The following is a 70,595-nucleotide window of genomic DNA, read 5'->3' on the forward strand; positions in this document are numbered from 1 at the left end:
GGATTTCCCGTGCAGCATCCATGATCGCTACAGACAAGGTAAGGCTGCTGTAGAACTGCCAGCATAAGTTTTCACCACGTTAGAACAGCACTTTAATTGCCGAGATGTTCCCTCACGTCAACAGCATAAATGTGATAAACTTCACACATCGCCGACACGTCATGAATCACAATTCCGGTCGCAAAAGTTTTATATCATTGCTAAACTGCACGGCAAGCCTAGAGAGAAATACTTCTCGCTGATCTCCATTTATGCAGCGGGACAGCATTTTGCCCCCTTCTGGGACTTCTTGATCTCCGCTGCCTCATTAAGGAAACGCCTGAGGGAGAGGAAAGCGTAGCGAAAGGAAAACACTCCCGTCGTGTCCCGGAGCGCCCCGGCAGCGGGATGGCGCTGCGGGCCGGGCTACCACTGCCTGTCCCGGCACTGCCTTGCTCCTCCGGCTTTCACGGAGCCCTTCTCCCCTCCGGGGCACCACAGCCGACCCCGCTCCGGGCGAGCCGGGATGGCTCTGGAGGGTCCCCGGCCCCATCCCCATCCCCGCCACCTGCGCCCTCAGGGCGGATGACGGAGCCAGCCAGGTACCCCGGGACAACTCCTGCTGTCCCGGGCCGGAGCTGCCCCTCAGCCGCTGCCCAGCCCCGTCCCCGGGAGCCCCAGGTGCCGCTGCCCGCCCGCCGCGCTCACCTCAGCTCAGCTCAGCTCCCAGGCGGGAAAGCCCCCGACACCTCGCTCACCGCGTGCCCGCTGAGGACGGACGGACGGACAGACAGACGGCGGCTGACAGCGGTGCCCGAGGCAGGAGGCGCGGGGGGGAAGAGCGGAGGGGAGGAGGGGGTGGCCCCGCCCTGACCGGCCCCGGCCCCTGTCCCCACCCCACCCCACCCCGGGGCGCTGCGAGCGCCGAGGCGGGTGCGGAGCAGGAGCCCCCCAGGCCAAAACCCGCGGGAGGGCGGACGGGGGGCAGAGTCGGAGCGCCCCGGGACGCCGCGCAGGCTGCGCCGAGGCGGGGATGGCCGGCGGGGGCTGCCCGGGCCGCCTGGCGCCGGTGCTGCTGCTCGCCCTGCTCTGGCCGGGCCGCGCCGAGGCGGAGGTGAGTGAGGGCCGGGATGGGATGGGATGGGATGGGACGGGACGGGGCGACCCGACCGCGAAAGGAAAGGGGAATGTGCCCGTTTAAAGTGATGCGCAGGGCGAGGCGAGGTTCGAGGGGAGGGCTGGTGCATCTCGCCCGGCCGCGGGGGCTCCGCTACCTGCGCTCCGCTGCCGGGCGGGGATGGGGAAGGGCGGGCAGGCCCCGCAAAGGGCGTCCCGTCCCCGCTGCTCTCAGGTGCGCGGGAACCTCCCCACCCTTCCCCCTGGGGAGATGGGGGTCACAGCCCGGACCCCGGTCCTGCGAGCGCGGGGGATGCGGAGAAGTGTTGGCTGTGGAGGCTCTCCGAGGTAAACGCTCCCGGAGCAGCACCGGCGGTCTGGACCACCTGTGCCACCCGCATGATAAACTCATTTTAAGGATTGTCTTTCAGGTTTAATGATGAGTGGTGCATCACCCCTTCGGTCAATAAATTCTCCTAGATAGTGCTGTAGTCTTTGCTGTTCCTCTCTCCTGTGGCTGGTTGTGAGATTTGGGTTGTACTCCCTGGGAGAAGAGCAGTCAGCTGTGAGGGTACGGGGGCCAGTGTGGCTTTCAGTGTTTCTGGCAGTTACCAGAAGAAAACTGCCAGTTTTAGTAAATTTCTGAGAGACATCAAACACGTAAAACTGCCAGGTGTAGTAAATATCAAGTTCTGTTTCTCCTATAATAGCCAGCAGTGTTAATTTTTCCTTGCATGTGTGAGTAAAGCTCCAACACGGTACATCAAAATCCTTTACTGTCTATCAAAACATTTTGAACGTCACCTTTATGAGGAAAAAATGTGATCTACTTTGTTGTTGCTAAAAAAGAACCATATTCTTCTATAATTATTGGGAGTAGACTTATTAGTAATAATGTTGCTTCTAAACTAGTTCAACAGTTTAGGAGCAAAAATGTCTGGAAACAAGATAAGCACCTCACCCAATATGTTTCTTTCTTATTTCTTTCTTTCTTTCTTTCTTTCTTTCTTTCTTTCTTTTTTTTTTTTTTTTTTTTTAATGGTACTCTAACTTGCAGTGAAGTTTAGTCATTTAACAAAGATGCAATTGTTGTGATTGTAATGGAATTAAAATACCTCTCAGTTCTTATGTAGAATAGAGGTACCAAATCTATTTGCAAAGTACACGTTTTCTGCAGGGTTGTTTCAGGCTCTGCCTGCATCAATGCCCAGTTAAAGCAAGCTGTGGAAGATTATTAAGACCTGCCTCTCTCTTCTACCCAGTTTGCTGGTTTTTATTCCGTTCTTCTCTTCCTCTGCCAGTGCCTCCCATCCGTTTTTCTTGTTGCTGTGAAGAGCTGGACCTCCTCATGTGCTTCAGCGTGGCAGAGAGTGCAGGCTGTGTTCCAGGAGTGCCTTCCCCCTCCCACAGCACACACACACACTCACACTTATTTCCAAGCCTCTCTCCTGGCTGTGTTAATCTTGTCATCCTGTTCCATGTTTTTATCTACAAATGATGAGCAAAGGATGTGTATTGGCAAGTAGGATCCCCACACATGGTCCAGTAAAGGGTTTCAACCCATTTTTAGCCACCTCAGCGTGGTCCTGGAATATTTGTCTGTCTATCAGACTCAGGTGCCACAGTTGATTAGCAACCTTTCTGCTCAAGGTAAATCACTGAGCTCTGAATCATGGTGTTTGCTAGAGCATTTTGGTTAGTGGGTCCTCATTTACACTTGGGTCTTAAAGACAGGATTTGGAATGGTAGGAAGTGTCTTCTACAGAGAGCTTGCTGTTTAAGCGAAGTTTGAACGTGTGTTGATTCAGTGATGCTCTGAGAATTCAGCAGATCTCAAATGTCTGAGCTTAGTTTAAACTCGACTTGCAACAGCCTAGTCCTAAACTGAGATCAACTTAAGATTCAGGTGTCATAATTTCTATTCTTTTATGAAAATGCTGATCTTTTCGAAAGAGGAAGTCTAATCTAACAACATGTTATAGATGGTGGAGCAAACAAAAACTCATAAAAAAAGCAGTTTTATCTAAACTAATTAAATATTAGTGGCATGAAATGATTGATAAATAAATCACTGCATTTGACTAAACTGTTCAGTGCAAGGAAATAGGTATTGTTTATGTCTTAAAGTCATGTTACACTTTCATATGAAAATAAATTGATGTTTGACCAGCAAGCAATACTTTTGCTGTTTGCATCACTTAAAAAATGTGAAAATTTTAAGTGTACCTTATTCCTGAAGACAAGAGATAAAATTATTAATTTATGCCTGCTGCTGTTTATACAGCGGATTTTGGTCCTCACAGCTCTTCACAGAGTCCAGACTTCCCTGCCCTGAGGAGGCTGAACTTTCTGGCACCTGCTAGGGAGTATTATTATCTGCATTCTTGGCCACTGGCATGCTCTAATCTTCTGAAAACTCAGCAGAAGTAGCATCTTCCCATGTCAAAGGCTTTTCAGCTCGTTTGATGTATTCCTTCTCTACAAATACTGGTTTTATAATTCTTCAGATTTTTCCACTGTTCATTTAAATCAGTTATAATAACGATAACAATAAGCATCAGCATCGATATGTTTTCACAGGGTACAAGGTCCTTCTTACTCCTCTCTTTTCTTTCTTTTCCTATTCAGAAAAAAAAAAAGGATTTGCTTTTGCATTGTTTCATTTTGTTTAACAGCACCTGAAATTGGTGCTGTTGATGCACATGTACAATTCAATTAATTCTCCTAAATGTGTCCTGTCTTCTGATACCATTTATGTACTTCTTGTATACCTTGAAATGAACACTTATCTAAAAATATTTCCTGAAGTTTACTGTTCTGAATGACACTAATAAGAAAAATACCTCAGTCACATCCATTAGTACTGAATCAATAGTGCTGCTTCGTGGCACTGATCATTTTTGTGAGGGCATCAGGTCAGTATTTTCAGAACAGGATAAAAGAGAGTTTCTACTTGAGCAAGATTCCTCCACTGCAAGTTGGCTGCACCTTATGTTACTGCCACTTGTTAACTGGTGTTGTAAATACTGTTGCAGTGTTTTGTTAGCTCACGGGATAAAATTAAGTGCTCCTTATTCTGTATTTGCTTCCATAATTACACTTCATGTTTCTCATCATGCACCGCTGGAACAAGAGGGGAGATAAACTAGGTGATTGTAAGACTAGGGAAGATCTTTTTTGCATTCCCTTTCTCCTGCTTATTGCCTGTGGCTAGATGCAAGTGTTCATATTTCACAACTAACTTCATTTTTTACAAATATTAGAATTTGCATGCAAAATACTTATAATCTAATCCTCTTTTCTTCCTTAAGAATTTTTTTTTTTTTTTAATTATATGCAGCCTATAATATAAAATCTACAAATAGATCTTAATACATTGCTCTGACAGGAAAAAAAGAGTTTCTAGCTGAGCCATGAGCATGTCCAAGGCTGGTAAGAATGGGATGCTGAATTGCTTAGCTGAACCAGGTATCAAAGTGCTGGAGGAACCAAGTGTCCCAGTGAGAATGTCCCTCCTCTGGCAGCCTTTGGAAGTGCCCAGTTCTTTGTCGCAGCTGAGAGGGGAAGATGTGCACCTGAATATACAAAAGAGAGTTCACTGAGCACGTTGGAAAAACAGGCCCTTTGTGAAGCGCCCTCTTTGATTTGGTGAATGTGATCCCAGCTCTGGAGTCAAGGAGGGTGTTGCTCTGAGAACTGGGCCCGACTTGTACTGGACTGTTCTGACCCTGCTGGCCTCTGCAATCAGCTGTAACTCAGACATTATCTCCATGGAGGAACAGGCCGATATCAGAGCAGGGCAGAGCAAGCCTTTCCCTGCTGGCCCAAAAGAGTCAGCACATATCAGCAGTTACCCCAAAGTCTGTGCATCAAAGTCAGTGGAGTTCTGCTGTCTTACAGCACTGCAGGCTTGGAGACATAACCATTTGATTTGCTAGCAGCCCCTTCTGCCACACGTAGAGCTGATCCATCACAACGTGGCTTTGAAACAAAATCCTTCGCTGTTAAGTGCAACTCGTCTGGGATGTCCGGTCATCTGTTTTACTGCCACATCCTCACCCTGCTGCCTAACAGGGTAACACTAGAAGGCTCAGTATGTTGGCATGGATTGCAGGAGCCCAGGAGGAAGGTGGAACACAAAAAGGCGCTTTTCTTAACTGTTTACAGCCCCACTCTCTCGTACTCACACTGTTAAAGTTCCCTTTTGTCACGCCCAGTATATTTTTAGTTCCATGGGCATTATTTGTTTCGGCAATTTTGTGATAGGGCACAAGTCTCAGGGGTTTACAGGTTTTCCACTTTGCCTGGTTTAGTGAAGGCTTTTTTTAGCCAGGGCTTTATACTGCATTTTTTTCCATGTGTCATTTTGGGGGAAGCTGCGAGAAAAAGTGACCTTTTAGTTTTATGTTGTTTGGTTGGTTTGTTTTGTTTGGTTTGTTTTTTTTTTTATTTTGTGAAATCACAGAGCCTTTCAAATGAGGTGAAACCAAAGCATGTGCAATAAGCTTTCTGTGAACAAGCTACTGTTGCTTTCACTGCTGTTTGCACCACTTAACAGAAGATGCACACCAGGAATTTTATGAATATACAAATATTATCTTGAGTACTACTGCCACACTCAACAGCTGGAAAGAAATACAAATTGTGTCGTGTAATGATAACTGTAATAAGGTAGGTAAGCAAAAATCCACTAGTTAAATGGTGTGTATTCTTTGTTATTAAATTGCTCTTTTAAGATGACTGTTAGAAAAGAAGAACACGGATGAATAAGCTGATTAAACACCCTTAAGAGGTGTTTTGCTACACAAAACAAAATTCTGTGGCCTGAACTGCCTAGTCTTTTTTTTTTTTTTTTTTCCTAGGGAAAAAGAAGAATATTTATTTCTGTTGTTTATTTTGTTTCCATCTGGTTTGTACTGTTTAAATTAAGGTTTATGTTACTGCTTTTCTGTTATGCTAAATATGGGTACTCATGAGAGTTTTGGCTAGCACCACAAAATTGTTGTAATACAAAGCTCTTACCCAACAAGATTTTTCTCTTAAAAGTAAGAAAAGGTTTTTAAAAGTGGTTTCCATCTCTGAAGTGAAAAAGGGGGCTCATGCATGTATTCCCTTGGCATAACAGAAAGTTGTTTAAATGTTCCTGTACAGCAGCTTCTTTGGTTTCTCCCTGTGTGCCATTTACCTTAGCTGGTTTGAAATACCAAGATAAATATATCTTTGTGTTACATGAAAGAGCAAATCCCTTCCAAAAGAACTCATAAAAATTTAAAATTAAAGACACAGGTTCAGATAGACACGTGTGCTAACGCTGTGTGATCACGGACGGTGTATCTGTAAATTAAATGCCAAATCCTGCTCCTGTGAAGGGTTGTGTTTTTTCCTATGATCATAAATGTTCAGGACTTCTCTCCTGCTCCTGACACTGAAAGCAGCACACAGCCAGTGACACAGGGCCTGTGTCACCAAGGGGACATATTGATTCAGTAGCTATTCCCTGAGCAAGGTTCCCATTACAAGTGTTTAATGGAGCTTATTCAACCACTGCACTGCCCGTAGCATAACAGTTGTCTCCTGCTGTATCCTCTGAGACCCAACCTCTCTGTGTTAGACATTACTGACCAAGCTGTTTATTAGTTAAGTTAAAGGTGTATTCCTTCACAGTGGGACGTCCAAATGAAATCATTTTTGTTGGTTGCTGGGTGTTGAACTGGTGGGCGAAATGCTGTGAGTTCTGAGAGCGTTCATGGCTGTTAACAGGAGTCTCCTAAGGTAGGAATGTCTGGCTGCCTTCCAGTTCACAAATCACTAAACAATGTTTCAGGCTTTAGGAACTGACATATTTTCCTTCATCTCATCACCTCCTATTTCTGCCCTACGTTGTCCATACTTATTGAAGGCTTAATAATTTGGTTTTGTTGTACCGGTCCGGCAATCGCTATAAAAACACAAAGTTCTTCGTGGTCTTTGATAATTTAAATGAATTCATGTCTGATGCTTAGAATGCATGAAAAACTTTCAGTATACAGATTGTAATTGTGAGACTGGTATTTTGTTTTGATAGGCAATATTTTGGAGTGAGGGGACCTCATTCTCCAGTACCTTGGTGATTTGCAGTTGTGCAACGTGAGGGATATGCTGCCAGGGTCACGTATCTACCAACCATGTCTAGCTAGAATTACTGACTGTGCTAGTCTAGCTAAGTATCCTAGCACAGGTGCATCAGAAAAAAAAAAAAAAAGATTTTCCTTATATGGCCTTTTTTTCACAGTGCTCTCAAAACTTCTGCTTGAACAGGGAAGGGTAAATTTTCAAAACTATAACTGTGTCCAAGCTGGAAACTTTAGCTATCAGCATAGTGTCCTTCACAAAGTGCAGCCCTTAACACCTCTGTGCAGCACATCTACACAAGCCTGGAGTGTGGATAAATATTAAAGCAAAACTCTCCACTGGCTGCAATCATAATGTGTTACACCCACTTTTATTCGCTGGAATTGAAAACCTGTAGCAGAGAACATGATGGAAATGGGCCTTTTGTAGTTTTAAGCACTGTATTAACATCAACTGTTTGGGCAGGATTGTTCCATGTGCTCAGCTGTGATTTATAGATGCAGCTGGGATGTGTAAAGTGATTGCTCTGCACTGAGGCAGCTCAGGAAGAATTCGGAAATCTCAGTGTGTCAGCAGCCCTTGGAAATTCATAAGCAAGACTCTTAAAGGAGCTGGCTCACCGATACATAATTTTTAATAAGTATTGGAACTTAAGAGAGATTACATAAGACTGGAAATTAGCTGATAATTTACTTCTGAGATGGCCTGTTTGTTTGTGGGCTGCTCAGGATACCGTTACTGAGCAGAGAGATGGAAAAGAGACAAAAGTGGCATCGCAGAAAAATTGATATTGTCCAGTAAGTCTTGTTGCATATATAGATGGAGTTCTAATTTAGTCATCCTGGATGTTAGAAGATAAAGACCTCAAGGCAGGATAGGTGAGATGCTAATAAGTATCCAGCTGAAATGCAAAACCAGGCTTGCCTTTTTAAAAATCATCCTGGGCAGTAGTTAGAGCAGCCAGTGAGGGAAAGCGACCCACTTGACAGAAGACACCTGGGCTATTTTTACTGTCCAGAGTAATTAATGGATATCACTTGCACAGCTTTTAATTCATTTTAGAATGCCTCATGCTGCACAGTCATCTGTCATTTATGTGAACCAGAATTTACTTTGGGCATCGGTGGAGTTTGCCCATGAAATTAAAGACCAATCAGGGCAAAAGCGTAAACTTCAGCCTCGGTGCAGCCACATCACTGTATTCCTACAGCACACATTTAATATCATCTCAGCTTTCATCTGAATGTCTTTATTAATTCATCCTTAAACAGTATGGGGCTTATTTCCTGCAGCAACACACTTTGCTGCCTCTCTGGCCTGGGTTTAGTATTTTTAATACAAATATGTATTTTGAAATAATAACTAAGGTACTCCAGTCCTCTCTAGATCTGGAAATACAAATAAATACTCTGTTTTGTCATCATATATGTCATTTCAAAAAGAGATCCCCAGACAAATACTGGCTCATCACCCTCACTGGCTCATTTTGCTCTCCATCTTCCTGCCTTCAAACCATTCCCAGTCTGACTGTGTTGCCACCCCAGAGTGAGTGACAGGACTCAAAGCCTGTGCTGGTGATGGATTTCAGGCTGGGCAGGATTCTCTCTGAGGCTCCAGGTGAAGTTGCTGTGGCTGCAGTGGCAGCAGTGGCAGCAGTGGCAGCAGTGGCAGCAGTGGCAGCAGTGGCAGTGCCCTGCTGAACGTGCACTAAGCTTTCTACAGGTGACAACACAGTCTGTAGTATGTTATTTCTTCCTTCTTTGTTTTTTGCCATTTCTTTGGGGAGTTCTGGGAAGGAGAGGCCTGGAACACTTTTAAGCAGATGGTTAAGTTAGTCTATGAACAGGGGCCAGGAAGATGTCAGAGCCCCACAGAATCCAATCCCATGATGTAGGAAGGGCAGTTCAGTGCTATAGATAAGGTTGCACCCACTGAGCAAAACATCAACCAGTGCAGTAAATGTTCTTCAGTGTGTACAACTGTAATTATTCATGTAATACTGTAAGTATCACTGAAAACACTTTTGAGAAGAGCTCCTCTATAAATTACTCCAAGAAAGTGCTGTGGTTTTTAAATTTTGGTTCATTGGTGAATTGATTTGATTTGGTGTTCATACAATGACCTGGCTTTATCCTCTTGCATAAGTTTTGGATCAAAAATCTAGTGCCATCTTCCATATCTAAACATGTGAAAGAAACATAGATTAATATTATGAAAATCACAAAACAAATAACCTGTGGCTTTGTCCGTACTTACTTACGTAGATGTTACTGTGAGAGCTTTGAATAAACCATTAATAACTAATATTCAATATCCTTCTTTTATAACCTGGCAACACCCTGTCATTTTGAGATGATCCTTTGTTAAAGGAGCTTCAGGCATCTTGCAAGGATGTGGAACCATCCAGCAGTATAAATGAGCAATGATTTTGTGGTTCAGAGCTCTTTAACAGAAGGCATAATCCAATCTTACGTAAAAAAAATCATATGCCAAAACATTTAGTATTATCCAACTAACTGACTGTGCAATGTAAAATCATCTTTGGTCTTTTCACTTTAGCTTAAAGTGATATGTGTACACAAAAAGACCTGAATGGATCTGAAAGCTTACTGATGGCAAATTAAACACATTCTAAGCCTTCTGACTTCTTGAAGAGCAAATGCTCTTTCTTTGCATGGCTTATTAACCTTGATTACTTGTGTAGCACCAGAAGTTTCTACATGTTCATGCATTTAATTTCCCACTGGATTGTCTTTAACTGGCTTGGTGAATTGTCATATAACTGGCTTGGTGAATTTAGATTATCCAATACCAAACTGACTGACCTCAACCAGAAGCAATCAGGATACTGTTTGTTGTTAATTCTGCACCGCTGTTTATTCTCGTGTCTCTGGTGATATAATCATGTTGATTAACGTAATAGTAAAGGTAGCACAGCTGGATGGTTTCTGTCCTGCATGACACCTTTGTTTTCCAAATTTCTGATGCAGTACCACTTGAATCAGATCAGGGGAAGAGTGTGTCTTCTTTAAGAATTAAGTATTTAATGTTTGCAACTCTTGGAAAATCCAGCTCGAAACATGAAGATTACCTATTGATCTGTCTCTAGAACACAGGCAGACACAGTTTTTGGGGGGGAATCTGCTTTTCATGGCCAGCTGATTTCAATTTCTGCTTTATTTGGTAAATGAGTGTTTAAATAGCTGCTCCCTGAGGAATGCTCCCTGCACCTGTTCTTAAATCATCTCACCTAAAAACAAGCAGCAACTATAAAGGGTTTTCAAGTCCCCAGAGAACAGCAACTGCTTGCAGCATCTTTCCCCCATCCTAAAAGAAAGCCCATGGAGTGTGCCAGTGACACCACCCCCCTCAGTTTGGAATGGTAACAACAGAAAAAATTGCTCTTGCTGGAGGGAAGAAAAGAGGCTTTTCAATTCTGTAAAATATTTTCCTGAATAGACTGTTACAGGAGAGTTTAAATTTAATTACAATCTGACATTATAATTTTAAAATGTGGTGGAGTACCTTTTTTTTCTCTGCTTTTTCTTTTTTTTTTCTGTTTTTTGAGAACACCGCTGAAAAAGTTACAAATTTGAATCGGTGTGACTGGTGTAATCTGACCAGCTGTAGGGGTGAATTAATTCTGCCTGCAAGACCTAAATAGAAATGTCATATCATACCATCTTTCATCTTCTAAGAAAAAATACAGCTCTTCCTTATTTTCTGAAGTTTATGCAATTTAGAAAAATATCTTCATAACCAATGTGGGATAGTTATCCAATTCCTATTGTCTGTAACTATAACATATTATATATATCCTAGTCTATGGTACAACTGCATAGTATATCATGATAAAAATATTTACTGAAGTGGGGGGATAAACTGAAAAATTACCCTCTTGCTACAGTGTTCCAATAGAAGAAGTCCTTAAGCAAGAGCTTCAAAAACAAATGAAAGAATTTAAATGTACAAAGTAGGACAGTATATGTAGTCTACTCCCCATCTCTGTAAGAATCATGACTTTAATAACCACGATAATGTTTTGGCACTCATTGTCACACAGCTCAGCTCAGGAATAGAGGAGGATAAAATGAATAGAATTGTAATCTAAAAAAAAAAAAAAAAAAAGCAATATCTGTGTTCATTTCTGTAGTGAATTTTTTAAAGAATCATCCAATCATCTATGTTTACTGTTATCAGCCCAAGGTCTTGAATTTTACATTTCATGCTCTTATTAGTGTTATTACATTATTCTTATTACCAAGCATGGCTTCTTGGCCTTTACCCCAACTATAAAATGAAACTACTGCCTTTTTTAATCTTAAAATACAGTATAGAGGAATAAAGAGCTCCTTTCCACCGTTGGGAATTGCCACTTCACAGACATTTTTTTTCACGTTGTATTACCTGTGGCATAATTACCTTACTAAAACCACTGAGATTTCATTTGCCCCTCATCAAACGACGCAATGGGAAATCATTTTGTCACAAGGTTTTTCTTTTTGTTTTTCAGAGCTGTGTGTGCAAAGGTAAAAGCCCCTGCTTCTGTGACAGCACCAAAGGTAGCAAGGTAAGAACAACCACATTTGCCCTCTTTAAAATCAGCTTACCTACCTGGAAATTGTTAATACATTAGCTCAGTTGGTGCAGTGAGTGAATTTAGTGTGTTTACAACACTGCATGAAGTCTGAACACCAACAGAACCACTGCCTGAAGCAGCAGATGCCTTTCACACACTCCTAACCAGTGCCCACAGCTCCGTTTCCCTGGCAGCAGCTCTCCTGTTCTAAATTTCACACTCCCATGTTCAGTGCTTCCCTCTTTCCATCTCTGGACCCTGTCCACTCTCCCTTTTCCAGTTCCTGAAGGAAAGCTGCAGGCACTGGCACCAAACAGGTAAATCTCCTGTAGATCAAGGCAGGGGATGAGTTCCTGGGTCCTAACCCCAGACACCTTGCCAGCACTGAAGGAACAGCCTCGAATCCATCAGCAGGAACAGATCCTGGCTCTGCCCGTTGCCAGGAGCAGCTTGGCAGAGGCTCTGAGTGGCTTTTAGACAAACCTGAATGACACAAATGCCAAGAATTCTTTGAAACTCCCGCTTGCAGTTGGAAAAACAACCGATTCCCAGATGAAAGGGGCATTATTGAAGGAGTCATGGTTGTAATTCGGGCTAACCCTGAACACAGAGATTGCCATACTAAGCCTTAGCAACAGATTCCAGGCATCTCCGAAGATTTAGGGTTGTGATTAGTCCCACTGGTTGGCACATCTGGCTGGTAAAGAATTTACACACGACTTTCCTCCTGTACTTCTTTTACCAAGGAAAAATGTCATATTGCACCACAGAAAAAACCACTGCTAGTCTTGCTTTTAGGAAGCTTCATCTGGGTGTGGGAGAAAACTTCTCTCAAAGTAAATACGTTCGTTATTAAATATATTTTCATAAGTGGGAAAGGAGAATACGAATATTTTCGGTAAAATCTGCATGTTTAGTTTTAATCTTCTTAGTTGGTCTAACCTGACTTTTTTCTAACCAGTGGAGTTGAGAGCACCTGAAAAACAACAACAAAAAAAAAAAATAAGCTGCCCAATAACAGAGAAATATCAGTAAGAATGAACACCCACAACTTGTCTTCATCAGTTCCATGTTAAACCACTGAGCATTTTTTAGGGAGGAGTGAATCACTGTTTGCACTGATCAGGATTTCCATGCAGCTTTAGAAAATCAGAACGATGGCGTTAATCAATTAAGAAATTCTCCAACCTGAAAATCTCCTGTTCTTGCTGATCTGTGGAGAAGAAGGTGCGGGTGTATAGAGGGGAGTGAGGGTGTCAGAAGAGGACAGGCAGCTCCAGGACTTTGTTTTTCCTGGGAGCTGGTCCCGCGCCCCCTCCAGCGGCACATCCTGGGATAGCGTTACTCCTTTTGTCTTGGGAGCCGGTGGATGAAATAAACTATTTGTTGTAAAAAGCTACGCTGATTTGTGATACAGATCTCACCATCGCTTCATTATGCAATTCGTATATTAATTTGCCTTAAGTTATTCTGGGATTGTCTTCTATCTTCAGATACATTTGTATTTTATTCTAATTCAGAAGCTATTTAAAATCTGTTTAGGTTGTGGGATTTTGAGGAGTGAGAATTTGTGGAGGGACAAACCAAAGAATTTCCTGGAGATGCCTTTTGGATCCTGCCTTGTACGTCAAATAAGACACTCAAACTTCTGCACAGCAGAATTTCAGGTGTTTTCTTTGTAAAACTGCATATAAAGCAGAAGGAAAATAGACTCTGAGATAACCACATCCTCTCTCTCCCACATCATACTGTGATCTAAAAGGCCTTGAATAGGCAGCTCTGCACTGATGTCAGATTGGACATGCTAAATTGCTGCTGTCTGAAGAGCTGAAACACCTTTTCTGTGAGCCTCTAGGCTTGAAGCATTTTACTGAAACCAAGATAAGGCTTGCATCTTCCTTAAATTTGACTAAGAACTGAAAATGCACCTTCCACTGGAGCTTAGCCTCCTTTATTCTGTTTGTGTGTTTATTTTCGTTCTGTCTGAATGGTTTTGTTGCATTTGTCCTCCCCGCTGCTTTCTTCCTTGGCTTGCATGAGGAGAGGTGGTGTGGATTGGAGCTGACCTGGCTGTGGAGCAGCAGCCATCGAGTTTGCTGACTACAAATTAGGGCTGCTGTGATGGATTTGGATCTGTGTTGCTAAGCATGATGTAGGAATATTGACTGGGAATGTGTATCAGCTGCTTCCTTCAACTTTTCATGCTGTCAGCTGGCTTCTGCACTCTGCAAAATTTGGAGTGTTGTATGTTCTGAGGGTTCCAGCCATACTTGGGACCACTTTACCTCCTTCAGTGGTGCCATCGTGGCAGCTCATGGGTGGGGCACAAACACAAGGCAGTGTGGGCAAGAGTAACACATCTGCCACAGTGGCAGAGAGTTAAGGGGTACTGGAAGGGGAATTTGTGGATTTTTTAAGAACTTTATTCTCTTATTGTTTTTACAGGGTGAAAAAGGCTTTCCTGGTGTTCCAGGTCCACCTGGTCAAAGAGGCTTTCCTGGTCCAGAAGGGCCTCCAGGGCCACAGGGGCCAAAGGTGGGTATTTGTTCTGTTTTAAAAACCGAAACCAAACCAAAACCTGTTTCACAGTTTTCATTTGGTGAGGGATGTTATTTGTTCACCAGCTACGATGGTAATTTTAGATTGAGCCCGAGTAGCTGATGTGGGCTTTTGTTATCAGTTGTGGCCAGTGCTGAAGCTCTGAATGGCAACAAACATGGACCTGAACAGATTTTTGCAGCACAGCCTCAACTCTTGTCTTAACATCTATTAACATTTTGACATGCATTGGGGAAAAAAATTGGAGACAAATATGAAAAACAGGTTTAAGAAAATTTGAAGGGAAAGGTGGTTTTTAAGGTAAATCTTGGTGTGTTTAGGGAATACCTGGTTGCCTGCAGTATGGAGAGAGTGGCTCCAGTGACCTGAGCTTGCTTTCTTTCCTGTATGCCTAAACTAAGGCTGAATATGAAAGACTCCTGCATAAGTAGAAAAAAACCCCCAACATTAAATAAATTGTGCATTAAAACATTTAATGTGTATTTGTCTTGAGGAACAGTAATCTTGCTGTTGTTAATAACTTGACTGTGGTGAATCAATTATTTCTGTGCAAATATGATGTGATGAGGCTTTGAGCATCCTGGTCTAGTGCAAGGAGTCACTGCCCCTGGGAGGGAGGTTGGAACTCGATGGTCTTTAAGATCTCTTCCAACTTGACTCGTCTATGATTCCATGATCCTCTTCAAGCCCTGAAAGGGAGGGCAGGACACCAAGATTTCTTAAACAGTTGTATTAAACAAGTTGTATTAAGCAAGTTGTATTAAACAGTTGTTTGCTTTAGTGTCTGTAACAGGCAAATCATTTATTTATCTACATAGTTAGTTTTGTGTGCACATGTTGGTATTGAGATTAAAAATACTGGGTGACCTATTGACATATTTGTGCTTTTTCTCATTTGTATTGAGATACATTTTTTTTCCATTTGTGATCCAGGGTTCCCCAGGGCTTACAGGCTTAGTTGGACCCAAAGGTATACGAGTAAGTGTTTATATTTTAAACAAACTTGTATGTTTTAAATGTTGCGTTAAATTCCAACTCGGTTCAGTAATATGTGAAAATAAAAGTAAAACATTATATATGTTCTTAGAGCGTGGTTAAAATCTGTGACACGGTGTGTGCACACACATAATTTATTTTTAGAACTTTCGCTTTTTTTTGCCAGACTTTTTGCAGGTTCATGCTGTGTGTATTTCATATTGGGAGTGCTATGAAAAAGTCAGACTAGAATTCCATGGAGAGGTGTATTTTTGTTTGTTTGTTTTGGGGGTTTTTGATGGTTTTTGTTGGGTTTTGTTTTGGTTTTTGTTTGGGTTTTTTTTTGTTTATTTGGTTGGTTGGTTTTTTGTGGGTTTTTTGGGTTTCTTTTGGGGGGGGGTGTGTGGTTTGGGTTGTTTTGTTTTGTTTTGTTTGTTTGTTTGTTGTTTTTTCTGTGGGTAAACCCAGTCTATGTTAACAGTGTGCAAGCTGCCATTCTGCTTGGTTCACAGGCAGAGGAGTTAAGGAAATAATGAGCTTTTGATAGAATCATCTTCTTACGACCATGATCAAAGAAAAAACTGCATCATGAGCTTCTGTTAATATTTGTAATATTATTCCTGTGGTTTTATATCATCAGGGACTCCCAGGAATACCCGGATTTTCAGGTCCTCCAGGCCTTCCAGTAAGTAAAAACGAAACCAATTTAACCACTTGTCTCTTGCTCCAGCCTTCAGTGCCCAATTATCCTCAGCTCAATGTGCTCAGTGCAGTCCCAACATCAACTTTGCCTCTGTCAATTGGCCTAGAGATAAAAATCTTGGCGTCAGCAATTCTTACTCGCTGCAACGATTTAAGAACACACTGTAATCTGTCAAGTCTTGTGAAACACTGCTCCAACATAAACTGTTCAGTGTTTCTGCAGGGCAATCTGAATGTGCAAAAGCCAAAGCCTGTGTCGATTTTGTGCCTCTCTTTTTAGGGTGAACCGGGGTCTGTTGGGCCCCCCGGGCGCCCGGGGGTTCCAGGATGCAACGGCACCAAGGTACAAACCCAGCTGGATGTTCTGGAGATTGACTGACTGTGCTTGGGAATGGCCAAAAGTCCTCTAAATTCCACCACCACCTCCCCCCCCCTCCCCCACCCCCCAATCTTTGGTTTGTTTTGGTTTGTGACTTTATCAGTCGGAAAAAGCTGGAACCATGAGGCCAGAGAAAGGAAAAATGCTGCCTTTTTGAGCAAGATAGAGAAATAAAATTTGCTAAAAATTTAGAATAATGTTCGATATTTTGACAGATAAACTTCATTCATTCAATCCAGAAGGCCCAATAAGTTTTATCCAGCATGTCCTTCTGTTGCAATGGGTTATAGGAGAGATAGTTAATTATTTTATTGCTCCAGTACCTAGCTTGCAGTTGACAAATCATAAGTCCTGAAAGTAATTAGAAGGCACAATGTTAAGTTACAGATTTACTAGGTTTTCTTTGGCCTATGAGCAAATGCTTCAGGTATTCTGAAAAAGGGAGTTAAAATAATACCTGCTACAGAAAATCACACATTTCTAGTTTAACAGTGAACTAAGCTGATAAAGCCTGGTATCTGGGGCAGAACTCGAGGCCCATCCAATGGTTAAATTTGGTGCTAATGCACTCACAGTTTTAGTGGGATAACCTAAAAAACTTCCTTTATAATCACACAATAACATTCATTAACAATCACTGTTACTGCTTTCAGGGTGACCAAGGATTTCCAGGTCTGCCAGGTAGAAGAGGTGCTCCAGGTGTTCCAGTAGGTGTCTGCAATTCATGATTGTGTGCATTCATGACAATTTACCACTTTCATCTCTAAAAGGTGTCCAAAATATACATAGAGCATTGCACTTTCAGTTCATGCCTAAATATCTTTGAGGTAAAAATGGCTTAATCAACCTAATAAGAATCATGAATTAAACCCAGAACTTCTCCTTCTGGATGCATTGCTTTAACCATCAGATTTGGGGGTTTTCTCTGTAGAAATGTGTTTTTAAGAGAAACTTCTAAACAAACGGGGAAAAAAATGGAATATATGCCCTTTCTTTAACTGAAGTGGGGCACAATAACCCCAACCTTACACCTTCTTCATGGAAATCAATGACTAGAAGTGTACCAAGCCTAGAGAATATTTAGCATATCCTTTGAGCACTGTCTCTTCTACTTTCTGTTTTAATCTGACTGTTCTTCTTCCTAGGGTGTGGATGGCATCAAAGGAGAGAAGGTCAGTTTTTTGCATCGTGTTACACAAAGTATTCCTTGGTTATCAACAATTTGTGTGCATGTCTGTGCAAATCTGGAAAGAAGATTGCTAGGAAGGACTGAAAAGGGTGTATTTTGTTTAATAAAATCTTTTTTAAAGGATTATCCACAGTGGACAATTTCCTTCATTATGCAGTTCTGATGTTGCTTATTTCCCTACAAACTGTATTAGAAGATTTGTTTCCTTTTGGAGTTCTACAGCATAACTTTTTCTCTTTCTTTTTATCTCATTGTCCAGGGGTCCCCTGCAGATGGATATAGCCAAGAGTATGGTGCAAAAGGTGATCCTGGACTGCCAGGAATGCCTGGACTTCAGGTAACTCAAAATCAGGACAATGAGACAGATATATATATATATAATTATATAAATAAATAATATCAGTAGGCATTAAAATGATGTTGTATTTTATATAATTTAAATGTATTTTGTATTTAATGTAGATACAGTATTTTTTTTACAATTATGTCACTGATTTCTAAACAAAAAACAATTCTGTGTCTTAAAACATTAACTTTATATAATCTGATCAATAGAATATATTAGAAGTCTCTCTTCTGGCTTTACAGAAAGAGTACACCAAGGCAACTGTAAATAATTTTGCCATCAGAACCCACAGTGTACATTATGTTTTAGGAAAGTGAGATGGGCCAGTCAGGTTGCAGAAAAACAGAACTTTATGTATGGAGACAAACTGGGTATAGATTTATGAGTTTACCAATAGAATAGAATAGTTGGGAGGGACCCATAATGGCCATTAGTCCATCTGCTAAAATTCCCCAATGAAGTCAGATTGAGAGATTTATTCCTGTTTCTTTTTTAATTTGCAGGGTGCCCAGGGGGCTCAAGGATATCCTGGGGAACTTGGGCCACAGGGCCCTCCAGGACCTTCAGTGAGTATGGACTTGTATCTTGCTTGTTACTTTAATTTTTGATTTTCCCTAAACCCTGTGGAATTACATAAATACAAGTGCCTGGCTCTCCCAGACTTATCTGAGGTCTTGACACGAGTGGATGTAAAATCCATGTCCTTCTGCACACATCAGATTTCTTGGTTTTAGTTTCATTATTTTTATGCCTGATAATTTCTATATTTTCAGAGGCATCCTTGTCTCCATAGGCACAAATTTCGATTCATAAAGGACTACCCATTCATTCACTTTAAACACTGATATATATATATAACTTTGAGAGATGTATATGTTTGCCATTAGGTTATATAAACAGTCTGTCACCCCCTGACAATGACTTGTGCTTGTAGAAGGGGAAGAAAAAATAAAAGTAGTGGTATAATTCATAATTTGAAGCTGAGTTCTTCAAAATACCTACATCAGTGCTAAAAATTGTGATTATTTTTTTTAATTAAGGATAATTTTTTTCCTTTTCTGTAGGGCATGCCAGGGAAAGCAGGACCTCCTGGACCTAAGGTAGTCTCAGATTGGTAATAAAAATGAAGACTTTCTATTATGTGTAACATCAATTAACTCCTTTTTATAGGTGCTTTTAAATTTTTTTAAAAAATAATTTGTGGGGATTTTTTTTTTTTTTACAGGGTCTTATGGGACTGAAAGTAATAGGAAGCAAAGGAAGAAAGGTAATTCCATTAAAAGCGTAAAACAGTTTGTAAGTTTTGTATCTGTTTTTCTGCACCTCCTGATACGCTGTGGTAAAATGTTTAGGGAAGCTGTGAAATAAAAGTTTTCAGCACATATGTGGAAGTCTTTTGCTGGAAAATGCTGGAAAACCACACTGCTTTTAATGACTCTGTTTTTCTTTCTTCTTTTTAGGGTGACACTGGATTAACCGGCCCCCCTGGACCACCAGGAACTGTCATTGTGACACTGACTGGACCAGACAACATGACGGTAGTAAAATTGTTCCCTCTCGCATTCAGATGAACCATCTCCCCAGGTCTGACCTCAAGAGGACGTTTTCATCTTCATTTTCATCTTCATTTACTAACATTTTGCAGGCTTGTTTCATGAGGTATTAAGCTCTTTCCAGAGTGTGTCTGTAGCCCAGCTCAGCTGGGTGTCCATGTGCACCCCTGCACGATGCCGCTGGAATGCTCCGTGGATCCACCTGCTGTGGGTCTCGGAGCACACGGACGGTAAATTACTTCTGGCTTCCCCAAATCGATGTGGGATTTCTGAATGGCTCTTAAAGCCACAGCTGTGTTGGATCTCCCAGCCCTGTCACTGCAGTCCCCCTTGCACAGAATCACAAGCAGATTATTTTGGCCCTGTTCTGTTCTGAAGTATGTGCAGAACCAGTTTCTTTTTCAGACACCATAGATTCAGTCAGGAGCACTGATAAGAAGTTTCTGTTTCTTAGCCATTTAAGTAGGACCATCTCTGCTGAAAGAAGCTTGCTGGTGACATCAGGATTTCCCATTTGTAAAACTGAAGTGTATGGTAAGCACAGAAAAACCCAAGAGACCATAATAAGTTCTTTTCTACATAACAGGACTTGAAAGGAGAGAAAGGAGAAAAAGGATCGAGAGGACTTCCAGGGCCAATGGGGTTTGCAGTAAGTGACCAGAAGTAAATCCCTAAAATCCAGATGTTCAGGCAGCATCACCTACTATTGGTACTCTCAATGCTATCCAGTATTTACACCACTTATTTCAACCTTTAATGGCAAGAATAGAACTAATGAATAGAATAGAACACCTATTAACAGCACTCTAATTGTACTTTATAGTTTTTATAGATTTAAAAAAAAATAAAAAAATAGATATTTAATTTAGAAAATGGGAGTCAACACATGAGTATTTTGAGTGTGGTTTTGTTACAGGGGCCAGTTGGTGATTCTCAGAGTGAAAAGGGTGACCGAGGAGAGCCTGGAGCAGAGGTTTGTGCAAACAATTGGATACACATATTTTAGTCTGTTCTGAAATACAAATTGTGGTTAAGGCACTGACTGACTTGTTCTAAAACGAGAATTACATCAGTGAGCACAAAATATCAAATACCTGTAGATTTTACATTCAGAAAAAAAAAATACTATTTTGTGCAAGCAAGTTTTGAGCCTGTGGTGGTGACATTCCAGCTCCCCTTCACCTCTTCTCTATTACCATCTTTGGCTAAGTTCTGACATCTTTTGCTGTAACTCTGTAGAGAGGAAAAAAAAATTTAAATTATTCTTTCTTCCCAGTTGTTCTGAGCTCAACATCTCCCTTCTCCCCCCCTTTTATTTTTTCACTGTCTTCCTGCTGTGGATTTTAATGAACCAGGTTTTCCTCTTTTCTGCCTTCAAGGTGGCAAGCTGGGGATCCATATTCAGAGTTGTGTTTTCATTTCATTCTCTTTCTCTCCCCATTTCTCCACCTTCTCTCCTTTCCCTTTGTCTTTTTTTCTTATTGTTGTTTTGATCAATAGTTATGATCAATAAACACTTTAAAAATAATCTTAATGGCTTTTTAAAATGTATACAGACCTAGCATATAGTGATGTGCACAGCATCTATTGCTGTGGCCTTTGAATGCAATGACCCCAGGTTTCATATATTTATTTTTTTTTAATTTTACTTGATGTTTTTCCTTTGTAGGGTAAACCTGGAAAAGAAGGTGCCCCAGGTCCACCTGGCTTACCGGTAATGAAGGAAACCTTCTAAATATTTTGTCACTGCTGTATCTTCCTGTCACAGCTTTTCCTCACTGCAGAATGTGTTTGAAAATGCTCATTTGCATACACTGAAACATTTCCTGTCACACCACGGAACATGCCACGTCCTCAGAGAGAGGCTCAGTTCATAGATGTTGGTTCTTCTGTGTTAAATCAAAAGACCTGTCGCTTGCTGCTGACTGCCTAATGAGTTTGAGACGCGCTCCAAGTTGGGCAAAATTAATTCTGCTGAGTTTTATTCTGGTTGGTCATGTTGAAATTTTTGCAGAAGAGTTATACCTTCCCTCTGATATAAATTGAGAAGAAAAATTAGTAGTTTTTAGCCACTAGAATCAAAGAAATTGTTTTACAGAGAAAAGTTATTGTCAGGATCACAGCTGTCTTGGTCTGAAACAAGATGACTAATAGATATTAGCCTGTCGTTTTGTCAACATACAATTCTTAATTTTGCTTATAGAATGGCATGTTTTATCTCGTTTATGTTTTAATTTAAAAGGTGAAGTTGTTCAAATATATTTGAAATATTATATTAAGTTGCTTAAACATCAAATTCTTTTGTTTACTTCACTTCGACTTGCACAACATCATCAGAGTCCCAGTGACCTTACAAATATCTTATCAACATTCTTCCTGCCAGAACGGCCCATCTCACGTGTATCCTGCTAAAACATCTTTGTCGTGCTGAAACGACCTTCCCAGGCAGTCTAAACACATTCCAGTCTGACAAAGCACAGGGAGCCACAGACCCCAAAGCTCTGTTCACAGAAAGAAAACTTTCTGTCGTGGCAAAGATTCGAATGGCAAAGATTTCGTGGCAGATTTGAGTGGGAGATCTGTGGCATTTCCTACACACACTGAGCTGTGACTCAAACTGGGGCTTTCACTGAGAATTCTTCCCCTGAGCAAGTGGCATCCACCTCGCCAGCACCATGAAAGATTAAAGCTTTACATTTTAGATCTTGCTGATGTCAGTGCTGAAAGATTCATCCTCCTGAAATTGTGTGCTGTCATCTGCAGGGACAAAAGGGTGAGCAGGGCAGACCAGGACTGGCTGGAAGGCAAGGAGCTAAGGTATTATCTATTGGTTTTGTCATTGCTTCTGAGGGTGAGGAGAAGTTATGTTTTGAGGGTTATTAAATAATTTCATTTATCACTGTGTATACTACATGTTTAGTGAAACATGACCTAGCAGATGACACGTAATGATATCATGGAATATGAAATGGCTCAGCTGAAATGGGCTGTGTGTTTGAGCTGGTGTCCATCTATGCCTGCTGAGCCCCTGTGGTTTTTGGATGTGGTTTTTGGTGGATGTGGTTGAATAGCTGTGCAAGGAACAGGAGGGGTGGTGAAGGGCTGGTCAGGAGCAGAAGTTCCTCCTTAATGTTCTGAACAACAGACCGAAGTAACGGTGGGTAAATGCCATTCCATGTATTGCTTTTAATAAACAAATCCATCTCTGTCCTTTGATGAAGGGGATGAAAGGAAACCCTGGCCCACCTGGAGCTTGTGGTCGAGTAAGTGCCAATTCTCTTCATCATATAATTTTAAAGAAAGGCTTTTTAAAGACAGCAGGAGCTGCCATGAGTACGATTTCTCTGTCTAGCCAGGCTGTCTCCCTAGTGACTTTCCTAAAGGCCCCACGTGCACCTAATGGAAACCTTCTGCCCAAATGGTTTAAAAGAAACAGCTTTGTAAAAAGTTGATTTTTTTTTTGTGATATTGACAGAATACAAGAAAAAAAAAAACAAACACAAGAACACTGCTTTTCAAAAAATCTGTAGGAAAAAAGTAAAAATTTTAAATTTTAATTTTAAGCAGTTTTTCATTCATTTGAAAATTTGTGCATTAGTAGTCAGTTTAAATTTCAGTGTGATGTTTACGTATCAAGGCGTAGTCATTATTATAATAATGATTTGCCAGCAATGGTGCCCATGCAAAATAATCCAGAAAAGAGCAAAAATTTACCCTTATAAAAAAAAAAACAAACAGTTACAGCAAATTGCCTTTTGATTTTAGTTATCATTTGTGGAAACTTTGACACATCATAGTAATATTAAACTTCAATAAATTAAGCATCAATTTTTATAGGAATGACTTTTATAATCATTAGATTAGTTTTTAGGCAGAGTTATGAATGGAATCGTAACGTTATTTTAACCAAATGTTCAGTGTGAGGGACTGTGCTTCACTCTTTGTTCTTGCAACCCTTTCTTACCATCTCTCTCTGAAGACCGAGTATTATGATTATGTGGTTGGTGAAAAAGGAGATGAAGGACCACCAGGACCTCCTGGACCAAAAGGCCAACGTGGCATTCCTGGTGAGTGGGACATCAAAACTAGAACAGCTGCATGAGTATTAGAATTCTACTCAGGAAAAAACAAAATTCTTGTTTTATCTTTCAAGCTTAAAATGCAGAGGATCGAAGTTTGTAGTCCATGTTATTGAATAGTGGCTTTGAAGAGTCTAAAGTGTTTTAACTCAAGTTCTTAATATATTGATTTTTGCAGGGCCACAGGGTCCTCCTGGAGCTGCTGGTAGACCAGGTATGTAAAATAATCCAGTATCAATAATAAAATACAATTAAATAAAATACAATACGTCCTGACTGTTATACTGAGTCAGCTTTGTGAAATCTTGCTTTCAGATGACTTTAAACCTATCTCTAAGTGGTAAAAAATTGTCACTCAAAAAGCTTTGAGGGGTCAAGTACTTAGGTGAAAGATCATTTTTTAATATGTCTTTATATTCTCATTGTGGCTATTTAATATATTAGGAGATAAAAAAGATTTCTGGGATGAACACGGTGTGTTTGTCTGTCAGTCATCCTATTGAGTATTTGGCTGTAAATTCCTCTTCTTCTTTAACTCTGTTTCTGTATCTTCTCTTCTTGGTTAGGCGTGTCAAGACCCGGTCTGAGAGGCCCACCAGGATTTCCTGGGCCAAAAGGAACAAAAGGAGAGAAAGGACAAAGTGGCTTGTGTATTGTGGGCCCTCCAGGACCAGCTGGTGTTACGGGCAGACCTGGTTCTGTTGGATTGCCAGGTCCTCCAGGAGAACCAGGTGACGTGTCAGTGGGGTGTTTATCCTGAAGAAGAACAAATCCAGAGTCATCTTAATATCTAATGCAGGAGATCATGCAAATACATCACTTGTAGAGTATATTTTGAGTACTGTGATTGAATATAAATTCTTTTGGAAATTTTGTTTTGGGATATCCATGAAAACATGAATGTATGGAGCAAAGGTCTGTGCTCCTTTGCCTGTGAGTTTATATGGGAATCCATGATGACCTCCCAACATAAAGATTTCTCACCTTTTGGTATAACTGTGACTGTAAAAATATTCTACATAAACCCAAGAACGACCAATAAGAGAAAAATTGTTCTTAAAATTAACTCTTCCAAAAGTTGTAGTAAATCTGTAAAACTAAATTTAGAAGGGGCTAATCTGAAAGCTAGAGAAACAGAGAACTTGCACACCTCCAGGGGCCTTAGTGTGCCTTAGAGCAGATCTGAAGTTCTGGCAGCATGAAAATGTATCAGTAGCAGTTTATAATTAGCTTAGGAAGAGCTTGATGCATGTTCTGTTTTTCTAAAGTAACAGTAAATGAAGCAGAATAATTCTGTGAAAGAGACAAATGAACAGCATTAATAATTTAACCTTAATAAAAAGTTTACCTTCCATTTGTGGTAAAAGGAAGAATTATGTTCCTATTGATTCAAATGAGCTGGAAATACTTTCTCCAGAAGGGATCATGCTTTTTAAAATCTATACAGATGGATCCAATAATCTGCTGAGATTTACTCTGGCATTACCATTACCTCAAGTACTTCTGGTTGAAGGTGGTTTGGATTTTTCCAGGTAGTTCTCTCTTTTAAGTGAATCACAGAATATCTCAAGTTGGAAAGGAACTATAAGGATCAGAATACTGTCTCCAGCTCATGCCTGCAATTTTTTTCTCTCTTAACAACTCGAGAATTGTCTGAATAAGCTGCTGATATAATGGTGCCCTGCTCATTTCATTAACAGGTAGAGTAACTTTCAGAGCAGGCCTGCCGGGATTTCCTGGAGAACCAGGATGTGTAGGACCCCCAGGACCTCCAGGAGATACTGGCATGAAAGGTCAGTTCCAGAAAACTATCACTCACAAGTAGATGGTAAAATCCAGTGATTTTCATCTTAATTTCATTTCAAGACATCTGACGATTTCAGAGATTTAAGAAAATTCATTCACTGGAGCAAACAACTATCCCAGACTGGGAGGGTTTTGCACACTTCTGTTGGTATGATCCATGCTAACATTTAGTCTTGGAAAGGAGCTTCCTTCTCCAAATTTCACTCAGAGGAGCTGTTTAATCTCCTCTCTTTTTGTCAGCCCTCAGAATGACCCTGGCTGTCCCAGAGCCATGTTAGTTCAACGAGCACTTTCCATCCTTCTTTCAGGAGAGTTTGACTTATCAGTAGAGTGAATGTATCAAAATTGTTTACTAAAGCTTGACTTGAAAAAACCAAGAGATTGAAACCAAATGTTCCTGCCTTCTTGATTAAATGTAGTCAGTTCTGTTTTGCCGTCTAAATACTGTGTTGGAAGTGATCTTCCAAAAAAATTAAGATCATGATCCTACTGCTCTCTGGCCAAAATTGTTATCTATCCTCTATAACAAACTATTTAGCACTCTAGTTAAGCTTGACAGTGATTTGCTGTGGAACAATAATGAATTCTTTCCATTCTAGGTGATGATGCTGGTGTGTGTGTTGATTGCAGCTACATTCCAGGAATACCTGGTCTTCCTGGTTCTCCTGGGCCACGTGGTCAGGATGGCACGCCTGGTAAATGATCTCACTGTTCCTAACAGGGTAATAGGAAATGCCAATGATTTTGCTGGAAGCATGAGGGTCAGGTATGGGCATGTCTGCAGCAGGCAGCCCTGGGATCAGCCCTGAGCTGGTGATGAGAGGGAGATCCTGATGCAGCTCCATCTGCTGAGAGGAGCACAAACACACAGGAGAAGTCAGAGTGCTGATAGGCTCAGGCACAGCCTGAAGCTGAGTCAGTCCAGGATGATGCAGTCAATGTAATGAGCAGAAACATTCAGTGCTGAGCTTGGCAAAACCCATGTCCTTTCTTTCATTCTTCTTTACAAAATACACCGTTTCTTTCACAGGTAGAGAAGGAATAACAGGTCCAAAAGGTTCTCCAGGTTCTCCAGGAGCACCAGGGTTCCCAGGGGCTCAAGTAAGACTTTGTTTTTTTTCAGACTAATGTCCAGATCCCACAAGAATTAGTTCAGAGAAACCTTGTGGCTTGTGCTACCTGCAGTGTCCTACTGGGTGATCTCAAGAGGTTTTGTTCAGGTGGCAATGAGTGCCTGCCTGGGGGGTGAGGTAGAGCCAGCTGTGGCACATCCAGTGTCCCCTGGGCAGATATTTCCATGGGGAGGAAAAACCTCTAATCAGGTTTTAAGGCACTGTCTTGTCCTTCTTTTTGTGCCATGGTCCTACATTATCCTGCATCGTTCCATCTTGTAGTAGCATAAATGTAATGATAATCAAGTCCAAAAGGAGTAAAGGCAGGAGAAAAATTAAAAAACAAATGCAAACCCCTGTTTGCCATTACGGTGAATAAGCATGAGAAGGAAGAGAGCCCATCTGAGGTACTTAATTAAAAAACAAACAAACACACAAAAACCCCAAACTTGGAAACAGCTGACATATGTCTAGCACCAAAATTGTTTTGCTTGCTCTGTTCCAGGGACCTCCAGGCCTTAGAGGAGATCAAGGCCAGAAAGGATCCAAAGGTGAGCCAGGATATGTCTATCCAGAAGGGCCCAAAGGTGAGCGAGGAGATCCAGGAGCCAGGGGAGACAAAGGAAGAAGAGGTGCAAGTGGATTCCTGGGAAGACCTGGCTCCAAAGGATCCAAGGGCTCTAAAGGTGAAGAGGTGGGTGTGCATTGTTTGTAATTAATACAGAAGTCATGAAAACCTGTCAGTATTTTATCTTGCACAATACTCTGTTCACTATTTCCCTCTTAGTAGCCCTGTATTTGTAACCATTGATATTAAAATTTATATTCCTTTAATCACAAGTAAATCAGAGGGAAAATTTCTCTTAAATTAGCAGGGCTACTCTGTTACTAAAATAATAGAAGATTATAGTCAGAGAATTAGGCATTTTATTATGAAAGCTGGTGTGGAAAGCAAGTAATGCTTGGTTTACTGTGTAATCATTAGGGATTGGCTGGTTCCAAAGGAGACAGAGGACTACCTGGATTGCCTGGCAGATTTGGTCTTCCTGGAGAAATGGGGCTTCCTGGACTGCCAGGATATGGACCACCAGGAATAAGAGGTTTTAAAGGCTCTAAAGGAATACCAGGCCCACCTGGATTGCCTGGAGAAGCTGGTTTGTCACTTCCTATTTTACCCTGTTTTACCAATGTTAAAGAGTAGTTGATTAAAATTGCAGAGGAAGACATTATTTTGAAAACAGAGGATGCTTTTCCTTTCCATGATGTTTCCATAGTGTTGTTCCAACTTAGGTCCCCCTGAAGATAATAGGAAAAGTCCCGGGTTCATGAGGTGATTGAGGTTGGAAGGGACTCTGTGCAGTCTTGACTCCAAAGTGCTGCTCAGATCGGGGACACCTATGAGGTCAGATACTCATGGCATTATCCCGTTAGTCCTTGAAAACCTCCAAGGACAAAGACAGCACATTATCCCTGTTTTAGTGCTTGACTGTCCTCATTGTGGAAAAAACAAGCATTTAAACATCCAGTCATCATCAGTAGTGCGAGCTAAATCAGCAGGGTAAAATATGAAGGGCATAATAATTTCTGAGTGTTGAAAACACACCAGGGTGTGTATTTACAGGCAGCAAAATCTGGAAGAACTCAGTTGAATGGCAGATACAGTCAAGGTGGCTTAAAGATAATGCCCATGGAGCTGCAGATTAAGCATTTCTCAAGGGCATCATTTTCCCTGTGACTCTGGGCTTCCTTTTCTGGGTCTCCAGTAGATTTGCAGGAGGGCTGAGAGGAAGACTGCAGGTGGTGTCTATAAAATGATTTTACTTTATGAAGCCAGGATTTGAAGGCTTTTCAGAGTCTGTTGGATTTTCAGAGACATGGAAACCGTAGAGGACTGCATTTTTAACCTATTAGATTGATCAGTAATATTTTTAAATGCTCAAGATTACATATTTCCAAGCTATATATGCCTTTGTAATGTTTGATTTTATGTTTGCTGAAGGTCTGAAAGGAGAGACCAGTAGGGCAACTCCACTACCTGCACTGCCAGGACCTCAAGGACCAGATGGTTTACCTGGACCCCCAGGAGTGCCTGGTGAGTCCATCTGCACCAAATACAGGAAAAATCAGGGATAAACTGGTTGGGATTTCTCTCCCAGCTTTGGCCAGCTAGAACTGTTGGGCTGCTTTCAAAAAAACTCTAAAAAGGATTTCTGTGGTACAGAAACTTTGGAATTAGCTGCAACATTCCCTTTCAAGAAAAACAGTGGAAAAGAGTTTGAATAGGAAGGGCACACAGGGCCATGTGCAAGGTGTGCAGTGTGGCAGAAATTCTGAGCAATCCTGTGCTCTGAGTTGGTTTCTCCAAGAACCAGAAACATGTGCTGCATGTGCTGCAGCTTGTACATCCAGAAAGGTGCTTCTGCCATAGTTCTGACAAAAGCATATCCTAAATTACACTGGGACTGCTGCAACCTTTAAAACAGAAGGAATAAAATTAAGTGAAAGCATTCTTAATCTTGATGAAGCCCTCGGAGGCACAGTCAAAGAATTAACAGCATTACTCTGTTCCTGCTTAATTTCTGACTTCTACTAACCCTTAAACTAAAATATTAACCCGAGTCTCCCTTTTTTTGGGGAGGGGTTTCAGGTAGGATTCTTTTTTGCAACGACCACAAACTTTAAAACGTCTTAAAGCCTTACTTGGTTTCCTATCATTCACTGTCCCATTAACATTACATAGAACCACACCCAAGACATCTTATTATCAGGAATTTTGACGGGACTTGTCGTGTCTTTTATAAAACTGTCGAAATACCATCGAAGACAAGGTTATTATACACAAACATAGGAGAGTTGTTCACCGAGATTTATATCTGCATGTAGCTGTTCCCAGGAGTCTGGAATTTGGCCAGATTGCATTAAAACAATTCACAGACTCGTTCCTGCTTTGACACTGAGTGCAATTAGCATTTAACTGTGCAAACCTGCAGTGGAGGAGAAATAGTGCCTAAGTTCTAATATAATATCTACACATGTCCTAATCAAGAATGGTAAATTAGAGCACAGCTGACCTTACAAGCTGATGTTCTGTGGTAAGATACCTCACAGTTTATTTTCTTTCTTTGCACAGGTAGGGTTGGAGCAAGAGGTCAGCCAGGTGATTCAGGACATTCAGGGCCAACAGGTGACACAGGCTATCCAGGGCTTGGGTTTCCTGGAAACCCAGGTCCAAAAGGTAAAATACACTCCTTTTGATCTTCTTTCAAAAAAACCAAAGCCAAAAAAATTTACCTTTTTTTTTTTTTTTGTATACCCTAAAAATAATTAGTAAGTAAATAAAAATTAATTTATCAATGAACATTTGTCAGATAGGTAACTGTTCTTAGCAGTCTTGTAATCTACTGCCTTAAGTCTTAGAAATTGCAAATTTGAAATATTTTGAAGTATTTCAGAGTACCCAAATATCAAAGCTGACAGAAGGAAGGTATTTTAAGACACTGATGAGTTCTGGAACAGTGCCCAAACAGGTGCAACCATCTCATCTGAGTGCCACACTTACTTCAGGGGGGTTGTCTTTACCTGGATATGTGTTTGCAGAGACAGAGCTGTGCAACTGCCAGTTATTTTAAATTGCTTTTGGTTCTGTACAATGCAGGTAATAGAAAGCATTTTTGAATACTGCAAATTTGGCCATTCTCGTGCAAAGCCTCCTTTGAACATTTCAAATGCTTAGAAATTCTCAAAATCCTGTTAAGGACAGGATGAAAAAAATTAAAAGCTCTGATGCTGAAACTACTACCCAGGTGCTTGTTGAAGAAAGCAGGAAAAGTAGGAAAAGGACATCAGAATAGCTCAACTTTTAAAAAAAATGCCATTTAACCCCTTCTGCAGGAGAGAAAGGACTTGCAGGAGGCAGAGGGGAACCGGGTTGTGAAGGGAAGACTGGAGATCCAGGCCGAGCTGGGAACCTGGGACAGCCAGGAGAAAAGGTTTGGTTAAAAACACGGCACAGACTTCTCTACAGGTCCCAATTTATTCTCAATAAATTAGGAAATGTAAGGAATACAAGAGTTTCTATATTTCCTGACCAGTGATGAACAACTTAGAAAATTTAATTCTTTATATAAAAAGGGGCTCAAGCCCAAATTTTAAATTCTAATAAAGAATTCTGGAGCTCCAAAGTGTTTGGAAGTTTTCCTGCTTCAGTTTTCGGGGCACAAGGATGATATTGCATTGCTTATGGGAAAAAAAAGAGGTTCACAGGCTTCTGAAAAGATAGCTGCTCAGAAACTGCAATTAAGCATGTGCTGGAATATGTAAATGTAAGGTTCTTTACTACTCTGCAATCAGGATTCAAATTTGAACGAAATAACACCTAAATGTTTGGATAAAGTGGTATTTCTTTTTTTTTTTTTTTTTTNTGACTTCTACTAACCCTTAAACTAAAATATTAACCCGAGTCTCCCTTTTTTTGGGGAGGGGTTTCAGGTAGGATTCTTTTTTGGTTGCTGGTGTTTGAAATTTTGCAGAATTTCGGAATGAACCAAAGGATAGTAAGTGACAGGGTAATTGTAATGTATCTTGGTGTGGGTTCTGTAGAATAATAGTCCTTAAAACTGCCCTGAACAGCACAGAAAATATTTTGACAGCTTTATGGTAGCTTCTGTTCCAATAATATGTGTTTGTATCCTCTCAACAAGTGGAAGATTTATATCTGCATGTAGCTGTTCCCAGGAGTCTGGAATTTGGCCAGATTGCATTAAAACAATTCACAGACTCGTTCCTGCTTTGACACTGAGTGCAATTAGCATTTAACTGTGCAAACCTGCAGTGGAGGAGAAATAGTGTCTAAGTTCTAATATAATCTACACATGTCCTAATCAAGAATGGTAAATTAGAACACAGCTGACCTTACAAACTGATGTTCTGTGGTAAGATACCTCACAGTTTATTTTCTTTCTTTGCACAGGTAGGGTTGGAGCAAGAGGTCAGCCAGGTGATTCAGGACATTCAGGGCCAACTGGTGACACAGGCTATCCAGGGCTTGGGTTTCCTGGAAACCCAGGTCCAAAAGGTAAAATACACTCCTTTTGATCTTTCAAAAAAAACCAAAGCCAAAAAAATTTACCTTTTTTTTTTTTTTTGTATACCCTAAAAGTAATCAGCAAGTTAAAAAAAATAAATCAATGAACAGTTGCCAGACAGCTAAATGTTCTTAGCAGTCTTGTAATTTACAGCCTTAAGTCTTAGAAATTGCAAATTTGAAATATTTTGAAGTATTTCAGAGTACCCAAATATCAAAGCTGACAGAAGGAAGGTATTTTAAGACACTGATGAGTTCTGGAACAGTGCCCAAACAGGTGCAACCATCTCATCTGAGTGCCACACTTACTTCAGGGGGGTTCTCTTTACCTGGATATGTGTTTGCAGAGACAGAGCTGTGTAACTGCCAGTTATTTTAAATTGCTTTTGGTTCTGTACAATGCAGGTAATAGAAAGCATTTTGAATACTGGAAATTTGGCCATTCTTGTGCAAAGCCTCCTTTGAACATTTCAAATGCTTAGAAATTCTCAAAATCCTGTTAAGGACAGGATGAAAAAAATTAAAAGCTCTGATGCTGAAACTACTACCCAGGTGCTTGTTGAAGAAAGCAGGAAAAGTAGGAAAAGGACATCAGAATAGCTCAACTTTTTTAAAAAATGCCATTTAACCCCTTCTGCAGGAGAGAAAGGACTTGCAGGAGGCAGAGGGGAACCGGGTTGTGAAGGGAAGACTGGAGATCCAGGCCGAGCTGGGAACCTGGGACAGCCAGGAGAAAAGGTTTGGTTAAAAACACGGCACAGACTTCTCTACAGGTCCCAATTTATTCCCAATAAATTAGGAAATGTAAGGAATACAAGAGTTTCTATATTTCCTGACCAGTGATGAACAACTTAGAAAATTTAATTCTTTATATAAAAAGGGGCTCAAGCCAAAATTTTAAATTCTAATAAAGAATTCTGGAGCTCCGAAGTGTTTGGAAGTTTTCCTGCTTCAGTTTTCGGGGCACAAGGATGATATTGCATTGCTTATGGGAAAAAAATGAGGTTCACAGGCTTCTGAAAAGATAGCTGCTCAGAAGCTGCAATTAAGCATATGCTGGAATATGTAAATGTAAGGTTCTTTACTACTCTGCAATCAGGATTCAAATTTGAACGAAATAACACCTAAATGTTTGGATAAAGTGGCATTTCTTTTTTTTTTTTTATTTTTTTTTTTTTTGGTATTTGCTTATATGCCATTCTTCTGTGTGGTTTTTGATACAACAAAGTGAGGGATTTGAGGCTGTGGGATTTTTATTATTATTGTTGTTGTTGTTTTTGTTGTTATTATTTAACCTATTTGATGCCACAGAACAGCTGGACGTGAAGTGACCTCTGTGGTCCAAGGATATCATCAGTGACTGGTAGAAGCTCAGGTCTACTGACCTGCTTTATGAACATATTGATTCATTGATACACAAAGCTGCTACTCAAGACAACCAGAAAAAAAAACTCCACTAATTCAAACTTTCCAGACAGGGAATACATTTGGGACATTTGTGATAAAACTACTCCTCATGGAAAACAATGCTCAGGAGAATGATTTAAAAAAAAAACAACACACAAACAACCAACAACTGACTGAATATTCTGAGACATACCTGGGTGCTGACCTGGATTATTTAGATAAATATTTTATGATAAAAATATGGCTATCATATAAAAATAAAGGAAAAACTGTATTTGCACAAACTTCAACCATACTTTCAGACAGAGACCCAAAGCTTTTCACAGCTGCAGAAAGCATCCTAATGCAGTAAAAACCAAATGGGGTGAATTATCTTGCATTGCTCAGCAGCAACTTTTTAGAGTTAGGAGACAAAGTTTAAATGCTCTCTAGAGGAATTACTGCCCTGGTGTGGAACCTGCAGCTGGTCAATAGGGAATATCCATTGGTCTCTGAATTGAAGCCATCAGAAATTATAGTGTGAAAGATCCACAGGAAATAAAGAGAATTACTCTAAAGAAATAAGTTAAATGTTCCCACAGTGGAGAAAACGTTTTGGCAGACTTATAGCAGATTGTTTACATTGCACTCTGTGTCGCAGGGTGACCCAGGCGTGGTTATTCCCGGAGAGCCAGGCAGACTGGGCTCACCAGGAGGTCATGGCATTCCTGGCTCAAAAGGGGAAGGTGGACTTCCAGGACTTCCAGGTTCCCCAGGGCATCCTGGACGTGGTGGTGCCGATGGCCTAAGAGGTAAATTGTCCAAGGAGCTCCAGGAGCACAGCGAGTTATTTTATGGAAAGCCAAGTCAAACAATCTCGCTGAAAGCCTGAAACTTCTACTGAATCCAGTTGTGAATCCAATCTCCTTTCTTTCAGGAGATCGTGGCTCCCCTGGAGTTCCTGGAGATCCGGGTTTTCCAGGGAAACCTGCGGAATGTCTTCTTGGCCTGCCAGGTTTGCCAGGTGGCCAGGGAGCTACGGGCCCACCAGGTAGAATTTTCTGAACCAAAAGTGTCATTTGGCTTGGGTGACTTTGGGATCTGTTCCTGCCTCCCAACGGCCTGAGGGAGCTGAAATTGTTTCTGGATGTTGGTTATGGAATAGTGTGCAAGAAAACATGAGCCCATTTAAAAGATGACCTTTCTGCAGATGGGAGGAAGCAAATGCACTGACAAAGATGGCTTAAAATTCAGATTCTGCTGTACAGTGTAAAGAGTAATCGAATCAAATTCCACAGGAAAAAGGATATTTCAGTCATGTGAACTGTGGGACCAAACTTAGATTCTGTGGTGCAATGTGACCGACAAAGAAATATAGGAAGAGCTCAGCTAGTCAGGAAAACAGTTTGGAGTCCTAAAAAGCTCAACCTTCAGCCCTTCTAAGATTTTCTGAACATGAATGTTGTCTCACAGATCTAATATTTTAGCCCTCCAACAGAGTTCAAGAAGAGTGTCATGGTCATGATGGCAAGACAGAGATGAAGGTTTATTTTTCAGACATGCACCAACTACGCTGTCGTGCATTTTTTGTAGGAGCAAGAGGCTCCCAAGGTTCAAAAGGAAGACAAGGACCTCCTGGCTTGAGCATCCCAGGAATCCATGGGAAGCCTGGGGAACCTGGACTGACAGGTCTTCAGGGAAATGCAGGATTACCTGGTCCCAGGGGACAGCCTGGAAGGCCAGGAATTTCTGGGGTGCCAGGTAAGGATTCCCCAAACACTTGTTTTGACATAGCAATTAAGTCATCTTTGCAAAAAAGTTTCAGTCCTGCTTTTCCAGGTTGAAGATGCTGCAATATTTTTCCATCAGTAGCTTTTATATATCTTTGACATCTACATGGAAAACTTCCTTAAATAATGAGCATATTTTGAAGCTGTTGTGAAGCAGTATGGAGTTTTCTATAACTGTCTTCTCTGAGCAGAATTTTACATTTTTTCTTGTACAGTAATGTCCTTGCTGTAGCACATGAAATAGTTCTTTTTCATCATCCCTTTTCAAACAGATAGCTTGTAATGCCACCTTCTTTGTCTCAAAAAGTAAGTTCAGATCTTGAATCTGACAGAGTTGAGTCAGATCTGTCATTAACCAGAGATAACTTTAGGTAAGGGAAGTAATTCCTGTGGGGTTGACTTGGATTTATTTGGGTTTTTTTCAGAAATGTGTTCAAACCTGATTTGAAGAATAAAATAAATCACTCATGTAATGCTTCTGATTTCTCATAAAGATTTTTCCTTAGTATCACAACATTATTCTGTGGGAAGGAGATGGTTCATACCTTTTTATAGAGAGAATCTGTAAAATTTATGTTAAATATGTAGCACTTGGCTCAGTTATGCAAACATGGACCTCTGTTGTCATTTGAGGGGAGTTGTTGTGTCCCAGCTGAGCCAGAAAGGATTGTCCTTCCCATACACCTCATGCCTGTTGGTCATTATTCTCACTGTCAATTGATAGAAGCTGTTGCAGCTCCCAATTTCTGTAGTTTGGGAGCTGTAAGTCCCATTCCTGTGGTTAAAGATGGGAAAACTCTCTTGGACAGTTACAGAAATGGAGAGGAAAAAAAAAAAAAGGCAGTTAAACACTGAAATTACAGACATGTGTGTAGTTTTCTGAAGTAATGTTCTGTTTAGCTGATAAAATACTAACAGATATGTTCCAACTGCTTCAATTCCACAGGCTCAAGGGGAGAGCCAGGTATAATGGGCCTGTTGGGAATTCCTGGACCCCCTGGTGTGATGGGAAGATCAGGCAACCCGGGCATCAGAGGCAAGTAATTCATTGGTGCTTGTAAATGTGGCTGGTGATTTGCTAAATAAAGAGCAGAGAGTTTTTTGCTCTGTTCTTTCCACTCCATAAGGATTCCATTATTAATCTCTTGAACAGATACACCATTATATGTATATTCAGTGTAAGAAATCATTCCCACCTCTTGCCATAATCTGTACCATAGATGTTTTATTGATGGCAGGAGTAGTTAAGCTAGTTTAGGTTGCTGATTTGGGATGTATATTTACATGGGTAAATTACAATTGCCCTTGAAGACTGGCTCTCACTTTGCTTCATTTATTCTGTCATCTAGTCGTGTTTCTTCAGAAAATGTGATTATTTTTCTTGCAGGCTCTCCTGGCTTCCCAGGAATAAAGGGAAGAAAAGGATTTCTTGGAGAAAAAGGTGAACCAGGTGATAAAGGTTTCCCTGGGCCATCTGAGACCTTGGTTGGTATCGGGGAGAAAGGAGAACGAGGCTTAAAAGGTACCCATTGATCGTGCTGTCAGCCCAGACTAGCCAGGGTTGTCATTTATGTGGCAGTTCCAGGGGACTCTAAAACATGGAACAAACTGAATCTACTACTGAGAGTATTCACATGGCTCTGAAATAATTATTGCTAAATGCTGTAACTGCCTTCTTATTTATGGGACAGGTGGATATTACACTGAATATTTATTTCCATTTTAACCAGCCCTTATTCCCTTAAAAACCTCTTATTTTAATGCTATAGCAGTAATAACATGTCAATGGTACCAGGAGGCTTATATACAGATATATATAAATATACATACACATGTATATATGCTATAGATTCGTGTTTTACACATTTAGCATCCTGTGCACAGAAATGGGTGCTCTCCCCAACTGGGTGTTGGATTGCAAAGATGTGGAATCTGCTCAGGAATACCTGGCAGTCAGAAGAACTCCTTTGCCTGCAATATTCATATGGACTCTCTGTAAATGAGTTGTGCATGCTTAATTAATTCCATCTGGCTTTTTGTGCTCATATTTTCCTATGGAAGCTTTCAGGTCTCCACATGAAAATTACAGAAGGCATTAAATGTGAGTCTGTGTTTCGCTTATGTGTGAAAAATCTACGCTCTGCTTCTGTTCCATCAGCTTTAAGAGTGATAACATTTTAAACTTTGCCAAAAACTTACATTCTAAGAGGTTGTTTTGTAATTTATTTTGGTAATGAACCTTTGTTTTAGGAGTTCCAGGAAGAACGGGTCTAAGGGGAGAAAAAGGAGATGTGGGTGTGCCAGGTCCCCCAGGTCTTGATGGGTCTGAAGGAATACCTGGTCTGCCAGGTATGAAATATTTATATTGAAAATTCCTGTGTCACGTGGGCAGTGAGATCCTGCTGCCTCCATGCACATCAGCTTGGCTCCAGAAGCAGCACCGCCTTCTCTCCATTAACTCTGCAGTCTTTCCAAAAATTTTGAAACAGCAGTTTCAAAAACTGCTGTTTGAAAGTCCCACCAAATGATTCTTTGTTCCCTTTCAAATATAGACCATTGTTTGGGGTGACAAATAGAAAATAACATTAAATCCTGAATGACGATAACTTTTAAATCTAAAAGCTGATGGAGCCAATGAATAAAAGTTAATATTTATAAAAGGTGGAGTTTGAATTACTGATATTATTTAAAAAATAATTCTAAAATATCAATATCACAGTTGTGCACAAAAACATTTTAGAAGCTTTTTTAATTTCAGGTTATTTTTTTCCTTTTCAAAGACTACATGTTTGGGTTGTATTTTGAAATTTTGCAGACTTTCAACAAAAGTACTCTGGAATTTGGAGAGAATGTTCAAAAACGTTCTAGTTGCATCTAGATCTTGCAGTCATTAAACTGAATGCTAATTTAGCTAAACTAATTTAAAGATAAGTGAGTGGGGGGGAAAAGTGCCTAAATCACACTCAGGAGGTTTTCATTACATACTACTCATGAGAAGTCCATAATGAGTGAGTAATTAATTATGTGTTGTGACATGCCCAGAAACCAAACTGAATTGTGGGGACAGAGAGAGAAGAGTCCAGTGCACAAATACAAATACAGGGTCTTGATCAAATTCTGCAGAAGTGCATTTCAGTTCCTGCCCTGAAGTGCTGAGGTCACAAATCACTCAATTTTAATGCTGATACATGAGGTGTTTGTTATTTCTTTGACTTTCTGACAACAATAATGATAATTTTATCTGTGTCTGGGGCTAGAGGCTGCATGTTGATTATTTATAAAATAGTGATATACCAAAAAGAAGGGGCATGGTAGAAGATTTGTATTCATGACAGCTCCACCAGCCGGTGTCTAAAGAAAACATGGGAAGATGACACTTATTTCTTCATCTTGCAGGTGTCAAAGGATTTATGGGTCTTCCAGGGATTCCTGGTGAACATGGATCTCCAGGTGCACCAGGAGAAAAAGGGGACATGGGAATTCCAGGTGATTTTCTGTCAAGCCATATTAGAAGTTTATAAAGCTGTGTAGAAGCATTTGCACAGGACTGAGCTGTTCCTGTAAACACACCACACAACAATTAGATTTATTCTTTGCAGTACCTACAGACTTACCACCAACCCAGCACTGGCAGAATGAATTTCTCCCTCTCTCTCTAAATGAAATAGATCTCTTTTAATTTATATATTTTTAAATGTAAGAACCTCTTTTTAATACATTTAGAAATAAAAACGCTGGCTCTGTAAATTACTTTATTGAAGAATTAATATCTGAATACGTGAGCAGTACTTCACAAACGCAACGTGTGATATGCAATTATGATCCCTTTAAGAATGGGATCAATATCTGTATTTTTCATCAGGTCCAAAAGGGCAGAAAGGATCTCCAGGCTTTCCAGGACCATCAGGTGACCCTGGGCTGCCAGGCTACGGTGGCTTTCCAGGTGACAAAGGAGATCCTGGGTACCCATCTGTTGGGCCTCCAGGAGAAGGTGGTCCGAAGGTATGCAGTGGAAAAATTGTCCCATTAGGCAATGAGCAGAGGCTTTGAAAATAGAAACAGAACAGCATGTAAGCAAGAGCTGCAGAGTTTGCAGAAGCAGGTTATTTGTTAGTGATATGAAATATGAGAATTCTGTTATGTCATTACTCAGGAGAAGTTTTTTTAATTCATTAAATACCCTTCACTTTTTTTGGCGCAAAAATTTCTTATTTGTAAAGATGGAACGTCTTGGAAATAACTTCATTACTATAAAACTCCCTAATCGATTAAGAACAAGAACTTGCACTGAAAAAGTCAGCAGTAGGAATACTTGTACATTAAAAATCACCTTAGCAAGTGCCACAGTTCCGTAATCTCAACTTGTACTGTTTGGTTTTGAAAGTCTAGGAATATCCTGGCACAAGATTATTTTTTTCTTAGCAAAATTCAATATATATTATGTTTGGTCATATATACTGCAGATTATGTAAGGAATGTATGTTTAGATCAGAAGAGAAGCTGTTAGAATAAAATTGCAGGGAAGTCTACATGCCAGTGAAAATATCTCTAGACAGAACTTGGTTTGTACAGGTTCAAGATAGCTCTTTGTTTCTTAGCTATGTCTAAAGGATCAGTGGCATTGTGAGAAGATCTCACAGTAGTCTGCTTTGATTTTTGTCTGAAAATCATAACGAGGCATGATTACACAGCCTTTAAAAGTGCACAGGATTTTTCTATTGTTCAAATATGGAATGCAGTGTATTTAATGTATGTGACTTTTCACCTGTTGGTGTGCAATTGCTGCTCCTCAGGGAGATCCAGGCCCTCCAGGATTTCTTGGCAGCAAAGGAGAGAAAGGATCCCAGGGTCCTCCTGGACGTACAGGAGTCCCAGGACCACGCGGGATCAGAGGGGACACTGGAGGTGCAGGAATCCCAGGTAGGGGGGATTTTGGTGGGGTGGGGGAAGTTTCTCACTAAACTGCCCCCAGTGCTGTGGGGTGGCACATTTATACCCTCCCAACTCCTTCCTGGGCAGCACAGCCAGGCCAGCTGATGCCTCCCAGATCCCCTTCTCAGCTGGGCCAAGCTGAAACGACAGCAATGCTCTCAAACTGAGCCTGCACCCAGTGATGATGCCTCTTCTCCTCTCCTGCACTCTCTGTTCCCACAGGGAATTTTGGACCCCCTGGAGATGCTGGTGTGAAAGGACAGCAGGGCCACCCAGGACAGCAGGGCGTTCCAGGCCCTCCTGGTATGGTACAGAGCATCTCTCCTGAATCACTACCCCCTGCTTTGGGGTTTTATTTCAGCTCAAGGCTTTGTTTACCTCCTCTGGTTCCAGCTAAGATTTTTAACAGCCAGTTTTCAATGTTATCAGTTCAGCTGAGGCAAGAAGCTTTAATTCTGTTTCAGTACTGCAAAGCTTTTTGTCCTTTTTTATTTTTTAATATATATCCAGAGGTCTCACGATGTGCTGTCCACACAGTTATAAGAAAGGCTTGCTCTACCTCCTAAAAGACAATAATAAGCTAAGATATAGCTAGATGAGCAGAGGAAAAATAAAGCAGAAAGAGGGGCCACATTTGTAGTTGTTTGTTAAAGAAACAACTAAAACAGAATTAAAAATATACCAAAGGGACAGTGTGTAAATCTGTAGCAAGAGAGAGGCAGGTGTGCATTGCCTGTGAAAACAGTGAGGGTGTTGAATCCATCGGAGTTCAGTGAGCTCAATAAAAACCATATCCTGCTCTTTCCCAGTGTTTATGTACCAGTGTTTATATACACTTTCCCAGTGTTTATGTACCAACACATCTTTGGTATCTTCGAAGCAGCTGAACTAAATCAATTTTAATAAAGGGGGAACCGTGTTTTTTCACAGTGACATGCAGAATAATGGAAGTGAAAATGATATTGTGGTCCACTGCAATTCACAGGTGCTGTTGGAGTCCCTGGAAAAAACGGGCTTGTTGGTGAAAGAGGTGCTCAAGGTCAGGATGGTATGCCTGGTCCCCCAGGAGCAAAGGGAGAACCAGGTAACCCCAGGGAAATATTTTCATTCTACTTTACAACTGTGGGTTTTTTCCCCATAATTAAACTGACAAGGATTATTTGGGAAGGATTAATAAAGAGCTTCTGTGGAGCCAAAGATAAGTTTATGAGTAGGTCATTCACAGGTTTTTCTATGTAATTACTGCACTTGCTGTACAACCCAAATGCATTATAAATGCTCTGTTATACATGTGATTTGGGGTAATGGCACCTAAAGATGTTAACATCTTTTTAATCTCTTGAGATTAAAAGAACCAAAACCCTTTTAAAGGAGTCTCCTGTCTTACATGGAAATAAAGTGAATCACGGTGTTTCCTTACATGAATAATGAAGGTTTTCATAACATGGACCTTGGGCTGTAAAACTTTTTATTTAAATGTCACTCCTGATGTGAACTTTGTCCACAGATAGATTAGCCCTCTACTGAATCCTGACAGAAAATGTTTTCACAGTTTACACTGAAAACGTTCAACAAAAGCTTATTATTGTAGAATGTACCTCAAATATGATTGAACAATAAGAGGTCCCACTACAAAGAGAAACTTAAAAGTTTAATTTGTGTTTCTGTAGAGAAGAAATGGAAATAATAAATTATATTTTACATATAACTGAACCCTGCATTTTGATTCAGTGAATTCTGAAGAAATGTATGAGATATTAGACAACTAACAATTATTTAGGACTTAATGTGACCTTGTATTTTGTAGGAGCACCTGGGAGAGGCATCCCCGGCCTTCGAGGTATTCCTGGTCGTAGAGGTGAGTTGGCTTTTCATAAAGCAAAACCTTAATTTACAAATGCCCAAATCACCATCTTTTTAAGTCAAATCCTGCTTTCAGATGCTTGAAAGGGAGTCAGAGGGAGTCAAGAGTCATTCTGTGGTTTTGATCAGTGATTTGGTCCTATATGTTAAATGTCAAGAGTTGTTCCTTGTAAACTTTAGACTCTTGTAAAAGGGAAATAAAAAATCAGAATTCTCTGGTCTTGTGAAGGTGACATACACACATTCCAGAGCTTTTGAAATGTTACTGTGATGCATAATTTGATTAATAGACTATACCCCCATGCAAACAGAAGATGCTGCTGAATACTGAGCATACTCTCAGGAAGCTGCAGTGATTGCATTTTAATTTTGTTTATCTTCCTTTTTATATTGATGAACAGTTGACTGAGGGAACCCTTACAACGTAAAACATAAAAAATGTTATTACAAGTGCTGGTAGAAATCCATTGATTTGCTTTACTTTAAAAAAGTAAATTTAAAGCACTCCAAAATCAGCTCCAGAACAATATCCCTTTGGAGTAGTCTCTTACTTTATTGTACTCATACTGATGCTTCTAGCTGGAATTCAGTTTAAAAGGATTTGTTAATTCTGATTTACATAGAAGCATTTCTTCTACTTCAGCACCAATAAATATTCCCTTCTCTGGTCTTTCTCGCAAGTTTATTCCTCGGGATGAGCAACCTCTGAAGTGCAGAAATATAACCTTTAATTCTTTGCAGGAATCAAGGGGGACATGGGACTGCCTGGTTTCCCTGGGCCTCCAGGTGGGAAAGGCCACCCAGGTGATCAAGGACCCCTTGGACCTCCTGGCTTAGTGGGGTTACCTGGATTTCAAGGCCCAACAGGAATGGCAATCACCGGCCAAAAAGGGGAGAGAGGAATTGCTGGTACACATGGAAGACCAGGTGTGTTGTTATAATTCCTTATTTATCTGAAGTTCTATAATTGCGAGCAGAAGTCAGCCTGTCCAGAATTCAAGGTTGAAAGGGGTATTCTCCCAAGAGAGCTTCATAATTAAACAGGTAGTTCCTTTGGCAGTCAGTGCAATTTACCATTGCAAACAACAAGATGATCTGTGCAGTGGCATGTAAATGAAAATAATTCTAAGCTTTGCAGTCCACTCAGTTGCATTATCTTCTTTTCTTCCCATGTGATCTGTAGGGCAGCTGAGATCCAGCTTTAGGGTGAGATAGCAAGAATGTGTAGATGTGGCACGTAGGGACACACTTCAGTGGGGGATTTGGCAGTGTTGAGTTTACAGTTGGACTTGGTGATCCTAAAGATCTTTTCCAATCTAAATGATTCTGTGATTCCAGCCTTAACTACAACTGAAGGATATTCAAAAACCTGCAGTGCTGTTGAACACTGCAAGGACTCAGAGTTCTGATCTCAGATTAAATTGGCAGGCTAGGAAAAAGTCTTTCATCATTTTTTTTTAAAGGGTGTATTTCCTTGGAAATCACTGAGGTGGTGACCATGAGTATCATCGTGGAGTCACTGAATGTTTCCCTGTGTTGTGTGCAATCTGTGTGTAAAGCTGTTGGCAATAGTCTTTACCTACTCTGCTGTTTCTGTACAGGTGCTCCTGGTTTTCCAGGGCTTCCTGGTCTTCCCACTCCCAGCCTGAAAGGAAGCAAAGGTGTCAGAGGAGCGGATGGAATACCAGGGCCAACGGGCCCAGCTGGTGACATCGGCCCTCCTGGTCCAAAAGTCAGTGAAAGGAATATTGCTTGTTTCTTACTGCACTGATAATTTGTTCTTACCGTGAAAATAACACCCATGATGATAAAAAAAAACCCTCAGAACCCACAACCAATCAACAAACCCACCCCCCACATATCCTTACAAAAAAAAAAACCCTTGTAATGGAGGGAAGACCAAAATGAATATGAGAAGTAGGTTTTATGGATTTTAATGGACAAAAAAAGAAATTTTCTTGAATTTCTGGCATGTCATTTCCTTGGGTGTTCTGCAATATAGAATAATGTGAACAAAGGTGTGACTATTTCTAACACGCTCAAAAATGGAGCAGGTAATTCTAGTTGCAGCATATACTGTGAACATAATGTTTTGAATATTCTGAACAAACAGAAAATGTGCTTCACAATGAAAATGTGTGCAGATGCTGCTCCTGTTTATTACTGGTGTTATCTGATTGGCAGGGAATAGAAGGTCGATCAGGCTATCCTGGTGCCATAGGGAACCCTGGATTTCTTGGATTCCCAGGTGTAAAAGGTATTCATCTACTTATTATGTCCACTTCTGTGTGTCAGAAACAAACATTTCCATGTTGTGCTATAATATTATTTGTTAAATAGTGTGAGGGGTGGTTCTAGAGTCATGAGGTTTTGCCACGAAGATGAGGGTGCAGGTCAGCTCCAAATGAAAGCACTCACTGCAAGTGTTTTCATTGAGGTACATCCTATGGGTGTGTCCAAACTGAATTTCAGACACTGGAAAAGCTACACCACACACTTAAAGCCTTCAGCATAACTGACAGTAGGGTTAAAAGGAGCTGAACTGCACCTGAAGGCAGCACTTGACCTGTAAATTCGGTGACAGAAACATGTGAGATATTCAGGGCATAGCTGAGATTTTAAATTAGGTTTATGTGACCAGCCATTGTATAAAGGCAGGCACAACAACACCTTCCTGTAAAGGAAGTGCACTTGATCCATCAATTCTACAGAAACAGCAGAGGTGAAGTCCACTTTAATATTTCAGATGAGTCTACAGGCTGTGTTACCCTCTGGGAACTTTGCATGGATCATGCAGAACCCTTTCAGTAAAAGCCTCTGAAACTCTGACAGTTGTTTTGACATTTTAAACCAGACAGATGTATCTTCAATCTTCTTTTATAGGAGAAAAGGGGAACCAAGGACCCCCTGGACCACAAGGTGCAGAAGGGCCCAGGGGACCAAAGGGCCAGCCTGGTAACCAACCCTTCTCCTTCCAATACCAGCTGACTTCAATTGATTTGTTTGTTTTGTTCTGTGGCTTGTTTGCTTTCTTTTAATGTAAAGCAATAGGTCTTCATTATATTTTTGCTGCTAGGCCTTCCTGGAGTCACTGGGAGAGTATTCTCCATCCCAGGAAGCAAGGGTCCTCCTGGACTGCCAGGAATGCCAGGAGCACCAGGTGATCAAGGAATTCAAGGGATTCCTGGGCTCCCAGGTGATCTATATTTTTATCTCTGTGCATGTTTATATGTGCTGCTCAGTGGAACATTTGGGTTGGGTGGGAAAGCATCCTTCTGCAGAGCAAATTGGCATGTCTTTAAAAAAACCTCACCGTATTCAAAAATAGCTTTTTGTACCTTGTTAACACCCTTCTGTTTATAATGCATCCCATTCCACCTGCCCTCCACCCTTGCAGTGAGTGAGTGAATATGTGCCTCAACATAAGCCTAAGCAACACAGTGGAATAATAAGTAAACTTGGATCAAAACATTCACTGTGTTCATACAACCAGAACTGCGGTCAGGATGTTTGTCAGTGTTTCCTTGTAATATTTCTGGTAGGAAACACTGACTGCAGTGCTACTGCCATCATCTCAAACCCCAGTAAACTCATGCTCGTGTTTTTATTCCAACCCAGCTACATTTATGTGGGGATTTTACCTTTATTCTTCAACAGTTATTAAAATCTAGCAGTAGCTACTCTAATGTGTTTCTGGTTGGTTGTTGATCCCAATATAGGACCCAAAGGAGTAAAAGGTCTGCCAGGAAGTTTTGGTCATCCAGGTCACCCAGGACTGCCTGGTCCAAAAGGAGACAGAGGATTTCCAGGAGAAAGAGGTACAGCAATGCAAGACATCTCTCTCAGACTGGTACTACTGAATTCACAGATAAACTGGACTGCTGATTTCTGTAAATAATTTACTAAAATATACCTTGACTGTGCTGCTCTGAAATCCCTAAGTAATGGGGTGCCTTATTAGTATGTCCAAATAGAACTAAAGGTTTTCATTCAGGCACAACAAAGTGTTTTTAAGCTATTTTTTTTTTTGTAAATATGGCCGTGGTTCTTTAAAATACCTCACTATTCCATGAAACTATGCAGTGTAAAGCTACCTGAGCTAGGTCTGGAAGAGTTCGTATATCTCGTAAGGAATACTACCAATTGTCGAGTTGTATCTTCTTACTGACACCTCTTTTATTAGTTTTGAAGTGGTTTCACTAATTTAAATGAAGCAAAAATTCAAACAAAATGATGATATTTGCATTCACGTTTATTTCCCCTCCACAGGACAACCTGGACTGATTGGCTTTCCAGGTCTGCAGGGGTTACCTGGATCCCCAGGTACTGCCACTGCTGGTCCAACAAGAAGAGGTTTTATCTTCACCCGGCACAGTCAGTCAACCAAGATTCCTTCGTGCCCACGTGGGACATCCCAGATCTACGTTGGCTATTCCCTCCTTTTTGTCCAAGGAAATGAACGAGCACATGGACAAGATCTTGGTACTGTATTGGTCACAAATTTCAGATCCTTCTTTTTTTTTTTAGAGTTGCTGAGTTGTCATGAGACCAAACTCACAGTGAGTGTCCCAGATGAACACTGGTTTCAACCATCTGTCTCCAGGGATCTGCTGCTCTGAGACAATTCACCTATTGTGGCTTGACAGACCTCTTTCTTTCCAGCACTCCTATATTCCCTTAGAGGTTTTGAGGAAGAATTCAGTTACTTATGGACAGATGTCTTGTATAAATGTTTCCAGTGTTTGCACGGGATCTGAGGGAGAATCTTGCATTTTTTGGAGACTACATGGGATGCTGGAAAATGTGTGAAAAATGTCACCAGAAACTTCTGTTTAAGCAGCTGAATCCCTATCACTCTCTCAAGGACTGACACCATTCAAGAAGATATTATTTTCACAGATTTTGTTCTTAGCCCTTGTTTTTTATATAGATATTTTTATATAAACCATGAGCATGTTACTTTCAGATAATTCTATTGTACAGACACTTTTAATAGACCAGCTGTACCAATCTACTGTAGTAGACTGGATGCCTCTGCTGTTCACTGCACTAAATATAACCTCGAATGTGTCACAAACCTCTCCTCCTTTGTCTTTCAGGAACAGCTGGCAGCTGCCTGCAGAGATTCACCACCATGCCATTCCTGTTCTGCAGCCCCAACGACGTTTGTAGCTTTGCCTCTCGCAATGACTACTCCTACTGGCTGTCCACTGCGGTGGTGATGCCCCCAGACATGGCTCCTATTTCTGGCAGGGCACTGGAGCCCCAGATAAGCAGGTGAGAGGATAAGAATTTCAGCTTTTCTGCCCTGGAACCACAAAGACACCGTAAATTGTACTCAATGGCAAAGACGTGCCCATCTCAGCCAGTGAAAGCACTGACTTCAAAACCCTGATTTTTTGATTACTCACCTAAATATGTCAAATATGCAGTGATGCTGTAGAAAAGCTGGAATACAGCTTGGGGTCCCACCACAGGGCCTGTTCTGTGCCAACATGTTTATTGGAGTTTTGGTGAAGAACACCGTGAGCTGGGGCTGAAGGGTCTCTGTTATGAAACACCCTTGTGCAAGCGTGGCCATTTCGAGTAGCTCAGAGCAGGTGAGAGGGATGAAGAGCAACTTAACAGGAAAAGCTCCAAAAGCATCAAAGGCCTAGAGCAGCAAAATCCCAAATGGGAAGGCGAGCTTTGCACTCTGTCATCAGTCCTGTCCTACCCAGCTGTTGCAAGCTGGTAGCTCAGCTTCGTAGTTTCCTCGTTTAGGAAGTAAAGATTACTTTTTCTGATTTTAGCAAATAAAGGTACGAAACTGTCATTTAAACCATAGCAACATAAAGCAGTGAGCTCGTGAAAAAGGTAAAATTTCACTAGTTACTTCATTAAAGGCAAAAGTTATGGGATTGATTCCCATCTTAAAACAATTTTTTGTCTGGCGTTACTCGTAGGGATTACAAAGCAATTGCAAAGTGGGGTAAATGGGTTACCTTCAATTTACTGATCTCCTGTGTGAGTTGTAACATTTACAGCAAGCCCTGCCATGAGGCAGCTGCTGTCCTAGAAGAGAGAAATTGCTCTGCTTCCATGTTTTCCCTCATATCTGCCCTGTGCTTTCCTCCCCAGGTGTGTTGTGTGTGAAGGAGCTGCGATGGTAATAGCAGTTCACAGCCAAACAACTGCAGTTCCTGCATGTCCAGAAGGCTGGATATCTCTCTGGAAGGGTTTTTCTTTTGTTATGGTAAGGATATAATGACTTAAATTATTAGTTATTAATTTCTGATTTTCATCGGGGTTTTCAGCTGTTCGTAGCTCATTTGTTTCTTACTGTTAATTTTTTTTTGCCTTTGCCAAGTACACAAGAATTCTATTAATTCTTCTTCAATTCCAAAAGCACAGAGACAACTATTCTGCTGTGTCCTCAGAAATAGGCTGCAGGAGGGAAAAGGGGAAAAGATGAAAAGAGAACCATAGGATTGTAGTCTGACAAAAATAACTGCACGCACTTATTTTCATATGTCACGTTAAGATCTAAGAGACAGAGCTGGAGAGTGGAGTGGCTGAACTGGCGCTGAACACAAAAACACAGAAATAACTGACCTACTTGCATGCCAGGAAGTTCTTTAAGGAATCAGAACTTGGGACTGAACACAGAGAGCCAAAATCAAAAAAGCAAAAGGCTGACTCAGCAATTTTGATGCCGTAACGAGATAGGAGTGAAGAAAGTCCATAATGTGACTGCAAATTGAAAACTGATTATGGGAATAATCTATGCTAGAGGATGTAGCACTTCCTGAGGAATGTCATAGAGATGCCAGCAAATGAACACAAAAGACAGCATTTAAAAAAAAATTTTTTTTTCCCCCCATGAATTTAAGTCCTTTTAGGACTAGAGTGAAATCTGTTGTCTCTCCTGCAATTTGGCTCCAAGTAATAATAATAATAATAATAAGCTTGGAAAAGAATAAGAGAATTTTTGCAGCATCTGGCTAAAATAATTCACTTGTTTCCAACATCAGAAAGTTGAATGGTATTTTCCAGCCAATTCTCTAATGTCATAAATTATTTTAGAGCTATTTCTACAAGCATTTACCAACATCAGAGAAGGAAAACACCTTTTTTGCCTTTTGTGTTTCAAGAAGCAATCAAAGCAACAAAAAATGTGAAAACACACACCTCACATTTGGTTTATTTGTGATTTATTTTCCGTGCTCCTCCACTGTCCAGAAACCAGCTCCTTTCTAGTCTTTGTGATGTTTAGTTTCATGCAGCAGAAAAAGGCCTTTGCAGGGACTTGAGAAATGCCATAAATGTCTGAATTTTCATGATTCTAAAGTTTACTAAAAGCTGGTGGAGGAGCTGTCATTAAAAAATGGTTTTGGTTTTTGGTTGCAGTACACAAGTGCCGGCTCAGAAGCTTCTGGCCAAGCACTGGCATCTCCTGGATCCTGTCTGGAGGAATTCCGAGCCGTCCCATTCATTGAGTGTCACGGCAGGGGAACGTGCAACTACTACACAAATTCCTACAGCTTCTGGTTGGCAACGTTAAATCCCAGGAGAATGTTCAGGTATCTGCACGTCCCTGCATTCAGACCCAGCACACCCACGCTCTCCGTGGTTTTTAAAGGAAAAAAAAATAAAAATTAAATGTTTTGTTTCTTTTAGGAGACCTGTGCCACAGACTTTGAAAGCAGGAGAACTAGAAAATATCATCAGTCGTTGCCAGGTCTGCATGAAGAGACCAATCTAAACTCTTGATAGAACATGAAACTCTGCTTTTATTACAAAAAATTGCCTAACTCTGAAGAGCTATAATTTATTAAAGTCCAGCTGCGTCTGGAGAGAAAATTCTAAATTGCCAGTGCAGCACTGTGGTGAGGCAGGGCAACAGTTGGACTTTCGGCAAATGACAAAGCACTTTGTTGGAGGAAGCCTGTCCAGGCAATCTGCAGGGGCTTCTGCTGAACGATGGCATTTCTGAGCTGCAACTCCAGGATGAAACCACGGCACCACCGGATCTTTAATGAAAGATGTTCATGCTGCCTTTGTGTCATGTGCTTTTCAAACAGCAAGACAAGCTAAAGCTCCTGTATCAGCTTGCATATGTTCAGTGTTCCAAGTGGGTATTTAAACGAGATGACAATCTGGCACTTGTGAGCGATGGGGTTCGATAGGAAATATTTTCAGTGCACTTTTAACCAGATAATGATTCCTTGAGAGTTGTTTTGGTTTGGTTTTCTTGTCTAATAAACAAGTATCTCCCCACTTTCCCTCCCCCTTCCTGTGGCTGGCAGAGAGGAATGCAGTCTTTGTTGTGTCCCTGCCTGGCCAGGAGGGAGCACACCCTGCCCTGGGCAGGCAGGACAGTGGGGACAGGCACGGCTGTGTCCCCCAGAGTGGCTGTGGCCAAGGGCTGACTGACTGAAAGTTTTCATTAGATCATGGGATCCTTTAATTTCCTCAAAAGCTGACAGTATTATGATCCCATGCTTTCATCTCTCCCGAAGGAAAACTATTTACCATGTCATAATCTCGGATTTTGTCGGAATTAACAATCGCTGTATGGCTCAAGGGCTCCCATGGCATTATGAGGTTATCACCACCCATCGGGATGGGATTTCTTTCTAATTTATTTTTAATAGAATACAGAATCTATAATATTTCCATTTTATAATAGTCCATATTTAAATATTTATCACAAATTATATTCTGTATTTAAGTATTTATCACACATTTCGGAAATGAAGCCGTTTATTCCATCCAGTCAAATTTATGCATCCAAAATTTTAAAAAAGACGGATATTTAAATTGTACCATCTAAGCACTGACTAATACAAGAGAATCCAACTGTAAACGAACATAAATACTTGAAAAGCACTTTCATTTACTCATATAACTTATATAAAATTGTAGCTCTGAAGTTGTTTGTTTTTTGTTTTTTTAATATTTATAACATTGCACTTGCAAGGCTATTTAAAATTGTAATCTTGACATTTAAAATGTTAATATTTTTTAATACTTGCACAATCTATCAGAATTCCAGTATTTAGTGTTACGGAAGACGCTTCATTCATCTGAATAGTTCTGTAAATGCACCACTTAAATGTAGGGTCTAGCAATTCAGCGAAATAACCAAGATTTCTCATTTAGGTGCTTTTTTTTTTTTGGTTTTGTTTTTTTTTTTTTTTTTTTTTTTTTTTTTTTTTTTTTTTTTTTTTTTTTTTTTTTTAAGCCAGTGAAATTTTATATTGTTTCTGTTAAAACACTTGCATTGTGTTTGTCTGACTGTTTGAACTGTCAGTGTTAACCTAACTAAGGAAAGGTTTTGTCTGTGTTCCATGCCGGTGCCTCACCACGGAGGGAACGTGAGGGCACCGTTTACACGGACCGAATGGATATTTTAAAAGCTATTGTTTGCTTGAACAGTCACGGGACTTCTGTTTGCAAGGTTATCATTGTGAATTTGCAGGGTTTTATGAAGAATCTCTATGCAGATGCACTACTGATAAGGAGGTATTAATGTTGAGTTTAAATATTTAGTCTGTTATTTGAGCCAGGCTTGGGGTTGAGGTTGTTTTCCTTAAAACAATCACACACTAGATTTTGCCATAAATGCTGAAGATTGCTTTAAATACTCCAAGATAAAGACCACACCTGTTGCTTGTGAGGTTGTTGGGGGTTTAGTGGTTTCTTTTTTCTTCATTAAGGCTCGTTGCAGTCACCCAAAGGCCCTCATGTGTGATCCACAATTGATGACTGTGTTTTACTCACATAAAACTTGCTGGTAAAATGCAAATGTGAGCACCTGAGAGTGAAATCCTGCTGGAAATGGCCAGCAGAGGGTAATGTGTAAGGAGAAGGGAATGGATTGTGGTTTTAAAGTCCAAAAGGTAAGTTGCAAAAGGGTTCTGTTCCGTAGCATTGCCCAAAACTGGAAGCGATGCCTCGATCCCAGTTTTGGATTCAGCTGCTCACTTTTGGTGTGGCCTTCAACAAGTTACTAAAAGAGAAAGATGTTCATGAATAGCTTTAGGTTTTGATTGCTCGAGGTCAGTCTTGCTTTCCAAAGCATGAAATACAACTGCAGGGACACATGTTTGTCAAGCCTGGCATAACTCAAGCTGGACACTGGAAATCCAATTAAAACTTGAAAAGAGTTGGTGTAAATGTCTCTCTGCAGATGCAGATCATGTTACTTCCCTACTGCTAACGATTGTTTTGAGGATTAGTTAACTCATGTCTGTAAATGCTTTGGGAGCCTTAATAACTGGAAAGTGCTGATGAGGTGCAAGGTGTTAATATATTGTACTGAAAGGACGGACGCAGGAGAAATGGGAAATAATGAGCAAACCATGGGGGCTAAATACAGCCAAATAAAAAATATTTTGACTAAATAAAAGACCCATTTCCTGTTTGGTTGTGTTTTTTTTTTAATTGTTCTTTTCAAAGCTTATAATAATCTTGTCCACTGCCTGTGCGTACCAAAAAAAAAAAATACTGATTAGAAGACAGTAGGTAGAATGCACCCTCAAAATGACACTCACTCTCTCCAACCTGGGCTACACCAGAAGTTTAACACCTGTAAATGCCCAAGCTGGACTTCTGCATGCTCTCTGTCTTCCTAGATATATTCCTACATAGGATGCTGGGATGAGCTGTGATTATTTTTTTTCTTCTTATCAGCTGGTCCAGGGCTGCTGTGGATTGGGTCTGAGAACTGTTGTGCTGATACCACGCCGATGCTTTGGTGGTTGCTCCGCAGTGCTTACTCTCAGTCAAGGACTTCCCCGTGTCCCATGTGTGCCAGTGAGGAGGTGCCCAGAAAGCTGAGAGGGAGCGTGGCCAGGACAGGTGCCCCAAACTGCCCAAGGGGCAATTCCACACCACGGGGTGTCATGTCCAGAATATAAAGTGGGGAAGTTACCTGGATGGAGGATCAGGGACAGGCTTGGCATCTGTCAGAAGGTGGTGAACAGCTCTATTGTCATCACTTGCCTTACTTGGGTTTTACCTCCTTCTCTCTCCCTCCTTTTTATTACTATTACTATTATTATTATTAGGATCGTTATTACCACTTTGCTTTAATTACAAAACTGTTCTTATCTGAATGCGAGTTCTATTTTCTTTTCTTTCCTGATCCTCCTGCCCATCCCATGGTGGGGTGAGGTGTGGGGGGTGAGGGAGAGGCTGCCTGGTGTTTGATGCAGCAAAAACAAGAGGGCCCAGCTAAAATTATTATCAAGATTTCAGCATGAAAATAAGGAAGACAAACCAAGAGACCGGTGTTGTATGAACCACTCTTAAGGCTGGCTTTTTAAAGCTCCTCATCCAGAGTGATGATGATTGCCTGGTAAGATGTGCCGAGAGCTTAGGTTTGAAGGAGGCCAAGTCTAAGATCCTGTACCTTGAGGCAACTGATGTATAATTCTCAATGTTACACAACTTCTATTTAGTAAGAGATCATGTTTCTGACCACTCGCCTCTGTAAAACAGCGCTGTCGATATTTGTAAAGAGCTGAATTAGCTCGCTGCGGGCCTTGGATCGATACATGTCTTCGGTACTCCTGGAACTGCTCCTCCTTCTGACCTCCAAAACACTGTGACCGTAAACCAAAAAGGGGGCGAAAGCTCTGAGAGGGTACATAATATAATACACCGGTTCCGGCCCGATGTGTCCCCGCTCCCTCACGGTCTCTGCCCTTGGCGGGGACACCGCACTGCGCCTGCGCGGGGCCGGCCCGCCCTCACCCAAGATGGCCGCCCCGGGGCAACACCACCCGTGAGGCCCCGGCGGGCGCCACTTCCGCCCTCTCCGCGCCACGTGATGCGCGGCCCTTACGGGAGCCCGATGGGGACGCGCGGGCCGCGCTGTGCGGCTGACCCGCGTTCGGCGGAGCGGAGCCGCCGTGCCTGAGGCGCTCCCCGGCCGGGCCGGGCCGGGCCGGGCCGGGCCCGCAGCGCTGCGCGGCTTCTCCGGGGTGAGTACCGACCGCCTGGGGCGCGGCGGCAGCGCCCCAGCTCCAAGCGGGGGGGCTCGGCCTGTGCGCGGGGCCAGGGCCGGCCCTTCGCCGCCCTCAAAGCCGGAGCCCCCCGGCTCGTGTGTCCCCGGTGCCGGGGGCTCTCCCGGCGGTCCCGGGGCTTGGAAGCCTTTCGGCAGCGGCCCGGGGGCGTTTGGAGGCTCAGCCCCCACGGGGACACTCGAGGCCGCGGGGCCCCCTCGGGCATTACCGGCTGACGACCCTCCCTTAGGGAAGGCGGCACCTTCCCCCCTGTCCGCTGCCGAGCCCTCCCAGCGCCTCCGCAGGGCAGGGAAATTTCAGCGAATGTTTCAGAGAGAGGGTTCTCAGGGGGATATTTGTCTTCTAACGTTCCTCGGTATTTTTGTTTTCCATCAAAATGTTTTGCTCAAAACCTTCAGCTGGAGCGAAACAGACCTGAAAGAATGCAGCCTTCGGTGTTTCGTGACCGCACAGCTCTCCTCGGGTACAGCGGATAGGTTTTGTTTTTAGGGGCTGGAGAAGTTACAGTTCGGTGAGGGCTGTGAGACCTGCCCTGCTCTCAGAGCTGGCACAGCTGTGTTACCAGTGCTCCTCCGGTGTCTCGGGTTCCTCGCCGGGCAGAACATTCCCGGCTGCAGCACAGATATGGCCAGATAATGCTGGCAAAGAGTCGTCCCTAGAATCTGTGTGCATTGCTTCATCCTCATCTCTCCTGTTGATGTGCTTTTTTGGAAGAGGGGGAAGGAGGTACCTACCCCTTGCCTCTTGCTCTCTCTTCCCTTATCCTCCTCTGGACTTTTTTCCCTCCTTTCCTTCTTTCATGAAATGCCGCTGATGCTCATCTGCGCTTCAACTGCATTCTGTCTATTTATCATATATCTCTGATTGTACTTTTATTGCCTTATTGTTCTCAGATTCATATTCTCATGCCTCTTTAAGAGCTATCTAGGTCTGTAAATATCAGCTTTAAAATCCTCATTATCCCTGATTTATTATTAATGTTTTTCTGTAAAATGCTTTGTAGTAACAAGGACATTACAGAAAACATAAGTTTGTTTCGTTCTCAAGTTCCATTAAAATATGTTGGGTTTTATGTTGGTGAAATCTCACCATTTCTTGTTTCGTTGCTCTCTTGTAAAAAGGAGTAAAAACTGAAATCGCTTTGACAGCAAATCCAATTCTCGGTGACTCAGAGTAGGCGAGAGTAGGAAGACATCGAGGTGCTGTATCCATAGGTCCTTGGCAAGTACAGCTAAACCCACGCAGTGCTATTTAGTGTATAAATAGTTTACAAAGTGACTGTTCCAAGGCTGGCTCTGGGTGTGTTTTACCTTGCAGCTGGGAAAGCAGCTGTGCTACAAGCTCGTGTCCCAGAGCAGTGCCAGGCTGTGGTGCAAACGCTGCTGCAGGGCAGGGATCCTCGATTGCCAAAATTAGGGCTGCACAGGTATTTCAAAATGAGGATGTGAGCAAGCACTGAAACACCTTCTGGCAGGTCGTGTGAGCAGTAAGTGTGCTTGAAGTGCTGCCACTCCGTAATCTGGGCACTTCAAGTTCTTCTTGAAATTTGGTCTCTTTTTTGACGTTTTTACTCGATCTAGAAATGCTTTACTCATCAGAGACGATGTTTTGAAAGGAAAAGCACTGTTTGGGATGTGGAAATGTCAGAAGACTGTTTTCTTCATGCCACTGGCTGATTCAGCCACTGTCTGCCAGAGGGACAAGTCCAGCTTGCAAAATCAAAGGATGAAAAAACTCCGTGAGAAAGGTTAAAAACTTTGAAGTGGCGGAGAAGTTTAAGAACCTCTTGAACTCCCATTAAGTGTTTATTTCTAACGAAAGGGGTTGTTTAACTTTGTTTCACTTGATACATACAAATAGTGGGAATTAATACAGGATGAAATAAATCAAGATGTGATTCAAGTGGATCACGTCTTGAATATACTCAATGTGTGCATTTCAGAGTTACACAGTCCAGATCCTTCTGTGGGCTTCCTTCTCTTATCTGAAGGTTACTGTTAGTTCAAGGTTTTACTGATCAATCTGGAAGGTATTGCCTGTGTGTGCCGGTGGGAGGAAGGGCTCGTGGGCTGTCTCACCTGCACTGAAGCTCAGAGTTCTGCATGTTCAGCTCAGGGAGATGCACACACAGCCACAGACAGAGGCCTGCTGCCAAAAATAGGAAAAGAATGTGGTTGCAATTTGAGTGGCAAACCCTGCCTTTTTGCCAGAATAGGTCACTTCATTTAAAAAAAAAAAAAAAGGTGTCCTGCTGCAGTGAGCTGTGCTTCCCACGAGCAGGTTTGCTGGGAAAACTGTATTTGCACCTTGTTGTGCAAATTGTGTGTGCACATATATGTCTAGAAACGCCTCTTTTCCAATCCTAGCCCTAAAAATAACCCATTATCTCAGTCTGAGCTGTTGGCAAGGTCCCCAGCTATTTGAGCCACTGCCTGGATGAAAAGTTTCCCACAAGCAATTCCTTGCAGCTCGCTGTTTACTCAGGCAGCCCCTTTCCAGCCCCACTCCAACTGCAGCTTTAGGATGTCTCTCTTAGCTGAGTCCATAACCATAATCTCAGAATGAGCCATCAGCGAGGTCCACCAGCCACTGCCCAGGTGAACAACTTCTCCCAGCCCACAGTTTCCATCAGCAGCCCCTTCCCAGCCCCCCTCCATGTGCAGCTCTAGGATTTCTTTTTCTCTCAACCTTAAATCCGACTTCAAAACCCCAGTTACCTTGGTATTTGGACACAGCTCCCAGCAAGTACATCAGTAAGTTTGTCACAGCCCAGTTTCTGGGAAACTCCCCCACTGCTTCAGCTGAAATCCCCCTCCTCTTCGAGGAAAATGTATCTATAAAGCATTGGCAAATCCTCTTGAATTTAGATAAAGTTTTGTTCTCTCTGCCCTTGTGTTGTATCAATTCTGCAAAACCAAGATTTTAATTTACAGAAAAACAGAAGTGAGAAGTTCACGGAATTGCTGTGATTGGGACTGCTTGTGAATGTCCTCAGTGTTCAAGCTGATTTGACAGGCTGTTCATGAGGAACTTTGTCCTTGTGAGGTGGGGGGAGGTCTGGATGACTGACAGTGAGCAGGAGGCTGCTGCCCAAGCTGAGCCTTTTGTCATTCCACTGCTTCAACGTGCAGTTTCGTGAGGCTTCAACCATTTTCTCAAACACCAGCACCCTGGATCTGTGTAAATGCGAACCAACAACTCAGATTTCTTGCCAATTCTGAATAGATTTCCTATCCGTCCTCTCAGGGATCTGTTGGTTGTTTGTCTTTCTTTCTCTGCCAGCCAGTGCAAGACCGACACCTCGCATACAGAATTTCTGGGTTTGGGTTTTTTGAGGACCTGGTAACGAGAACAAAGCATTTCCTTTGCATGCTTTCTGCTGCTCTCAGAGTTGTTGGTTTTCCCTTGCCAGGATGAGCGGGGCGGCGTTCCCGTCGCCGGCCGCCGAGATGGCAGAGATGAACCGGCTGCAGTACGAGATGGAATACACGGAGGGGATCAGCCAGCGCATGAGGGTCCCCGAGAAACTCAAAGTAGCCCCTCAAAATGCTGACCTCGAAAAGGACGTCCCAGAAGGATTTCCCAATGCCAGTGTAACCATGCAGGTTCCAGAGCGGATTGTGGTGGCAGGTACGTCTGTGTCTCGATCCGGGTGAAAATTTAAAGTCGTTTCCCGGATTTTTGGATGGGGAAAAAAAATATATACTGATGCATTTTTGAAAGAACAACCTGTAAAATGCTCTCTGGTTCTCAGGCAGTTGGTGCTCATTGACTTTGACGTAGGGAGTTTCTTAAACTCTGAAAATGTTTTATTAATAGTTTTGGTGTAGCTTGTAATGGAGACAGTTAATTAATTATGCACAGAAGGTTTAATTGCTGACGTTTCATCTTACTAAACCATTTTTGGAGGGAATAAAAGTAATGTTTTTTGATTTGCACCCGATTTTTATTAATTAAATATAAGCTTAAGTAACTATAACAAGTTTGGGGATCTACTATATATTAGTAATTAGCAGTTGATGTGGCTCAGGATTACTCAGGATCACCGTTCTCAGAGAAACTGCTCAAATAATTCTCAATAATGTGGTCTTTATGAGAGCTTTAACAATAGTTTTTAACATGCAAGACCTGTTAAGGGAAGTTATATTTAATTATTTAGCATAGGCCGGGGACTTAACTGTTGTGATGTCTTTTTGAACTTTAGCATTGGCCCTCAGGCCTCGGAGTGGTTTACTTGCTATTGACAACTGATGTTCTTGCAGGTAATAGTGAAGACATTCCATTTTCCAGACCAGCAGACCTTGACATTCTTCAGTCTACTCCATTCAAACCACTGGCACTGAAAACTCCTCCCCGTGTTATTTCTCTTAGTGATCGACCGCTAGATTTTTTGGACCTAGAAAAACCTGCACAGCAGACACCTCAAAGTGAAGAGGCCAGTACTTATATTTGCTTTTTTCTTAGATGAGAAGCATTCTGCTGCTAAAGAAAGCGAAATGACCAATGATTTCTCTCCTCTGGTGAAGATCAACTTGGTGCTAACATAAGCTGGGAAAATATAAAAGTGGTTTTACTAGCACCGTGGTACTTCTGATGAAGTGGCAGATGGCATGGGGCTGCCAGGCTCAGTAAGCTAACTCAGTACTTACGAAAATAAAGTCACAATTAGAACTACTCAAAATACTTTTTTTAACAAAAAACATCCTTTTGATGAAGAGAAAACTGCAAGGTATTTTTTTTTAAATTTGCAGGTTATCAGAAAACAGACTAGAGAGCTACACATTCTGTTAATGTGTCTAGTTGACCTCTGGACTTCATGGCTGGGTGATATAACATGAGTTTTGCTAAAGCTCTGAAAACCAACTTCATAGGATGGTATAACATTGGCATCCAGGTGAATGATGGCAATTGACATCTTAAACCCAGAAAGATATTTAGGAAAGCCACAAATTTTGTAGACTTACAAAATACAATGCGTTTCTCTCTCATGGTAGGAAGTAATCCCAGAATGGGTAAGGTTGGAAGGGAATACTGGAGGTTATCCAGTCCAACCTCCCTGTGCAGGCAGGGTCTCCTACAGCACATTATTCAGGATTGTGTCCAGAGGGCTTTTGAATATCTCCAGAGACTACTAAAAATTCTGTTGGTTCGTCACTTTGGCATCAGATCCCATGGATAGATAACAACAGGACTGCAATAAGTTTGGAGCTTGGTTTTACACGTACCAGCATCAGACGCTGTCATCAGTTGTTCTCCTCCCAATCCCTGTGAAAACGTGCCTTTGTGTCTGAGGGCAGCTCTGACCCACAACCCTCCCCTGCCCGTTGTTGTGTCCTGGAACCCTCTTGTCTTTCACGTCCCTCTGTGTCCCTTCGCTGCAGGTGCGCTCGGTGGGGAGGCTGAAGAGAGAACGTTCCATGAGCGAAAACGCCACGCGGCACAACGGCCAGCTGGCCCGCAATGACTCCATGTGAGTGGGGAGCAGAGTGCAGGGGCACTGCTGGGGCTCGGTCACACATCTCCCCTGTTCCTCACCTCCTCGTGGTTGGCTTTTTCCAACTAATATTTTGCATGTTGTGGCAAGCACGTAGTTTTAACAATTACAAGGCCAGCATTTTTCCTAATTTTTATGCTTTCTGTTTAGTGAGGTGAGTCATTTGTGAAGCATTTTCTTGCAGTGGATAGGTGGGAGTGTTTGTAGGTTCACAGTTTCACCGGTTGCCATCAATTGTCATTTCAGGAGATTTTTCAGTTTCCGAGTTGGTAGCATGTTTTTTCCCCTGAATTTTCGGGAAATTGAGTTCTTTGTACATCAAAATGTTCCCAGTTCTCCCACTGTGGATATTATAAGGATTTTCACTCTTAGAAGAAGGAGTATTTTTATTTCCTCATAAATATTAGAATAAATAATTTTTTTTTTTTGGTACCAATGTATTTAATAAATTGGAATCTGTCAGTATATATCTTAACCTTTTGAGACCAAAGTTGCATTTAGAATTGGAAACTTCATCTGTTGTTACCATCCAAGGTAGTAATTCTTAGGGTGCTTTCTGAAGACATGCATACCTGTAAATTTTCCTTGGATATGGTAGTTTTGGATTAATTGCAGTTTATTCTGAGTGACAGCATCTTTCCACCTGGAAATAACTGGTTTGGCAGTGTAACACTTAGGAATCTTTTATATGTGAGTTTTAATACATCTGCCATAAGGAATACTTGCCTTAGAAAAGATTTTAGATTTAAGACTTAAAGATGGGATTCATTTGTCTCAGTGTAGACTGTACAACAGTATTGCTAGATCACCATAAAGTTAATATTCAGTAATGAGGAAAATAAGTACATGACCTACTTTGGGTCTCCCTATTTTTAGTCTAATGTAGATCAAATGAATTATGCCCTAGAAATGCCTGTTTTCTTCTATTTAGAGCAAGGGCACTGTGTGTACTACATATCTGTCCACCTGTTAGCTGGTCTAAAACCAGTGAAGTGAGCTTTGATGCACCTTCCAGACATAAATCTCCTTCTCTTCCTTCACATCTTTATGGAAATGTTTCAGATCTTCCTCGTCTTCATCAGACTTTTGGTTCATACAAGCTTATAGATTGCACATGTCTAGGCACTTGGAGTCAGACATGCTCACTGAGCAGGCAAAACTAGATTTGCATCCTCATCTCCTGCTCAGCTCAGTCTCCAAGTGTTCTATCAGCCTACAAAGTGCCCAAGCTCCCTGTGGTCTCAGTCACCCAGTTATGTCCCAGCCAGATATCTGAGGAAATGGCAAGATCAGCCCTTGACTGGATCTATCCAGGTTTCTCACATGTTGGGATTTCTTGAATCTGGAAGTCCTAAATCTCTAAAACTCACCTGTGTGCTTTGCTGTCACTCAGTTAAGTATGTATAGAATTATTGGTTTAAAATGGTCTAAATATTATTTGATGTCACAGTTTTTTAATCCACTTGCAGTCCTTCAGAGACTTAGCAGTACAATAGGCATGCAAGTGGAATCCTGTAAATTTTAAAAGGATGTGATCAAGGAACAGCTGGTGTGACTCAGTTTATCATTTACAAAAGCCAGGAGATTATGACCCCCCTGGAGATCAGTTTTGCTCTCTTGATGCCCATGTGTAAGGTCTGTCACATAAATCAAACTTCCAGTGCCATGCATGTCCTTTCCATTGATCCAGGATCTCTTCTCTTGCTTGCCTGAAAAATCCCAGCTCCTGATGCTGCCCCTGCTGCATCCACACCCTCTGTTGCCCATGTGGAAGAAGCTGTCCTTCCCCACTGCAGCATTTGCTGACCTGCAGATGATGTATTTTAGTAGGAACTTCATTTTTTCCTCTTGTCTTCCCAAGTTCTTGTTTCCTTATGAGAGAAGTTAGGCTGTGTCCAGAGTGTAGATCACATGCCTTGAAATCGCTGAGGTTCCTAGAAATTGCTTCTTTCTCTGCCATAATTCCTTCTTCTGACTCAGTACAACACAAAAGATGAATTTGCTTTGAACATGCTGTGGATGTTTCTCCCTCTTTTAGTTTTTGTCAGGCTCCAGGTGGAGAATGTGCCTCTGGCCCTGGCTAACTCCAGGAGAGTGTTCTGTTTCAGACTGCTGAAATCCCATCTTCATGGGGGAGCTTGTGTAGCTCACACACAAATGCAGTAAATGTAAATGCATGTAAATGTATTCTTTGTACTATAGAAAGAATACTTATGCACCTGTTACCTCATTTGTATCACCTTGAAATTTCTTTACTGTCTAGGAATACTGTATCTTCTAGTGGTCCAAAGCCACAAGAAACTCACTGCACCTAAAGTTCTTACATCTAGTGTTGCTGGCCGAAAAAACCAGCCTATGTTATAATTAATAATACATGGCTGCTTCATCAAAACTGGCTTGACTTATAAATTCGTATCATTTCTACATAGTTCACTTGTGCAGTAACGTGCTATGGTGCTCTAACTTGACAAAGATCAGCTCTTTATTTCTGTGCTTGTGTGAGTCTGGTTTGACATCTTTAAATAGGAAAAAAAAGTCCATGTTTTACTTAAAATATTAAATTCCTGTACAAAAACCAAAACCTTTTTTTTTTTTTTTTTTAAACACTTGTTTCTCTTACCTCCTTGGTTCATCTCCCTGATAGACAGGATAGTCAGCTCAGATGAAAAGGCCTAGGGAGCGCTGCCTTTTAAAGCCTTTGTTTTCTGCACAAGACCATGATTCTGAAGATTTAATCTAGGGCAGTGTTGTCCTTGGACAAAATATTCAGATGTACTGGGAGAAACTCCAGTGCTTGGCTTACAAAGTGACAAAATTAAACATTCTGGAATAGATTGTCAGATGGAGGCAGAGTTGGCTGGGTTCCCTGCCACAGCGTTCTCCACATGGAACAAGCAGTTGTTTCTCTTCTGTAGTCTCTCTTGTCGTCCAGCTGCATGCAGAGACAGTTCTGAGAATTTTTTGGCACTTGGGCTTCACTAAAGACAATAATTCCCAAATGCTCTTAGAAAACCCGAGACTAACAAGTAGGTACCTGCTGGTACAGTAACTGTCTGCATAGCAATAATGCCAGCTCTCTAAATTACAATTCCTCTGATTTATAAGGATGCTTACTTAAGAGATTACAATTATTATTCAAGGTGGCACAGATCAGATACTGTCCCAAGAAATAAAATGCCACGGTTCCAGTCACCTCTTTCGACTCAGGATTGCACGTAAGCCCAAATGTTACCTGGTATATGGAAACCAAGAGTGTGTTTAATTATGTAGCTCTCTGCAGTACTAATATTCTGACTAAGTATCTGTAGTTTAGAGGATTAAAATTTGAAACAGCCTTTGCTACACTGAAGGTGTGGTTTCTAATTTTGCTTCAGGGTTTCTCAAACTCGGATGTATCATTTCCCCCCTGTAAAGAGCATAGGGAAAAATACCTGACAGCCAATGAAAGGGACAGTAAAACAAAAAATCAATTTTCAAAATTAGCTGTAGTTTGTTTGACTCTTTGTTCTTTGGCTGGTTTTGAACAGCTGGAGAAACAAAGCTTTTTGTTGGTCATTGGTGAATGCAAGGATTCCACTTCTGTGTTGGAAGTCACCAAAACACCAAAAGTGCCTGGAAAAGTGGACAGCACTGAATTGTTTTTCTGTTCCAGCCTTTTCCTTAGAAAAACACATCTCTCTAGAGAGTTCAGTGTCACAGTTTGAGAAATTCTGTTCTTCATGGAGAAAAGGTGATGGTGTGCATGTCTTTAATAAGAATACAGTCCATGTGCTTGAATTTACAGTAACCTTAACTGGTTAAATCTGCTTACCTCTCACTGGCTACTTCCAGAACCGAAATAAAGCCTGTGTGCATCCCAAATGCTTTGAGAAGTTTTAGGGGAGATTGCTGCCAAGCTGAAAACTCTGCACACAGCAGAATGTGCTCTTTCCTAGTAAGGACTGTCATTCCAGGTTGTTTGTTTTGGTTCCACCCTCTGGAATGGACTGGTGTTTGCAGCCAGGGAGTGGTAAAATAAGTGGCTGGAGCTATTCTTTGCAGGAATTTGAAACAAAGTTATCCTAGAAATAAAACCATTTAACTAGAAATGGAGAAGAGAAGGGGCGTAGCCACAACAGTAAGTGCTCATACTAAATATTAGAGAACTTTCCTTATGTTTGAGCTCTTTTTTGTTTTATCATCTGGGTTGACAATTGCTTTATAATATTTCTTCTCCACGGTCTCTGACATAATCCAAAATGTTTATGTCCTACCATATGTTTACAGGACATAAATCTTAAACCCTGGAAAAAGAAGATGGAAGAAAAATTTGGCTTGTCTCTCTCCCTGGCATTTCTGCTCTTCATGGAATTATTCTGAATTTCTGATTTTTCCTTATTATATACACTTTGAATTTAATCAGCACACGTAACTTAGTTCTAGGGAATTTTGTACAGTTGTTGTTAAGTTAAGTTGGGGCTTTTTTCACATCTTAAAATACTTTTAGTATCTACAGAAGTCTTTTTACTTCTAGAGATTATCCAAATACCAAACCAGCTTCCAAGCACTCAGCCACAAATGTTTTACTAAAAATGCCAAGGGCAGAAAGACTGAGATTCTAAACCCACAAACCCTTGGAGCAAAGCACAAGGGGCAAGGAAATGTGTTGGATTGTGGGTGCTAATCTAGGAATAAAAACTATTTTAAAAAGATTTAAAGGCTAGAGTGGCTCGCACTTGGTATGCATTTGTGTCAATATGTACAATTAAGTTAACACAAATTTCTTCCTATTAAAAAAGGATCTCACCTTTAATTAAAATTTCCAGATTAAAAAAACAAAAAGGCTTCATATGTGTACAGAAATGTGGATGAGGTCAGTTTGAATGTAAAGAAATATGAGGAAATCACAGGCAGTTCATCATCAAACCTAATTTCTCTCTGATTGACAAGGTTTGTATAATCCAAATGGTCATGTTTGAATTTCAGTCCTGCATATTTTAGGTCATGTTTTTTGCGTCATAGCCAACAAGTTAGATCACATAATTTTTTTTCATTGGGATATGAATTTTCTGTTATTTCTTGAATTTGTTTCAGTTGCCTTTAAACTTGTTCACCTGCAAACCAAAATACTGCCTTGATCTTCCGTCACAGCTTCAAGACAATTTTGTTGACGGGGCTCTGTGTGAGATTCTCCCTTGTGTTTTTAAAAGAGATGATGTAGGATTTTCTTAAAATGTAATGCTTTTTAAGACACTTCTCATTGATGTCACTGGGGACTTGAATACTGACTTCAGCAGGTACAGATTTAGCTGTGCAAGCACTTTCTAAAACTAACTTGTAGAACAGATCAGAACTGTGTCCTTGGGTTACATGTGCTTGTTTCTGAAGAACATGTGTAAATGTAGCTCCTAATCCCTACACTACTAAAATTTAAATGTGTTACCTTTATAGTGGTGGGAGAAGGGTAAACCAAAAGCCAAGCAATGAGCATTTTGGAATGGGGTCTATCTGAAAAGCTTTTTTTTTTATATATTTTTTTTTTTAATTTAAAATCTGACTACGGTATTTCTCTCTTCATTTACTGTGCTTATACAAACAGTGTGACACCATCACTGCAACAGGCTCGTGTCTGTCCTCCCAATCTGTTACCTGAAGATGGAACTAATCTTTACTCTGCTCGTGGCATTTTGTCGTTTATCCAGTCTTCCACTCGTAGGGCTTACCAGCAGGTCTTGGATGTGCTGGATGAAAACCGCAGGTGATTGGTTGTCACTGGTTCTTGCCAGCTTTTTGCTGCTTCTTTTTTTCTTTTTTTTTTTTTTATTTTTCTGTTCTCCTGTTTAGTGGAGTTTGGTTTCTGTTTACGAAAATAACGAGATGAAAATATTTTGCTTTGGCTTTTCCTTTGCTTTCACTCTTCATAAGCAATTTAAATGTCCAAAATTCACATTTCAAAATGCTTCAGTTTTCGAATACAGGGTTGTTTCGGTTCCCTTCCAAATAAAAATCAAAAATAGGAAGGGTTAGCCTCTGGCTGCAGGGAGTTTTGCTCTTCTGAGATTGTCAGTGTTTTCTGCAATTAACACTCGACCCCGAGCCTGCAAATTTACCGGCCTTGTCTTCTGCTTTTCCGTTGGTGAGCAGTGGTGCAGATCAATAAGATTGGGTTGATGCTGTCATAGAGCATTAAAACAAACATGTAGAATATCATGCAAGGCATAGTAGAGGCTGCTTTTGGTAACGTGTCAAGGCTTGGGGCTGTCTCAGTTCCTATTGGGAATAGTTCTGTCTGGCTGATCCGTGACTGACAGTGGCCACTGTGGGTGCTGACAGCAAGAAAGGCAGGGAATGAACACTGAGAAGTTGTTGCTCCTCTGATTCTTGCTGTCTCTGGTTTTATGGATAACCTGACACTTTGAGAGCTGATGAGCCAGAACAAGCCTCGTGGCAATCCCTGTCCTTCCATTCTCTTCACTGGAGTTTTGCCCCCTTGATGCATCCTTGGACTGTTGTGATTTGGCACTCGTAAGTGTTACAAGAAGGGCTCGTTTAACACTGTGGAGACATTTACAAAGACTCCTAATGGCAATATTAATTTACAAAAAGCAGTTTTCATTTCAGCAGTGTGCTAGCACAGAAATTCAGTTAAGAATTGCAGACAGTCTCGAGTGTAGGGTTATCTCAGACCTCTGGGACTTGCCAAGAGGTTGAATTAGAGAAGATAATTGGCAAGAACGTTGGCAGGAACTGCACGTTGCTCCTGCAGCCCTTCAGTGTGGCCTGTGCTAGCAAGTTCTTTGAAATTTGCCATCTGCCTCTGCTGATATCCCAGCAGCGTGCTTAATATTTGCAGTGGGAAGTTAAATTATTTGCTTCCTGGCGGTTTTGGTAATGAAATGTGACTATCAAGCCAATCTTACTGTGAATGTCTGTGTGTTTGCAGTCACTTGCCAAACTGGCACCTCTGATAGCTCACCTTGTTTGCTGATCTGACAGTAAATAAATACCCATATTAACATCCCTGAATTGTAGAGAACTCCAGTCTTGCTGGCCTTTATGTTCTTAAACTGGGACTCAAAAAAAAAAAAATCAAACAAACAAAATTAGCTGCAGAGTTCCCCATGAAATTCTGCAAGTTGGGTGCTTAACTGTAGCTGTTAAAATTTTTATGCCTGTCAACAGTTGGGCATCAATAACTTTTTTTTTTTCCTTTTCAATATTAAAATTAGATGGAATTACATGTTTGTTTTACCAAACTAAAGCTCCCAGATAAGGAGGAATTGTCCTGTCTGTGAACATCAGCACTGACAGACACTGTGCCAAGAATCCTTGTTAAAATATGGATTGAAATTCCAGCCCTTTTCTCAGTGTGCTGTGAAGCTCCAGGTTTTATTCCTGGCTTCCATTAGGCTCGTGCCTGTGTCTTCTTGGAGTCTGGAAAAGAAACACGTGCATACATGCACTTTCAGCTTGCTTCCATTATCAGAACATTTCTAGAATGCTGAATACTTCAAAAGCTGCATTACCTGACCCTGGTGTGGGTTAATTTTTGAGGTGTCCTCACGAACCTTCCTATAAGGAATGGGAAACCTGTTTCCAGTCACCTCTGGACAAACAGGTGCCAAACTGATGAACCTCTCAGTGAGGTGAAAGTGTATTCCTTGTGGCTGGGTGTTGAGACACCCACCCTTACATCTGGCGTAGGAATGTGAAATTTGGATGATCCACTTGCATGGTTGCAAAATATTGTTCATTTTAAATTGCTCCAAACCTGCACTCTGTTCTTTTGCTCTGTGTAATGTGCTTCCTGTTTCAAAACCTTACCTCTTTTAACATGTTGTGCTTTAATACTAGAAGGGATCTTTGAAAGTTAACAAGATCTGGCTGTGGGTTTCTCACTGGAAATATTTTTAACTTGTTTCATGGCTTGTCTTTTTTTTTTTTTCCCCCCAAAAAAACCCATTTTCCAACCCACTAAAACTGCTGACGGTAGGTGCTGATTGTCCTGCTGCAGAGAATGAGTTATGGCTTGTTCAGCCAGCACTGCTCACATCATGGTTATGGAAATGAGCAACAATTTAATGATCACTGTTTGCACTGTCTGTTTACTCTCGCATTTCCTCCAGCTTGGACAAGGACTATAGGTCAGTTTTGTTTTCTAACCATTTTTGCTGTTTCAATTCCTTTCAAATGCCAGTGAGTGCCCTTCAGAGACTGATCTTTGATGCTCTAGGCAACAAAAAAAAATCCCAAACCAACCAGCCCCCCAAAAAACTCCCTGCATTTAAAGAGGTTTTAGAGATGTCTTAAATGCAGGAAAAAGGACAATTTCATATTTTAATAGAGTTGTGTTGAAATCTGTACTTTATCTAAAGTGTTCTTCATCTCTTGGATCAGTATCTTTTTTATTTACAAGGAAAAAAAAAAGCATGAAAACTTAATATTTCCTTTCTTTCTGATGTCTCTTCTAAAAAGCCACCATCCTTTTTAAATGCCAAACTTCAGCCCCATAATCTTCTCCTGAGAGGGTGTGTGCAGGTCTCAGTCCCCTCTGTGCAGGCACAGGAGCGGTGCAGGTTGGACCCAGGTGCAGAGATTGCCCACACTTCACTGTTTTCCTCCCAGCCCCTGTGTTTGATCCCACCCTCACTGTGGTATTCCTGTTTCCCTCTGCTCTAACCAGCAGGAGACAGAGCAGGTTCACTTGGTCATTGCCTCAGTGCCACTTTTCCCACTGTTATTGTGTTCCTGTGCATTCCCCTCAGGTTTCAGGCTGTATTTGCAGGGAGCACACCCGACCTCTATGGAGCTGTGGCTTTTTTCTGATCATGCATTAATGTTTAGGATAGAATTCACAGAGTTAGCCAGAAAACTCAAAGTTCTGTGGTACGCTTCTTTTTGAAGAAGGCCATGTGTTTAATAGCTTTCCTATATTACACTTGTGCATTCTGTGTTTACCAAAAAAATTGCTGCTGATTTTGGGGTAAAGTGATCTCAGTTATGAGACTGCCACGATCTGTATAATCAATTCTGATACATAAAACCAAGCAAGGAGTGCAGAAGAGGCAGGGGAGTATTGTGGTGTTCCTTTGGGGTCCACCTGTAAAGAAAAAATGTGAATTGCAAAGAAAAGGAAGAAATCATGTGCAGCTTCCAAACAGCCTGGCTGTGGTGGGAAGTGGGATTAAAGACTTGCACAGATCCCAGAGAGTCCTCTGGATAATAACTTTATAATAACTTTTTGGAAGACCTCGTGCATTTAGGTAGGAATATTCTGTTAGTGTACGTGCTGGAAATGGGGCTTCCTGTTTTGTAAAGCACATCATGCTGGTTTATCTTAAGTGCCAGAGAGAAGAACATTGTGGTTTGCACAGATTTCAAGCTCCTGAACGGTTTGTTCCGCATCTGTGATGTGTTACACTCGTGTTTGGTTACCAGAGGCACTGAAAATACACAGTACCAGCTTGGGCAGAAGGCATTGCTGGTGTTCACCTCTTCTGTAAACTGCAACACAGGAGCTTCTTGCTGCAAACCTAAGGTGTATGACAGAGTTGCAGCAGTTTAAAAAGCATTGCCTTTCCTTCCTCTTTGCCTAGAAAGATAAAGAAATTTAAAGAGCAACACTTACCAGGATGTTCATACATCTACTTGAAGCTTGTAGTCACCTCTTCCTGGAGAGATGTACCTCTCTTCAGATATCCATGCTCCTTAGGTATAGCCCAGGTGTTCTAATTATATCTAAATTATATCTACTATAGATGAACACTGAAAAGACCAATCTCCCCTTTCCCCAGAGAGAGGAGAGGATGATTAAAAAGGTTTTTACAAGTATGTGTAAATACATTTATTGCTTACCCATTGTTGCTGGGTGAGATTTTTACTTTTGGGGGATATTTTTTTGGTGTTTTTTTTTAACCAGAAGTTTCCCATGGTTGTTTTATAAGGCTGATAATCTCCACCCAAATCTCTATTCCACTGGTTTGTCTTCCACAAATGAGGGTGTACCATCAAAATCTCGTTACACTTCTTAGCTGCAGTAACATTCAGTGCTGATTAAATTCGATGAGAAAGAGCGATTTACAACAAAATAAACAGAAGGTGTATTGTATTAAAACATAGAGTATATCTGGAAGTATTTTGAAGTTCCTTTGTTCTGTGTGTTTTACCTCTTATCTCTTGTTTGTCGTTTCCTGTTTCTGTCTCGTGCTTTCTATCCACACAAACCTGCTGTAGGCCAGTGTTACGTGGTGGGTCAGCTGCTACCACTTCCTCTAACCCTCATCATGACAACACCAGGTAAAGAGTATTTTTTTGTTAGTCACGGTCCACTAATTTAGAGTCTGAAATTCAGGTTTCCGTTTCCCCCCTTTCTGTTTACTCTGATCTCGTTTTAAAACGCAAGATTTTTGTGCTCCCTCTCAACTCTTACAGAATTCTGACTCAGACTAATGTGTGAGGGGAAAGCTCTGAAATTACACTGGCAGTATAGTTTAGGTATTTGCCATTTAGTAACGAGCTTGCTAGAAAATTTGGCTTTTTGTCACCTAACCTTTGCAGGTGTTCTCAGTAACAGGCCTGTGAGTTGTGGCTGGATGCCTTTTCCCTGCCATGGCCCTGGCAGATTGACATTGTCTCACCAAAAAATACACCTACTGGAACGTTGGTAAAATGTGGTACTTGCTAATCCTTGTGTGGCCGAGACAGCAATGCCGTCTTCTTTGTTTGGTAGATATGGTCTCACCAACTTCGACTCGACACTCGAGGGAACGCCAGATGACATGACAGTTGTAGATGCTGCTTCCTTGAGAAGACAGGTACGTGAAGCACATTAATTGACAATATTAAGACAAAGCTGTGGCGGTAAAATGGGGTAACAGGTTTTTTGTGTGACTGCAAAGGTATCCGTAACAGGTGTGGGCAAGGGATCCTCTCTGTGCCCCTGCTGGACTGCCCTCACATATCCCGTGTTGTTCTGGGAATCGAGAAGAGAATCTGACTGCATTTATGTTCCTGCTTACTGGGGGCAGCAAGATGTGAAGATAGAAAGTCAAATTATCAGCTGTTGAACATCCATCCGTTTGAGATGCTAATCTTAACGTAGTTATTCAGAAGCTTCTAGAGAAAGTCTGGCAGCTTTTAACAAAGTATTAAAAGCCTTTATTTGTTTTTTAGATAATCAAACTTAATCGCCGTCTACAACTTCTGGAAGAGGAGAACAAAGAGCGAGCCAAGAGGGAAATGATCATGTACTCAATTACTGTAGCTTTCTGGCTACTCAACAGCTGGCTTTGGTTTCGGCGCTAGACACGGCTCCCAGAAAGATTTAGCAGCTGAAAACACAAACAATTTGCAAAATCCCTCCTTTCTGTTTCTGAAATCGGTATGGCTGTTTTATAATTCGTACACTGGAAAACTTCCACCACAGATAAAGGCTCTAGAATTGCAGTGTTAAAGGGACACCTTGTTGTTCAGTTGTACATTTAAATAGATTTGCATTGCAAATACCGCAGTATCCTCCTTTGCATGCTTCTGTGTAAACATGGATCAGCCCACGGGAAGTTTGCTTCAT

At 41.3% G+C, this 70,595-nt stretch overlaps 2 protein-coding genes across 8 annotated transcripts in view; both read left to right on the forward strand.

The window, feature by feature from the left end:
- Positions 1–1,012: 1,012 nt before the first annotated feature.
- COL4A3 (collagen type IV alpha 3 chain) lies at positions 1,013–49,850 on the forward strand. The gene is made up of 52 exons (XM_027900885.1): positions 1,013–1,093; positions 11,720–11,776; positions 14,231–14,320; positions 15,278–15,322; positions 15,960–16,004; positions 16,302–16,364; positions 17,054–17,107; positions 17,546–17,572; positions 17,849–17,926; positions 18,439–18,501; positions 19,000–19,035; positions 19,161–19,202; positions 19,396–19,473; positions 20,075–20,137; positions 20,405–20,461; positions 21,158–21,202; positions 22,252–22,305; positions 22,710–22,751; positions 23,468–23,555; positions 23,746–23,781; positions 24,134–24,298; positions 25,268–25,360; positions 25,973–26,068; positions 26,404–26,474; positions 26,991–27,179; positions 27,471–27,639; positions 28,485–28,577; positions 29,616–29,720; positions 30,377–30,474; positions 33,616–33,766; positions 33,892–34,005; positions 34,548–34,715; positions 35,691–35,780; positions 36,132–36,266; positions 36,995–37,093; positions 38,141–38,230; positions 38,607–38,746; positions 39,538–39,664; positions 39,899–39,979; positions 40,662–40,760; positions 41,484–41,534; positions 42,281–42,466; positions 43,141–43,271; positions 43,724–43,796; positions 44,423–44,494; positions 44,616–44,735; positions 45,259–45,357; positions 45,809–46,021; positions 46,639–46,816; positions 47,660–47,774; positions 48,929–49,101; positions 49,199–49,850. The coding sequence occupies exons 1-52, from the start codon at positions 1,013–1,015 to the stop codon at positions 49,281–49,283; spliced, it is 5,013 nt and encodes a 1,670-aa protein (XP_027756686.1). The 3' UTR covers positions 49,284–49,850.
- Positions 49,851–56,963: 7,113 nt separating this feature from the next.
- MFF (mitochondrial fission factor) overlaps positions 56,964–70,595 on the forward strand; it is a 13,920-nt gene continuing 288 nt past the window's right edge. Inside the window, exons 1-9 of one of the 7 annotated variants that reach the window (XM_027900876.1) lie at positions 56,967–57,183; positions 57,816–57,988; positions 58,935–59,023; positions 62,188–62,262; positions 64,626–64,784; positions 67,153–67,170; positions 69,260–69,322; positions 69,756–69,840; positions 70,199–70,595. The exon at positions 70,199–70,595 is cut by the window's right edge and continues 288 nt beyond it. In XM_027900876.1, coding sequence (XP_027756677.1) covers positions 56,967–57,183; positions 57,816–57,988; positions 58,935–59,023; positions 62,188–62,262; positions 64,626–64,784; positions 67,153–67,170; positions 69,260–69,322; positions 69,756–69,840; positions 70,199–70,330 — 1,011 coding nt within the window. In that variant the 3' untranslated portion in view covers positions 70,331–70,595. Of the gene's footprint in view, positions 57,184–57,815; positions 57,989–58,934; positions 59,024–62,187; positions 62,263–64,625; positions 64,785–67,152; positions 67,171–69,259; positions 69,323–69,755; positions 69,841–70,198 lie in introns of all 7 variants that reach the window. The other 6 variants (XM_027900883.1, XM_027900878.1, XM_027900880.1 and 3 more) reach the window with 6 other exon arrangements.

This window comes from Empidonax traillii, unplaced genomic scaffold, assembly GCF_003031625.1.
Source record: "Empidonax traillii isolate 1590-97213 ecotype Southwest subspecies unplaced genomic scaffold, ASM303162v1 scaffold755:size778197, whole genome shotgun sequence".
In the NCBI taxonomy this organism is placed as follows: domain Eukaryota; kingdom Metazoa; phylum Chordata; class Aves; order Passeriformes; family Tyrannidae; genus Empidonax; species Empidonax traillii.

What these genes read in the sequence shown, in the direction of transcription:
- COL4A3 (XM_027900885.1), top strand. Translation starts at nt 1,013, where the DNA reads ATGGCCGGCGGGGGCTGCCCGGGCCGCCTGGCGCCGGTGCTGCTGCTC. An exon ending in CAGGGTTCCCAGGGGCTCAA is followed by an intron (nt 26,475 to 26,990) that starts GTAAGACTTTGT and finishes GCTCTGTTCCAG; the next exon opens with GGACCTCCAGGCCTTAGAGG. An exon ending in CAGGAGAAGGTGGTCCGAAG is followed by an intron (nt 38,747 to 39,537) that starts GTATGCAGTGGA and finishes GCTGCTCCTCAG; the next exon opens with GGAGATCCAGGCCCTCCAGG.